Source organism: Mauremys mutica, unplaced genomic scaffold (genome assembly GCF_020497125.1).
Source record: "Mauremys mutica isolate MM-2020 ecotype Southern unplaced genomic scaffold, ASM2049712v1 Super-Scaffold_100101, whole genome shotgun sequence".
Lineage (NCBI taxonomy): Eukaryota > Metazoa > Chordata > Testudines > Geoemydidae > Mauremys > Mauremys mutica.
Window position 1 is genome coordinate 337,087 of NW_025423268.1, and position 69,944 is coordinate 407,030.

At 52.8% G+C, this 69,944-nt stretch overlaps 9 non-coding genes across 9 annotated transcripts; 3 read left to right on the forward strand and 6 right to left on the reverse strand.

Annotated features, from left to right (window-relative positions):
- Nucleotides 1-441: 441 nt before the first annotated feature.
- On the reverse strand, nt 442-513 carry TRNAG-UCC. Its single transcript has one exon. It is a non-coding gene; the product is annotated as a tRNA-Gly (tRNA).
- A 21,231-nt stretch (nt 514-21,744) lies between these two features.
- Nucleotides 21,745-21,818, forward strand: TRNAT-UGU. Its single transcript has one exon. It is a non-coding gene; the product is annotated as a tRNA-Thr (tRNA).
- Nucleotides 21,819-23,913: 2,095 nt separating this feature from the next.
- On the reverse strand, nt 23,914-23,986 carry TRNAE-UUC. The gene has a single exon. It is a non-coding gene; the product is annotated as a tRNA-Glu (tRNA).
- A 4,756-nt stretch (nt 23,987-28,742) lies between these two features.
- LOC123359187 lies at nt 28,743-28,905 on the forward strand. The gene has a single exon (XR_006575835.1). It is a non-coding gene; the product is annotated as a U1 spliceosomal RNA (small nuclear RNA).
- A 4,404-nt stretch (nt 28,906-33,309) lies between these two features.
- On the reverse strand, nt 33,310-33,498 carry LOC123359177. Its single transcript, XR_006575829.1, has one exon. It is a non-coding gene; the product is annotated as a U2 spliceosomal RNA (small nuclear RNA).
- Nucleotides 33,499-40,453: 6,955 nt separating this feature from the next.
- On the reverse strand, nt 40,454-40,526 carry TRNAK-CUU. The gene has a single exon. It is a non-coding gene; the product is annotated as a tRNA-Lys (tRNA).
- A 1,486-nt stretch (nt 40,527-42,012) lies between these two features.
- On the reverse strand, nt 42,013-42,121 carry TRNAL-CAA. The gene is made up of 2 exons: nt 42,084-42,121; nt 42,013-42,058 (listed from the first exon to the last, which is right to left on the reverse strand). It is a non-coding gene; the product is annotated as a tRNA-Leu (tRNA).
- Nucleotides 42,122-42,874: 753 nt separating this feature from the next.
- TRNAN-GUU lies at nt 42,875-42,948 on the reverse strand. Its single transcript has one exon. It is a non-coding gene; the product is annotated as a tRNA-Asn (tRNA).
- Nucleotides 42,949-66,678: 23,730 nt separating this feature from the next.
- Nucleotides 66,679-66,760, forward strand: TRNAS-AGA. Its single transcript has one exon. It is a non-coding gene; the product is annotated as a tRNA-Ser (tRNA).
- Nucleotides 66,761-69,944: the final 3,184 nt, after the last annotated feature.

Sequence of the window (69,944 nt, forward strand, 5' to 3'; positions counted from 1 at the left end):
GGGCAGGGAGCCACCTCAGTGCTGCTGGCACATCTCTGCACACCCATTGGGGGAGGGGAGCAGAGGTCGTCCATGTGCTGCCTGGGGTTGGGGCAGTGCACAGAGCTGCCTCCCCTCCCGGGTCTATTACAGGAGTGGGTGGGTGGGGTCTTTTGGCCTGCAAGGTGCAGCAGGTCGGACTAGATGATCACACTGGTCCCTTCTGACCTTAAAGGCTCTGAGTCTAAAAGGGAGAGGGAAGTAAAGAATTCTTTTTTAATAATAAACCAAACATTGTAATACCAGGATAACTCCAACAGCTCATTGTATAGTCCTGCCCCTTTCTTCCTCCACTGTGTGTTCAATGACCTGCAGGACATTGATTCTCTCATTTCATTGATAAAACTTATACAATGTGACTGAAATAGAACCAATTCCCAGTAGAGGAAAATATCGCATCCTTGCATTGGCTGGGAATCAAACCCAGATCAACTGCTTGGAAGGCAGTTATGCTCACCACTATACCACCAATGCAGCTGGCAAAAGTACCACTTATGCTTGCCCAATGAGGCTAGAGCAGAATTTGAGGCCCCAGATATCCTGCAGAAATGATGAGCTGCATGCCATTCTAGGGGGTGCCTTGTCATAAACAGATAGTTAAGGGTTAAGGTCTGTTTTACCTGTAAAGGGTTAACATGTAGTACCTGGTGACCACCTGACCAGAGGACCAATCAGAGATAAGATTTTTTCAAATCTCTGTGGAGGGAAGCCTTTGTCTGTGTGAGAACTGTTTTTGGATCTAACAGAGGACAGTCATGTCTCCAAGTTCTCCTGGAGTAGTTTCTACTAATTAATAGTGAGTATTAATTAGAAAGGCGAATTAGTCTTATGATTTGATTTCTATATTTGCAATTGGGTGTTTGCTAAAGGAAATGCTTTATTCCTGTTTGCTGATATTGCTTTTACTGAGAAAAGGGGGAGAGGGAATTCTCTCCAGAGATTGATAAGGTTATCCCCTATGAGTGTCCAGCTTGGGCTCATAGAGATTCTGTATTTTCTTTTTATTCTTTAATAAATTCTTTTCTATTAAGGACTTGTTGGTCTTTCCTTGGGTGGATTCTCAGGGAAAGAACAGGGGGAGGTATCCCTCTGTAGTTAGATCCCGGTATCTCTCTTAGGAAAAGGGCGGGGCGAGGCCGCCGGGGGCAGGGTTTGTTTCTCCTGGGTGTAAGAACTCCATGGATTTGGGGCTCTTGGAATCCCCTAGGATTTTGGGGAAGGACTGTGTCTCAATTCACATTTCCTAATTGAGTGGTGGCAGCGAGAAGGAACCCTACCCTAAGGGTTAGGGTGGTGGCAGAATACCTGCTGGTCCCCATCTTTGAACCCACAAGCTCAAAGTGGGGGTGAGATCCCATAGGACATGGTGGCAGCGGAGTTTCGAACCCATTGTTACAAGGAGTTTTTTTTCAGCTGGGCTACGCTGAAGGGAGCTATTCTCTTCTTCTAGAGCAGGAAAGCAACCTGAGAGAAGAGGGAGTTTACTAGTCTTCTGTTTCTAAGTGGTATTGTTAGAAGCAGTTTCAGCAGTTTGGCTGGAGGGAATTAAGTTTTCCAACAGGCTTTGTTGGAAGCAGTTTTCTTTCTTGTTGCTTGAACAGGCAGCTTGAGGAAAAGGCAGTTTTGAAGCAGTTTTCAGGGTTAGAAGTTTTTTTTTCTCTGCTGGCTATGCTGAGGAAAAACTCTTCCCTAGAGGGGTGTCCTTCCTTTGTGATATCAGGTATCACTCAGGATTCCTAAGGTGGGGGGAAGTGCTCGACAAAGTACATTCCCATCCAGTGGGAAAAACAGGTTTTGGGGGGGGAGACAGAAACCCTCCAGCCAGATTTTTTTTCCCCTGTGTCTTTTGAAATCCTCTGGAGCCAGGGAATACAAATCCCTGAGAGGATTTACTACACTTTTCTCGCAGGTACTAAGTAGCACCAGCCGGTCAGCTGGGCTTATTAGTGTTTTTTTAAAAACAGATTTTCAGCTGGGTTTAGCTGAGGGATAAGGTTTTCTAACAGGCTGTGTTAGAAAAGGATTTTTTTCCTTCTTTTCTTTTTTCTCCTTTTTTTCTTTCTGTCTGCTTAAAAACAGCTAGGAAAGAGGTGCAAGTTTTTCTAGGAGGCTTGTTGGAAGGACCCCCACTGTGAGGTACTTAGCAAGTTGCTACAAACAGGACAAACCAGTTTTTTGGTCTTCTCAGTATATCAGCAAACAGCAACTACACATTTGCAAATGAAAAGGTTTTGTTTCTTTTCTGTTCAGTCTCTCGGGAATAGAAAGGGTTAGCAATTGGGGAAACCAGTTCACTGACTGCAGAGGGGTGTGGCCAGCACCAAAAAGCAACACCAGCAAGCCACACATAAAATTCACTGACTGCAGAGGGGTGTGGCCAACACCAGAAGGCACTGTTCCCCATCCCAAGAAATTTCCCACCTACATGGCAGGTGAGGACACTAAGGCCTTCTTCAAAAAGGTTAAAAGGACCTGCCATGGGTACAGCATCCCTGAAGACCAGTACAAGGACTGGTCAGGAAAGTGGACTTTTGCTGTCTATGACAATTATTCCATCCCCATGCTATTGGGGGAAAACTTGGCCAACCATGTAAAGCTGGCCAAGAGTGGGGGAGTGGTCACCCGCGGCCAGGCCAAACAAGCAGGCACTCCCATCCCTGTTCCTGAGCCATCCACCAGGACCCTGTCTGTGTTACCAGAGACCCAGACAGAGGTGGTGGAACCAAATCTCATGCCAACAACTACAGCAGCCATAGTACATCCAGTCCCAGGACCGGAACTGGAAAAGCAACCAGCGGCAGAACCAGCGCCAGCACTGACGCCAGCGCTTGCAACTCCACCGCCAGGGGGCGCCAACGGGCCTAAACTGGCAGAAGCAGCAAACAACTCTACCCAAGAGGCTCAGCCAGAGCCTGAAATATCACCTTGTGCAACAGCGGAGAGCGGTCCACAGTCAATGGAAACAACCTCATCACCTACATCGCTCCCAGAGGAACTGGTGTCTCCCGCCTCAAGGGAACAGTTCCAGACAGAGCAGGAAGCCGATGACAGCCTTAATAAATCTTGGGCGGCGGTACGAAGCAACCCACCGCCTCTCAGCTCTTCTACCCAATTCCAGTTTGTTGTAAAACAAGGACTTTTATATAAGGACATTCTTTCTGGTGAACACCAGGAAGGCCAGCATCCTCAAAGACAGTTGGTAGTTCCAACTAAGTACCGATACAAGCTCTTAAGCTTGGGCCATGACATCCCAGTGGTCATTCTGGGGTAAACACAACCAAAGACAGGTTGGGGAAGTCCTTCCACTGGGAGGATGGGCAAGGATGTCGCCAAGTATGTCCGGACAAATGCATAAAAAGCGTTCAATGTCAAATATCTTGTTGTTTACATACTTAGTAGTATATGTAATAGTGCATGTGTTTTGTTTATCTGTTTATTTTACAGTTCTAGGAGGAAATCACCACCAGTAGTTCCCACTGTTGGCGATTTGGGGGGCGTGTCATAAACAGATAGTTAAGGGTTAAGGTCTGTTTTACCTGTAAAGGGTTAACATGTAGTACCTGGTGACCACCTGACCAGAGGACCAATCAGAGATAAGATTTTTTCAAATCTCTGTGGAGGGAAGCCTTTGTCTGTGTGAGAACTGTTTTTGGATCTAACAGAGGACAGTCATGTCTCCAAGTTCTCCTGGAGTAGTTTCTACTAATTAATAGTGAGTATTAATTAGAAAGGCGAATTAGTCTTATGATTTGATTTCTATATTTGCAATTGTGTGTTTGCTAAAGGAAATGCTTTATTCCTGTTTGCTGATATTGCTTTTACTGAGAAAAGGGGGAGGGGGAATTCTCTCCAGAGATTGATAAGGTTATCCCCTATGAGTGTCCAGCTTGGGCTCATAGAGATTCTGTATTTTCTTGTTTTTCTTTTAATAAATTCTTTCTATAAAGATTTGATTAAATCCCTTCTACTGTGGATCGGGGAAGGGGCCGAGACACTCTCTCTCAGTGATTCACAGAGTTGAATCAGTGTATATCTCTCCAGGGTGGCTGGGAGAGAGAGGGAGGGGGGGAAGTGGGCTGCTTCCCTGTGTGTGTGAGATTCAAGGAGTTGAATCAAGGTATCTCTGTCTCCAGAGCAGGCTGGAGAGAGGGGGGAGGGGGAAGGTTCCTCCTCTGTGAATTGATCTGTGTTCCCAGGGAGTGTCTTTGAAGGGAGACAGGGGGGAAACAGGGGTGTCCCGGCCCACGAAATTGACCAGGTGGTGGCAGCAAAAGGGGAGACCTACCCTAGGATTTTAGGGTGGGGGAATACATGCGGGTCCTCACTTTGAAACCGCCCAGTTTCAAGTGAGGGTAGACTCTGAGGGTGCCCCTGCAACAACCCCACCCATTGCTTCCCTCCTCCCCCACCCCTCCTGGGCTACCGTGGCAGTTATCCCCCCATTTGTGTGATGAAGTAATAAAGAATGCAGGAATTTGAAACAACACTGACTTTATTGCCTCTGCAAGTAGAGCTCAAAGGGGGGAGGGGAGGGCAGCCTCCAGCTGCTATAATATTCCAGGCAGGACTGAATCTTCATTAGACAAAGCTTAAAGAAGAGAATGACCTGGGAGTCATTCCCATTTTTGCCGAGGCGCCCCTGGGCGACCTCACCAAGGCCAGCCAGGAGCACTCACGGGACGACGATGACAGATACCCGTCCTACTGTACCGTCTGCCATCGGGAAGGGAAGGGAAGGGGATGCTGCTGTGTAGCGCTGCAGCACCGCGTCTGACAGCAGCATTGAGTAGACATACAGTGACATTGAAAAAAGGCGAGAAATGATTTTTTCCCCTTTGCTTTCACGGGGGGAGAGGGGGGACGACATATACCCTGAACCTCCCGCAACAATGTTTTTGACCCTTCAGGCTTTGGGAACTCAGCCAAGAATTCAAATGGTTTTCGGAGAGTGCGGGAACTGTGGGATAGCTACAGACGTCAGTCACCCCTCCCTCCATGAGCGTCCATTTCATTCTTTGGCTTTCTGGTATGCTTGTTTCAGCTTCTTAAGTTTCAGCACTGTGTTGAGTCCCTCTTGTGGCCTCTGTCCATCATAGCCTGGGAGATTTTTTCAAATTTTTTGGCATTTTGTCTTTTGGAACGGAGTTCTGATAGAACAGATTCATCTCCCTATACAGAGATCAGCTTCAGTATCTCCTGTACGGTCCATGCTGGAGCTCTTTTTTGATTCTGGGACTGCGTGGTCACCTGTGCTGATCGGCGCTCCACGCTGGGCAAACAGGAAATTAAATTCAAAAGTTCGCAGGGCTTTTCCTGTCAACCTGGCCAGTGCATCCAAGTTCAGATTGCTGTCCAGAGTGGTCACAATGGTGCACTGTGGGATGGCGCCTGGAGGCCAATACCTTCGAATTGCGGCCACACTAACCCTAATCCGACATGGCAATATCGATTTCAGTGCTACTCCCCTCGTCGGGGAGGAGTACAGATATCGGTATTAAGAGCCCTTTATATCGATATAAAGGGCTTCATTGTGTGGACGGGTGCAGGGTTAATGCGATTTAACGCTGCTAAATTCGATATAAACTCGTAGTGTTGATCAATAAGGCTAATCATCTAGTGGAACAAGCTCCGCAAGGGACATGGTTAATTCCCCATCACTGCCCTGTATAAATCAAGACCGCAGCTCTTGCTGCAAGACACCTGGTGTGTGGGTGTCCCTGTTCCCCCTTCAGAACCTCTGCTACATGCTGCTTCTCTCCTCCCAGTTCAAGATCCCCCTCATGTGGGTGCTCCCATGCAGGACCTTTGGTGGGTGTCTCTGTCCCCCACCCCATGATCTAGCTCCAGTGTGTGGTTTCCCCTGCCTGCCCCCATCTGGGATCTGTGGGTGTCTCTGTTCCCCTTTTCAAGATCCGTGTTGCTTGGGTGCGTCCCTCCCACCAAGTCAGAATCCCCAGCGTGTGGGTGCTCCCATCCCCCCTCCAGGCTCTGCGGGGGGTGTCTGTATAAAAAGAGACCGTGTCTCACTGTCTTGCCCAGGCTACGCTGCAGGGGCTATTCACAGGTGCAATCCCACAACTCATCAGCATGGGAGTTTTGACCTGCTCTGTTTCCAACCTGGGCTGGTTCACCCCTTTTTAGGCAACTTGGGGACCCCAAACTTCCCCAGGGTCACCATATTGATGCCAAACTTAATGCATCGGCACAGCCCCCTGCAGCCCAGAACTCCTGAGCTCAACCGATCCGCCGGCCTCAGCCTCCCCAGGAGCTGGGATCACAGGCTCAGCCACGGGGCCCGGCTGGTTACAGGGTCTCCCGCGTCCAACTTCAGGCTCAGCCTGGGAGCTCTGCGCTCTGAGCGGGTGGAAGTGGAGCCTGGAACTGAGCTGATGCGCTGAGGGTTATTTGCACTGTGCGCTTCACACGGAGGTGAAAACACGGGGCACAGATCTTTGAGCACAACCCTCGTCCTGAGGAATGGTGTGGGAGGGGGCTGCATAAAGAGAGACCGGCTCTCCCTGGCGGGGCTGCAGCGGCTCTTCACAGGGACAGTCCCACTGGCAAATGGTACCAGAATTTTGCCGCCCTCCCTTCCTGGGCTGACCTCTCTCTAGGGGGAACTGGTGGCCCCAAACTTCCCAGAAACCAGCATAGCGAGGCCAACCTGAGCACAGGCACCTGCTCAGCACCCCGGGGTGCAGCCCTGAACTCCGGCAATCGGCTACACTCAGCTGCCCACCCAACAAGCGTTACACGCAGGAGCCTTCGTGCCCCGCGTGTTCAGGTCCCTCCCAGCGCCAGCTTTAAACTCTGCTGCTCAGTTCTAAGCTTTGGCCACACGGGGGAAACCTGGAGCTCAGCCACTGCCTCCCGGTGCTGGTTGCGTTTCCTGCTCCTTGTGGCAGGTTCACTCCCAGGGCCGGCTCTAGGTTTTTTGCAGCCCCAAGCAAAAAAAAAATTGGCTGCCCCCCTTCCCAGCGCTGGGCTCCCCCGTACCTTCCTGCTGCCCCAGTCCTGGGCTCTCCCCACACCCACACACACCCACTGCCACAGCACTGGGCTTCCCCCTTTCCTCCCCACCAGTGCCCTCCCTCCACCCTGCTGCTGCCCCAGCCCTGGGCTCCCCCCCGCCCATCTCCTGCTGCCCCAGACCCGCCGCAGCTGGCAGCGCAGAGCCCTCTGACTCCCGGCCACGGCTGGGATTTAAAGGGCTCTGGCCTCCCCGCGACTGCCGGCAGGGGCTGCTCAAGTATTTGTGCCGGCGTGCCGCGGGGGGGCGCTTTGGCGGTCACCGGTCCCCGGCTCCGGTGGACCTCCCGCAGGCACGCCTGCGGGAGGTCCACCGGGGCCGCCTGCCACCCCCCGCAGGACGCCGCCCCAAGCACGCGCTTGGCGCGCTGGGGTCTGGAGCCGGCCCTGATCACACCCCGCAGGCAGATCTCTGAATCGGAGCCGAACAGTTCCCCAAATCCAGCGCTTTAGCAGCAGCTTTGCTAGGAAAGCTCTGACGTCCCCAAGTAACGTAAGAGCCAGAGCGTTGTGTCCAGGATCCTCTATTGGGCCCCTCACTGTGGTGTCTGTCAGGCGCAAGGAGAAACCAGGGAAATGTTTTCATGGCGTTTAAGGACAGAAGGGACCATTAGCTCAGCTAGTCTGACCCCCGAATAACACAGAATTACACCATGACACGTACTGATCCCACAGACCTTAGATAGATCAAGGCGTTTCAGCCCTCAGGAAGGAGGCTAAACTGGGTACCAGAGGCAGCGAACAAGGGGCCCCCAAGGCAATGGCAGGGAACTGACGAGGTGAAATATGCCCAGATGATCCCAGCAGGCGACCCACCCCCATGCTACAGAGGTGGGAGTTCCTGTTCCTCCTGCCCTTAAGAATCTCTGGTGCGTGGGTTCGCTGGGCCCCATTACAATCCCCTCTGTCTTACCCCCCATGAGGGATCCGGTGGCTGTGGGTGTTCTCCACCCTACTGGGGGTGTCTGGTGCGCCTGTCCCTCCTGGTTAATAGTGGAGTGTGTGGGTGTCCCCCCCCCGCCCATTAAGGATCCGTGTTGTGCGGATGCCCCCGTTCTTCTCATTAAGAATGGTGCAATGGACACGTCCCCCACCCCATGAACTAGCTCCCGTGTGTGGTTCCCCTCCCCCCATCCAGGCTCTGTGGTGTGTGGGTGTCTCTGTTCCCCTTTTCAAGATTCGTGTTGCAGGGGGGCGTCCCTCCCCCCAAGTCAGAATCCCCAGCGTGTGGGTGCTCCCATCCCCCCACCCAGGCTCTGCGGGGGGATCTAAAAAGAGACTGTGTCTCACTGTCTTGCCCAGGCTATGCTGCAAGGGCTATTCACAGGTACCATCCCACTACTGATCAGCACGGGAGTTTTGACCTGCTCCGTTTCCGACCTGGGCCAGTTCACCCCTCCTTAGGCAACTTGGGGACCCCAAGCTTCCCTGGGATCACCATATTGATGCAGAACTTAGTGTGGACACCCGATCGGAACAGCCCCCTGCAGCCTAGAACTCCTGAGCTCAAGCAATCCGCCAGCCTCAGCCTCCCCAGACGCTGGGATCACAGGCACCAGCCACAGGGCCCGGCTTGTTTTGGGGCTTGGCAGCTCGAGCTTTAAACTCTGCTTGTGAGCTCTGTGCATTGGCCAGACGGGGACAGCCTGGGACTGGGAAATGCTCCTGCTTCCCCCGCCCCCATCTCATGTCAGGGTGCAGGCTCCTATGTCCTCTCATGTAAGATCCCGGATGTTTCGGCGCCCCCTTCCACCGCCCAGGTGTCCGGGTACCTCTGCCCCCCATACAGAATCCTGGATGTGTGGGTGTCCGTCCCTCTGCAGAGGATCCCGGAGTGTGGATGCCCTTGTCCCCCCCTACAAGATCCTGGGTGTGTGGGTGCCACTGTCCCCCTCCAGAAGATATCAGGTGGGTGGGTGGGTGCCCCTGTTCGCCCTTACAGCATCCCTGGTGCACGGGGGCCTCCCTCTGCCCCAGCTCAGGGTCCCCCCTACAAGATCTCTGGTGGGTGGGTCCCCAGGGTGTGAGCGCTCCCATCCCCCGATGCAGGCTGGGGGGGAGGTATAACTGGCTCTCCCTGTCCTGCCCAGGCGGTGCTACAGCAGCTGTTCACAGGGGCAGCAACCTCACTGTCAACCTGCAGCTTTAACTTGCTCCAGGGGTGACCTGCTTCACCCTCCTTTGGGAGCCCGGGGACCCTGAACTTCCCAGAATCACCTGATTGACTCCAACCTTAGCACAGACACCGGCTCAGCATGGCAGGGTGCAGCCCTGAATTCCGTCAGATCGCCTCAGCCTCCGACTGCACAGCGAGGATCCCACGCGAGAGCCTTTGTGCCCCACGTGTCCAGCCAGGGCCCTCCCAGCTCCAGCTTTCAACTATGCTTGTGAGCTCCCCTCTCCGGCCACACGGGGGCAGCACTAATGGCCTCATCTAAATTTGACCCTTCAGACCGCAGATTATAACCGAGCGGGCAGATTATAACCCAGGAAGCCAAATCCTTCCCTAAACTGACCGTTGAAGCAGAAGATCCCCTTGGAAAGATCAGGATTTTTGCCTTTAAAAACAAGAAAAATGTGCATTGCCTTCTTCTGTCCACAGCGAGAGATTGAAGAAGCTCAATTGATTTCATTGACTGGAGGTTAAGTGGGGATTTAATCACTGTTTTTAAATACACAGTTTTAAAAATTCCCAGAGGGGGGAATATCTGATTTGAAAGGGTTCTTTAATTCACCAGACAAAGGTTGAACACGACCCCATTGGTTTGCAGTCAATGTCACAAAATGCCAACTGGAAATGATCATTTTTTAACCGTGAGGCTAATCATCCAGTGGAACAAGCTCCGCACGGGATTTGGTTAATTCCCCATCACTGCCGTGTGTAAATGAAGACCGTAGCTCTTGCTGCAAGACACCTGGTGTGTGGGTGTCCCTGTTCCCCCTTCAGAACCTCTGGTACATGGTGCTTCCCTCCTCCCAGTTCAAGATCCCCATCATGTGGGTGCTCCCATCCAGGATCTCTGGTGGGTGTCTCTGTCCCCCACCCCATGAACTAGCTCCTGTGTGTGGTTTCCCCTACCTGCCCCCAGCCGGGATCTGTGGGTGTCTCTGTTCCCCTTTTCAAGATCCGTGTTGCTTGGGTGCGTCCCTCCCCCCAAGTCAGAATCCCCAGCGTGTGGGTGCTCCCATCCCCCCCTCCAGGCTCTGCGGGGGGTGTCTGTATAAAAAGAGACCGTGTCTCACTGTCTTGCCCAGGCTACGCTACAGGGGCTATTCACAGGTACAATCCCACTACTGATCAGCACGGGAGTTTTGACCTGCTCCGTTTCCGACCTGGGCCGGTTCACCCCTCCTTAGGCAACCTGGGGACCCCAAGCTTCCCCAGGATCACCATATTGATGCCGAACTTAGTGCGGACACCCGATCAGCACAGCCCCCTGCAGCGCAGAACTCCTGAGCTCAAGCGATCCGCCGGCCTCAGCCTCCCCAGGCGCTGGGATCACAGGCACCAGCCACGGGGCCCAGCTGGTTACAGGGTCTCCCGCTTCCAACTTCAGGCTCAGCCTGGGAGCTCTGCGCTCTGAGCGGGTGGAAGTGGAGCCTGGCACTGAGCTGATGCGCTGAGGGTTATTTGCACTGTGCGCTTCACATGGAGGTGAAAACACGGGGCACAGATCTTTGAGCACAACCCTCGTCCTGAGGAATGGTGTGGGGGGGGCTGCATAAAGAGAGACCGGCTCTCCCTGGCGGGGCTGCAGCGGCTCTTCACAGGGGCAATTCCACTGCCAATTGGTACCAGAGTTTTGCCGGCCTCCTTTCCTGGATTGACGTGGCTCCCCTCTCCCTAGGAGGACTGGCGACCCCAAACTTCCCAGATACCGTCATAGGGAGGCCAACCTGAGCACAGGCACCTGCTCAGCACGCCGGGGTGCAGCCCTGAACTCCGGCAATCAGCTACACTCAGCTGCCCACCCAACAAGCGTTACACGCAGGAGCCTTCGTGCCCCGCGTGTTCAGGTCCCTCCCAGCGCCAGCTTCAAACTCCGCTGCTCAGTTCTAAGCTTTGGCCACACGGGGGCAGCCTGGAGCTCAGCCAACGCCTCCCGTTGCTGGTTGCGTTTCCCACTCCTCGTGGCAGGTTCACACCGCGCAGGCAGATCTCTGAATCGGAGCCGAACCATTCCCCAAATCCAGCGCTTTAGCAGCAGCTTTGATAGGAAAGCGCTGACGTCCCCAAGTAAAGTAAGAGCCAGAGCGCTGTGTCCAGGATCTTCTATTGGGCCCCTCACCGTGGTGTCTGTCAGGCGCAAGGAGAAACCAGGGAAATGTTTTCATGGCGTTTAAGGGCAGAAGGGGCCATTAGCTCAGCTAGTCTGACCCCCGAATAACACAGAATTACACCATGACACATATTGATCCCACAGACCTTAGATAGATCAAAGCGTTTCAGCCCTCAGGAAGGAGGCTAAACTGGATAGCAGAGGCAGCGAACAAGGGACCCCCAAGGCAATGGCAGGGACCTGACGAGGTGAAATATGCCCAGATGATCCCAGCAGGCGACCCACCCCCATGCTACAGAGGTGGGAGTCCCTGTTCCTCCTGCCCTTAGGAATCTCTGGTGGTAAGTGGGTCCCCCCAGTTCCCCAGATAAGAATCCTCCATGTGGTTTCCCTGGCTTCACCTCCAGATAAGAACATTGTGTGGAGGGAGTGGGAGGAAGGTTGTCTGGCAGATCTGTAAAGGGGGACTGTGTCTCCCTGTCTGGCCCAGGCTCCTGGGAGGAAGTGATCTCAGTGTGTCTGGCTGTCTCCATTCCTCCCACCCATAAGAATCCCTGGTGTGTGGGGCCACCCTAGACCATTAAGGATCTCTGGTGGGTGGGTGTCTTTCTCCCCTAGTCAGGATCTCTGGGGCGTGCCTGTATAAAAGGAGACTTTGACTCACCCAGGCTGGGCTGCCATCATGGAACAGACCAGGTCCTTCTGTGGAGGGTTTGCGTTCCTCCAAGGACGTGATCTCAGTGTGTGTGGGTGTCCCTGTCCATTCAACCCTTAACAACCCCTGGTGCATGGGTGCGCGGAGCCCCATTACAATCCACTCTGTCTTACCCCCCATGAGGGATCTGGTGGCTGTGGGTGTTCTCCACGCTACAGGGGGTGTCTGGTGCCCCTGTCCCTCCTGGTTAATAGTGGAGTGTGTGGGTGTGCCCCCGCCTGTTAAGGATCCGTGTTGTGCAGATGCCCCTGTTCTTCTCATTAAGAATGGTGCAACGAAGCATATGGGTGTGTACCCCACCCCATGAACTAGCTCCCGTGTGTGGTTCCCCTGCCCCCATCCAGACTCTGTGGTGTGTGGGTGTCTCTATTCCTCTTTTCAAGAACTGTGTTGCAGGGGGGCGTCCCTCCCCCCAAGTCAGAATCCCCAGCGTGTGGGTGCTCCCATCCCCCCCTGCAGGTTCTGCAGGGGGTGACTGTATAAAAAGAGACCCTGTCTCACTGTCTTGCCCAGGCTATGCTACAGGGGCTATTCACAGATGTGATCCCACTAGTGATTGCCACGGGAGTTTTGACTTGCTCTGTTCCTAACCTGGGCTGGTTCACCCCTTCTTAGGCAACCTGGGGACACCGAGCTTCCCCGGGATCACCATATTGATACCGAACTTAGTGCGGACACCTGATCGGCACAGCCCCCTGCAGACCAGAACTTCTGAGCTCAAGTGATCTGCCGGCCTCCACCTCCCCAGGAGCTGGGATCACAGGCACCAGCCACGGGGCCCAGCTTATTTTGTGGCCTGGCAGCTGGAGCTTTAAACTCTGCTTGTGAGCTCTGTGCCTTGGCCAGACGGGGACAGCCTGGAAATTGGAAATGCTCCTGCTTCTCCCGCCCCCGTCTCATGTCGAGCTGCAGGCGCCACTGTCCTCCCAGGTAAGATCCCGGATGTTTCGGTGCCTCCCATCCCCCATCCAGAAGCCCACGTGTCCGGGTACCTCTGCCCCCCATACAGAATCCTGGATGTGTGGGTGCCACTCTCCCCCCAGGAGATCTCTGGTGGGTGGGTCCCCAGGGTGTGAGTGCCCCCATCCCCTGATACAGGCTGGGGGGGGGGGTATAACTGGCTCTCCCTGTCCTGCCCAGGCGGTGCTACAGCAGCTGTTCACAGGGGCAGCGACCCCACTGTCAACCTGCAGCTTTAACCTGCTCCAGGGGTGACCTACTTAACCCCCCCCCCTTTGGGAGCCCGGAGACCCCGAACTTCCCAGAATCACCTGATTGATGCCGAGCTTAGCACAGACACCGGCTCAGCCTGGCAGGGTGCAGCCCTGACCCCTGATAACCGGCTTCCCTCCGCCTCCTGCTGCACAGCGAGGATCCCACGCGAGAGGCTTTGTGCCCCACGTGTCCAGCCAGGTCCGTTCCAGCTCCAGCTTTCAACTCTGCTTGTGAGCTCCCATCTCCGGCCACACGGGGGCAGCACTAATGGCCTCATCTAAATTGACCCTTCAAACCGCAGATTATAACCCAGCGGGCAGATTATAACCCAGGAAGCCAAATCCTTCCCCAAACTGACAGTTGAAGCAGAAGATCCCCTTGGAAAGATCAGGATTTTTGCCTTTAAAAACAAGGAAAATGTGCATTGTTCTCTTCTGTCTACAGCGAGAGATTGAAGAAACTCAATTGATTTAATTGACTGGAGGTTAAGAGGGGATTTAGTCACTGATTTTAAATACACAGTTTTAAAAATTCCCAGAGGGGGGAATATCTGATTTGAAAGGGTTCTTTAATTCACCAGACAAACGTTGAACACGACCCCATTGGCTTGCAGTCAATGTCACAAAACACCAACTGGAAATGACCATTTTTTAACAGTGAGGCTAATTATCTAGTGGAACAAGCTCCGCACGGGATATGGTTAAATCCCCATCACTGCCCTGTGTAAATCAAGACCGCAGCTCTTGCTGCAAGACACCTGGTGTGTGGGTGTCCCTGTTCCCCCTTGAGAACCTCTGGTACATGGCGCTTCCCTCCTCCCAGTTCAAGAGCCCCATCATGTGGGTGCTCCCATCCAGGATCTCTGGTGGGTGTCTCTGTCCCCCACCCCATGAACTAGCTCCCGTGTGTGGTTTCCCCTGCCTGCCCCCAGCCGGATCTGTGGGTGTCTCTGTTCCGCTTTTCAAGATCCGTGTTGCTTGGGTGTGTCCCTCCCCCCAAGTCAGAATCCCCAGCGTGTGGGTGCTCCCATACCCCCCCATCCAGGCTCTGCGGGGGGTGTCTGTATAAAAAGAGACTGTGTCTCACCCAGGCCACGCTGCAGGGGCTATTCACAGGTGTGATCCCACTACTGATCAGCACGGGAGTTTTGACCTGCTCTGTTTCTGACCTGGGCCGGTTCACCCCTCCTTAGGCAACCTGGGGACCCCAAGCTTCCCCAGGATCACCACATTGATGCCAAATTTAGTGTGGACACCCGATTGGCACAGCCCCCAACTCCTGAGCTCAAGCGATGCACCGGCCTCAGCCTCCCCAGGCGCTGGGATCACAGGCACCAGCGACGGAGCCCGGCTTATTTTGTGGCCTGGCAGCTGGAGCTTTAAACTCTGCTTGTGAGCTCTGTGCCTTGGCCAGACGGGGACAGCCTGGAACTGGGAAATGCTCCTGCTCCCCCAGCCCCCCTCTCATGTCGAGCTGCAGGCGCCGCTGTCCTCTGATGTAAGATCCCGGAGGTTTCGGTGCCACCCATCCCCCGTCCAGGAGCCCAGGTGTCCGGGTACCTCTGGCCCCCATACAGAATCTTGGATGTGTGGGTGTCCGTCCCTCTGCAGAGGATCCCGGAGTGTGGATGCCCTTGTCCCCCCCAACAAGATCCTGAGTATGTGGGTGCCACTCTCCCGACCTAGAAGATCTCGGGTGCGTGGGTGGGTGCCCCGGTTCGCCCTTACAGCATCCCTGGTGCATGGGGGCCTCCCTCTGTCCCAACTCAGGGTCCCCACGGTGTGAGTGCTCCCATCCCCCGATACAGGCTGGGGCGGGGGGGGTATAACTGGGTCTCCCTGTCCTGCCCATGCGGTGCTACAGCAGCTGTTCACAGGGGCAGCAACCTCACTGTCAACCTGCAGCTTTAACCTGCTCCAGGGGTGACCCATGCGGGTCGGGAGTGAGGGGCAGCAGCAGAGCTGTGAGTCTGGAGGTCAGGACTGGGATAGTAGGGGCTGCGGGTCAGGAGTGAGGGGCACTGGCAGCGCAGTAACTGGGGAGCTCAGCGGGAAATCCAGGGGGCTGTGGGTCAGGAGTGAGGGGCACCACTAAAGCTGGGGGGAACCCAGGGGGCTGCGGGTCAGGAGTGAGGGGCACCGGTAGAGCTGAAGGAAGCCCAGGGGTCTGTGGGTCAGGAGTGAGGGGCACCAGCAGAGCTGTGAGTCTGGAGGTCAGGATTGGGAAAGCAGGGGCTGCGGGTCGGGAGTGAGGGGCACTGTCAGAGCTATGGGTGTGGAGATCAGGATTGGGATAGTAGGGGCTGGGGGTCGGGAGTGAGGGGCACCGGCAGCACAGTGACTGGGGAGCTCTGCGGGAAGCCCAGTCGCTGCAGGTCGGGAGTGAGAGGCACCAGCAGAGCTGTGGATCTGGAGATCAGGATTGGAATAGGAGGGGCTGCGGGTCGGGAGTAGGGGGCAGCAGCAGAACTGTGAGTCTGGAGTCAGGACTGGGATAGCAGGGGCTGCGGGTCGGGAGTGAGGGGCACCGGCAGAGCTGGAGGGAGACTAGGGGGCTGTGGGTCGGGAGTGAGGGGCACCAGCAGAGCTGTGAGTCTGGAGGTCAGGAATGGGATAGCAGGGGCTGCGGGTCGGGAGTGAGGGGCACCGGCAGAGCTGGTGGACGCCTAAGGGCCTGCGGGTCGGGAGTGAGGGGCACCAACAGAGCTGTGGGTCTGGAGATCACGATTGGGATAGGAGGGGCTGCGGGTCGGGAGTGAGGGCACCGGCAGAGCTGGAGGGGGAGCTCGGACAGGGGTGGGGGGTCAGGCTATTGCGGGTCTCCCTGTGAATGGCACCAGGCTGCAGGGACCCCCCCGGCCGGAAGCCCCCCTACTGGGGGGTCTGGTCAGTGCAGCCCCCAACCTCGCACTGAAACTGGGGGGGGGGGGAAAGGTTTCTTCTCGCGCTCCCATTGGTCAGAGCTCTGCCTCCTCTTCCTATTGGCTGTCTCGGGAGAGGCGGAGTTTCCGAGAGGGCGTCACGTGGCCTTGAGGCGTTCGCGAGGCGGCTCCTGAGCAGCCCAAACACCCCCCCGAGCGCCCCCTCCCCCAGTGCCGCCCCTCCCCCTCCTCAGCCCCAGCCCCCAACCCCCCCCTGAGCTCCCCCTCCCCCAGTGCCGCCCCTCCCCCTCTCTGCCCCCGTCCCCAGCCCCCCCCGAGCTCCCCCTCCCCCAGTGCCGCCCCTCCCCCTCTCTGCCCCCGCCCCAACCCCCCCCGAGCTCCCCCTCCCCCAGTGCCGCCCCTCCCCCCTCCTCAGCCCCGCCCCCAAACACCCCCCCCGCGCTCCCCCTCCCCCAGTGCCCGCCCCTCCCCCTCTGTGCCCCGCCCCCAACCCCCCCGAGCTCCCCCTCCCCCAGTACCGCCCCGCCCCCCCTCCTCAGCCCCCGCCCCATCACCCCCCCGAGCTGCCCCTCCCCCAGTGCCGCCCCTCCCCCTCTCTGCCCCCCGTCCCCCAACACCCCCCCGAGCTGCCCCTCCCCCAGTGCCGCCCCTCCCCCTCCTCAGCCCCCGCCCCCAACCCCCCCCCGAGCGCACCCGCCCCCAGTGCCGCCCCTCCCCCTCCTCAGCCCCAGCCCCCAACCCCCCCCGAGCTCCCCCTCCCCCAGTGCCGCCCATCCCCCTCTCTGCCCCCACGCCCCCAAACATCCCCCGAGCTCCCCCTCCCCCAGTGCCGCCCACCCCCTCTTTTCCTACGCCCCCCAAAACACCCACCCGAGCTCCCCCACCCCCAGTGCCGCCCCTCCCCCTCTGTGCCCCGCCCCCAACCCCCCCCGAGCGCCCCTCCCCCAGTGCCGCCCCTCCCCCTCTCTGCCCCCGCCCCCAACACCCCCCCGAGCTCCCCCATCCCCGGTTCCACCCCTCCCCCTCTCTGCCCCCGCCCCCAACACCCCCCCGAGCTCCCCCACCCCCGGTTCCCCCTCTCCCCCTCCTCCCCCGCCCCCAACACCCCCCCGAGCTCCCACCTCCCCCGGTGCCGCCCCTCCCCCTCTGTGCCCCGCACCCAACCCGCCCCGGGCGCCCCCTCCCCCAGTGCCGCCCATCCCCCTCTCTGCCCCCGCCCCCAAACACCTCCCCGAGCTCCCCCTCCCCCAGTGCCTCCCATCCCCCTCCTCCCCCGCCCCCAACACCCCCCCGAGCTCCCACCTCCCCCGGTGCCGCCCCTCCTCCGTGCCCCGCCCCCAACCCCCCCCGAGCTCCCCCTCCCCCAGTGCCGCCCATCCCCCTCTCTACCCCCGCCCCCAAACACACCCCCGAGCTACCCCTCCCCCGATGCCGCCCATCCCCCTCTTCTGCCCCCGCCCCCAACACCCCCCAAGCTCCCCCTCCCCCAGTGCCACCCGTCCCCCTCTTCTGCCCCCGCCCCAAACACACCCCGACACTGCTCCTGGTTTTGGGAGGGGAACAGGAGAAAGGACAAAAGAAGCAAGAGACGAAGAGAAAGGAGGGAGGGAGGGAGGAAAAGGTGAAACCAAAAGGACAAACCCTAATGTCCCCAGTGATTTTAAGGGACAAAATCCCAGGTGCGGAATAAAATTCTGCCTCCTTAAGCTTGTGTTTTCCATGCCTAGAATTCAACTGTCACCAGATGGATCAGACTGAACAGGTTTCCAACCTCGAGGAGGCTCTTACCTTCTAAACAGGGATGGCTGTTTTCTAGTAAAATCAGGCAAAGGGAAGGAGAAACTCGAAAGAGGTTCCTCCTGGCGCTCACGTCCGTGAACCCGAATACTCTCTCAGTCCTCAGAGAGAGACCTGGAGAAGGAGACTTGCTGAAGCAAAGCCACAGGGGTCTCTGAGGTTTCCCTGGCCCCTCGCCCCTGTCCTGCCTGGCTGATGTCAGCATCTCTCTGTGAGGTCACCACCTCCCCACCACCTTTGACCAATAGTCTGAGGTCCTGCAAAAGGCCTTTGTGATGTCACTGCCACAGCCCTCCCTTGCTGTGCTAATGTCCTGCCCCTGGCCAGGCACTTTGGAGGTTTGAGCTACTCCCTGTGGATCACCCCACTCAAGGAGCGTTCGTTCTAGGAAGCAAGCCGGCTAGACAGTAAAACATCAGACGCTGCTCCCAATGCTACACTCAGTTTTTCAGAAATTAGTCGACTTTATGGCCAGAAGAGACCATTAGAGCATCTAATCTGACTCCCTGCATATCACAGGCCTCCTGTATGACACAATAGCTACTTTTGGGGCAAACACATTCCAGAAAGGCATCTAGTCTTCATGAAATGACATCAGGAGATGGCGAATCCACCACTTTCATTGGTAGATTGTTCCTGTGGTGAATCATCCTGGCTGTTGAATATTTGTGCCTTAGTTGTAATATGAATTTGTCTCTTTTCACCTTCCAGCCACTGGGTCTTGTTATGCCTTTCTCTGCTAGATTCAAGAGCCCATTAATACTCAATCTATTCTCTCAATGAAAGCCCTTCAACACTTCAATGAAGTTACCTTTCAATCTTCTTTTGATAAGCGAAACAGGTTGAGCTCGTTCAATAGCTCCCTAGAAGGCATTTTTCTCCAGCCCTCAGAACATTTATTGGCTCTTTGGTCATCAGACTCCTGAACTGTAGCTGGATGTGGCTCTTGTTCTTCTGCACAACATAGCTCCTGGAGAAGAGGGATCTGCAAATGTACATTCATATGATACCTTTTTTAATTGATGAAAATATAAATTGACAGAGGATTGAAACTGATTTTAGCTGATGGACAGCTTTGCTAGGTTTTTGTGCATTTGGACAGTGAAATGTTGAGTGTTTACATCCATATCAAGCACCCCTGTATAGTGGAGCTCCTGAACATAATGAAGAATGGAAATGAAAATGCAGCAAAGAATCCTGTGGCACCTTATAGACTAACAGACGTTTTTGCAGCATGAGCTTTCGTGGGTGAATACCCACTTCTTCGGATGAAAATGTTTTCCTTTTTTTTAAAAAAAGAAAGAAGGTTATAAGAGAACACAGGGGGCTTGAATCAAAGACCATTTGATCTACCATCAAGCACTGTACCACTAAGCTATACCCCCATGACCATGGACTCATGATCTCCAAGACTTTGAAGGACAGACCCTGCTTCCTCGAGATCCTTTGCCATTCCCAGACCAGAAGTGGTTTTAAAAATGGGGTTTGATTAAACTTCTTAAATGTGGTGAACACCACAGCTTGCACACCCACCGATATAGCTTCTCCCACTGACATAGCTGCCACCTCTTGGGGAAGTGGATTAACTGCACCCACATGAAAACTCTCTCCCCTCAGCATAGAGGAGTGGTTCTCAAGCTATGGGTCAGGACCCCAAAGTGGGTCATAACCCTGTTTTAATGGGGGTCACCAAGGCTGGCATTAGACTTGTTGGTGCCTGGGGCTGAAGCCAAAAGTCTGAGCTCCACCACCCAGGGCTGAATCCCTCAAGCTCTGGTTTTGCCCTCCCCCAACTGGATAAGAGGGCACAGTGTGAAATGTTTGGGGACCACTGTTTTAGGATGACGTTCTCAATCACTTCTACAAAGTCCAATAAAAGCTATTCCTCACCCACCCACCCCTCCATCAGGACTGACTAGGAATGTTCTGCTGCCCTTCACTCATGCAGGAAGGATAATAACATTTCATTCCACTCAGTCCTAAAGTGATTTGTAACCCGCCACCAGCCAAAACTGGTCATTTTGGGAAAGTGGCTCCATCATGCTGCATACCTAGGCAGAGTAGGTGTGTCTATGCAAACACGGTCTGTTCCTGAAGTCTTTCCCCCAGCTTCCACTTAGTATATAAAAACTCCTTATTGTCCCTCTCTCTGCTGACATTAGATTTCTCCTCCTGTCTTTTCATTGATAGTTCTGATGAGGTGGCCGAGTGGTTAAGGTGATGGATTGCTAGTCCATTGTGCTCTGTATGCATGGGTTCCAATCCCATCCTTATTGGATGCATTTAGTCATTACTCCTCCTTTGTAGACAACCATGTCCCTGTTTGATATGATGTTGCTTCTTGCAAACAAAAACCTTCTCAGAAACTCAGAACTCCCTTGCTTTAAATAAAATGTCTAAATCCCAGATTTCTTAAAAAAAGAAAAATTCTCTAGTACTGTATTTCTTAATTTATATCTCAAAAGGTAACATCCTCGTCATCTCCTCCAAACACCCTGGGACCTGCCCAAATTATTAAAATACCCTCAACCCGAGCAAGACCAGAGCTAGTGTCTAGGCCAAGCTGTTCTGAAGGAGGCAACTCAAACATTTTCTCCCTGCTTCCCTTGGCAAGGTCTGACTGAGAAAACAAAATTCCCCAAACTGAAAAACCAATACTAGTCTGGTTGGGGACTTTGGTTTGAAAGTATTATTGTTATTATTCTCTTCTGATTTCTGAATCAGTTCAGTTCAGTCTTTGTCCTCCAGGTGTGTTTCCAGCTAAAACCACATTGAGGGTACTGGACCACTGACCTATCAGCTCTTAACACCCAAACTTTCAGTAATTCTTTATCAGTGCCTGCGAGTGTAATTTAAACCATAGGTCCTTCCAGCTCTGAATCTTGTCTTCTGACAGTAGCCAATACCAGGTGCCCCAAAAGCCACTCCTTAAGATACCACCGGGAGTTGAACCCAGGATCTCTTGTTTACAAAACATGTGCTTTAACCAGCCAAGCCATGGTACCTGCTATTATTTAAAGCAGCGTGTTTGCCCACACCTGACTCTCTGCCAATCCCCACTGGGCCCTGACAAGTGTTGCTCGTGTTTGGCTTCTGTAAAGCAGAGGAGCAGATGAAGTTTTGCTCCCCAGGTGTGTGTGTGATTCTTTGGACAGGTCTACACTATGAAATTAGGTTGGTGTAATTACACCAGGCTGGCAATGCAGTTCTATCAACCTAATCCCGGTGTAGATAGCAGTTCAGCTGTCAGAACTTTCTGGAGCTATGAAAGGGGAGGGGCCCAGCCTCTGTAGCAGGAATGCAGGGCAGGTGAGTTCACGGCGGGCATTGTGGGATACTGGGGGAGACCAGTTATGGTGATATAATGACCAGCAGCATTTACACTGACAATTTGTCACTTTAAGTTTGCTGCACAAAGCTCTAGGCCTCTCGTCGAGGTGGTTTTATTTTGTCACCAAAACAGGGCAATTTTGTCACCAGACGTGGCATTGCAGTGTGTGCACCAGCCACAAGCTGCCGAGCGAGTGCTGAAATAACTTTGTAGTGCAGACCTGGCCAAAGATTTACACACACACACACACACACACACACACACACACACACACACACACACACACACACACACACACACACACACACACACACACACACACACACACACAGCTTGCAAGGAAAACCTCACCTGCTCCTCTGCTTTGCAGAATCCAAACACAAGCAAAGCTTTTTAGGCCCCAGTGGGGATGGCAGGGAGTCAGGTGTGGGCAGACACGGTGTTGTTGCCACAGGCAGGCACCATGGCTTAGCTGGTTAAAGCACCTGTCTTGTAAACAGGAGATCCTGGGTTCAATTCCTAGTGGTGCCTTGTTGACTAACTCTTGGGCAACCTGGTATTGGCTACTGTGGGAGGACAAAACACAGAGCTCTTTGGTCCAGCCCAGTATGGTTGTTTAAAATATACTCACAGGCACTGATAACAGACTTACTGAAAGTTTGGGAGTTAAGAGCTGATAGGTCAGTGTTCCAGCCTGTCCCAGATGATCCTGCTTCCTCTGGGACAGGGGCAGAACTGGGCTCTCACACTGAATGGCTTGTTGTGGCTGCCAGAACCTGTGGGCAGCTCATTTAGTTTACACGGAGGGTTGAGTCCTGCTTTGTGCACCATGTGTGAGAATGAAAATCCTAAACCGCCCTTTGAAATAACAAATGCAGCAGGACGTGTTATTGTCCCTGCCCCAAAGCAGACAGACCAATGGAGAAATGCCATTGAGTCCAGGGTAATACTCCACTGCCATTTTACCTTGTTTGCTTGCTAAACTCCCTCCCAACCTTGAGGGCTTCCAGAGCCAGGTATTGAGCCTGAGCCAAGATGTCTACGCTGCAAATTTACCACCCCACAGCCCTAGCCTGGGAGCCTGCACTGGCACGGGACAGCGCTGGGTGTTTCATTGCAGTGTGGACATAGCCTAGCATTATGTCTACACTGCCATTAACACACCCAAGTCACTATTCTCAAACCCTGGGTCAGTTGATTCAGGCTTGTGAGGCTTGTGCTGCAGGGTTATAAAATTACAGTGCAGACACTTGGGCTTCAGCCCAGCCTCCGAGACCCCACGAGGGGTGAGGGTCTCCGAGCCTGGGCTCCAGTCTGAGCCCAGATGCCTACGCTGTAGTTTTTAGCTCCACAACCTGAGTCCCAGGAGCCCAAATCAGACCATCCAGGCCAGCGGGATTTTGTCACAGTATAGATGCCCTCTCAGGATATGTCTACACTGCAATGTAAGCTCAGGGTTAGTAGAAGTCATGTCAGCAGCCCCAACACATAATCATAAACCACGAGGGAAAGACCCACCCCCCAGATAAGCTGGGCAGTGTCCTTCTCCCTACGGTTCGTAAGTCCAGCAACCAAAAGTCCTTTAACATGAGCCATCCCCTCTCTGCACCCCACTCACAGCTGTTGTCCTTAGTCAGTGCAAGCCCAGAGGTGCCTCTGTAGAGTTCACCTGCCATCCTGGGTGGAAAAGGGGGAAAATAAGAAGGCACCGTACTCACTATGTTGTCTAGGGACTCACTCATCTCTCCACAGCCCCCCTGTCCTAATGTTGGTCTAACACCTACATTTTAGTTTTGGGACCCAGACCCTGGCCCACTTGGCTTTGGAACCCCTGTCCCCTGCCTAGCAAGTGCTATTGAATTGAGGGTGAGTCTCTCAATCAGGGTCTGCCAAGCACAGTTGTGCTGCCCTTGATTCACACAACAAGGATAACAACCCTTTATTTCTCCTGCCCCTGTAACATGGGGACTGGGAATCCAACACCAGCCAAACGTGATCATTTCGGCAAGCAACCCAACCTATTTCCAACATACTGTAAAATTCACATGCAGACTCATACATGAAACCTTGCAAGAAAATCTTCCTGAGGGGTCTGAAGCACCTGCTGCTGGAGGGAAGGAGGGAGCCGTGGGTTGGGATTGAGGGGCACCGGGAATAGGAGGGGGCTGTGGGTTGGGATTGAGGGGCACTGGGAATAGGAGGGGGCTGTGGGTTGGGACAGAGGAGAAGGGTGAAGAGGAGCAGGCTCTGGTTGGGAGTGAGGTGGAGTGAGCATAGGAGGGACTGAGGGTTGGGTCTGAGGGGCACTGGGAAAAGAGGGGACCTGGGTTTAGGCTGAAGAGCATCTTCATTTGGGGATCCAGCAGGACAGGGGAAGGCAGCAGGTGATTCTAATTCCTTAGGGATATTCTGTGTGTTTGTATGTGTGTGTGTGCAGGGAAGGAACATGCTCTATGCCCAGAGACCTTTATTCCTCCAGGCTGCAAGGACAGAGGGGCTGTCAGGAAGTTGCACCTTCAAACCCAACACAAAAAGACCCTTCTGAGGAAAGGGAAAATCCAACAGAGAAAAAGTAACATCAAGGAGGACTCCAGCAAGACAGTTTAAGATCTTGGGAGTAGTTTATCACCTGACTCGGGATTTGAACCCTGAACCCTCAGATTGAAAGTCTGACATTCTGCCAACTGAGCTAGCCAGGCTCACAAAGCAAAAGAGCAAGTTGGTGCAGAGGAGAAAGTAGTCAAGAAAACAAGAGCGGGAAACAATAGGGGAAACCTGCTGCTCTCTCTGGCCTGGTCAGGGGGTTGTGCCAATCGGGTTTCCATAGTAAGTTTGGCATCAATATGGTGATCCATGGGGACCTTGGGGTCCCCAGGTTGCCTAAGGAGGGGTGAACCAGCCCAGGTCGGAAACGGAGCAGGTCAAAACTCCCATGCCGATCAGTAGTGGGATCGCGCCTGTGAGTAGCCCCTGCAGCGTAGCCTGGACAAGACAGTGAGACACGGTCTCTTTTTATACACCCCCCTCCCCCGCAGAGACTGTAGGGGGGGATGGGAGCTCCCATTGTGGGGATCCTGAACTGGTGGGAGGGAGGCACCATGTACCAGGGATCCCGAAACGCAGAACAGGGACACCCACACACCAGGTGTCTTGCAGCAAGAGCTGCGGTCTTGATTTACAAACTGCAAGTGATGGGGAATTTACCACCTCCCTTGCGGAGCTTGTTCCACTAGATAATTAGCCTCATGGTTAAAAAACGGTCATTTCCAGTTGGGATTTTCTGACATCGACTGCAAGCCAATGGGGTCTTGTTCAATCTTTGTCTGGTGAATTAAAGAACCCTTTAAATCACATATCCCCCCCTCTGGGAATTTGTAAAACGTATTTAAACCAATGATTAAATCGCCTCTTAGCCTCCAGTCAATGAAATCAATTGAGCGTCTTCAGTCTCTCGCTGGAGACATTTTCCTTGTTTTTAAAGGCAAAAATCCTGATCTTTCCAATGGGAGCTGCTGCTTCAATGTTCAGTTTGGGGAAGGATTTGGCTGCACTCAGAGATCTGCCCGCGGGTTACAATCTGCGATCCGAAGGGTCGAACGCAAACAGCGTTTAGATGGGACCGTTAGTGCCGCCCCCGTGTGGCCAAAGACTAGAACTGACCAGCAGCGTTTACAGCTGGAGCCTGGGACGCTCCTGAACAAACTGGGCACGAAGCCTCTCGCGTGGGATCCTCGCTGTGCAGCAGGAGGCGGAGGGAAGCTGATTGTCAGGGCTCAGGGCTGCTCCCTGCCATGCTGAGCCGGTGTCTGTGCTAAGCTCGGCATCAATCAGGTGATTCTGGGAAGTTCGGGTTCCCCGGGCTCCCACAGGAGGGTGAAGCAGGTCACCCCTGGAGCAGGTTAAAGCTGCAGGGTGACAGTGGGGTTGCTGCCCCTGTGAACAGCTGCTGTAGCACCGCCTGGGCAGGACAGGGAGAGCCAGTTATACCCCCCCCAGCCTGTATCGGGGGATGGGAGCACTCACACCCTGGGGACCCACCCACCAGAGATCTACTGGGGGGGGAGTGGCACCCACACACCCAGGATCTTGCAGGGGGGACAAGGGCATCCACACTCCGGGATCCTCTGCAGAGGGACAGACACCCACACATCCAGGATTCTGTATGGGGGGCAGAGGTACCCGGACACCTGGGCGGGGGAAAGAGGCACCGAAACATCTGGGATCTTACCTGGCAGGACAGCGGCGCCTGCAGCTCGACATGAGACGCGGGCGGGGGGAGCAGGAGCATTTCCCAGTCCCAGGCTGTCCCCGTCTGGCCCAGGCACAGAGCTCACAAGCAGAGTTTAAAGCTCCAGCTGCCAAGCTGCAAAACAAGCCAGGCTCTGTGGCTGGTGCCTGTGATCCCGGTGCCTGTGATCCCAGCGCCTGGGGAGGCTGAGGCTGGCGGATTGCTTGAGCTCAGGAGTTCTGGGTTGCAGGGGGCTATGCCGGTCGGGTGTCCGCACTAAGTTCAGCATCAATACGGTGATTCTAGGAAAGCTGGGGGTCTCGAGGTTGCCTAAGGAGAGGTGAACCGGCCCAGGTCAAAAATGGAGCAGGTCAAAACTCCTGTGCTGATCAGTAGTGGGATCGCACCTATGAATAGTCCCTGCAGCGTAGCCTGGGTGAGACACAGTCTCTTTTTAGACACCCCTACCCCACAGAGCCTGGATGGGGGGATGGGTGAACCCACACGCTGGGGAATCTGACTTGCACCCAAGCAACACGGATCTTGAAAAGAGGAACAGCGACACCCACACACCACAGAGCCTGGATGGGGGCAGGGGTACCACACACGGGAGCTAGTTCATGGGGTGGGGGACACACCCATATGCTCCGTTGCACCATTCTTAATGAGAAGAACGGGGGCATCCACACAACACAGATCCTTAACGGGCGGGGGGGCACCCACACAATTCACTATTAACCAGGAGGGACAGGGGCACCAGACACCCCCAGTAGCATGGAGAACACCCACATCCACCGGATCCCTCATGGGGGTAAGACAGAGGGGATTGTAATGGGGCCCAGCGCATACAGTTCTGGAAAGAGGGACCAAGCCCCTGGGCAGAGGCAGGGGAGACAAAGCCTGAGCCCTGCCCCACTTAGGGGATGGCAAAACCAAAGCTTGGGGGATTCAGCCCTGGGTGGTGGGGCTCAGACATTTGGCCTCAGCCCCAGGCACCAACAAGTCTAATGCCAGCCCTGGCAACCCCATTAAATCAGGGTCACAACCAGTGATGAGCTGCTAAAATCTTAACAACCGGTTCCCTATAAAAAGTTCTGATTTAAGGGATGTGCCACAGTATGGATTTTTTGTACCAATAGGGTTACCATACGTCCGTATTTTTCTGGGAGGAATTTTTAAAATTTACCACCCAGACAGCGATTTAAGAACCAAAAAGCCTGACATGTCCATGAAAATACGGATGTATGTTAACCCGACCTAAAGTTCTTTTTTAAAAAGATGGGCCTGCACTAGAAACGAGCTCCATTTCACATGTGTGGGTCCCCGCCACTCCCTGGGGGTGTGCTAGGGTGACCAGATGTCCCGATTTTATAGGGACAGTCTCAATTTTTGGGTCTTTTTCTTATATAGGCTCCTATGACCCCTCACCCCATCCCAATTTTTCACACTTGCTGTCTGGCCACCCTAGGGTGTGCACATATGTGGGTCCCAGCTGCTCCCTGCCCCCCTCATTGAAGCAGGTGTGCAGGGTTACTGCCCTGAGAACTGCAGGGCACCAGTGGACGTGGGGCTGGCTGCAGACAGGGGCATGGGGCAGGGCTAGCTGGAGGCAGGGAGTGTGACACGGGCTGGCTGCAACAGGGGCTGGCTGTGGGCAGGGGGTGCAGACAGGCTGTGGAGGGGAAAGGGACTGTGGCAGGGGTCGGGGGTGGCTGGGGCTGTGGGCTGGGGCTGGCTGCAGGCCGGGACTGTGGCAGGGGGCAGGAGGGATGGCAGGGGCTGTGGCAGGATGGATGGCAGGGGCTGGCTCTGGGTGGGGGAGGGCAGGGAGGGGCTGGCTGTGGGCAGGACGGATGGCAGGGGGTGGCAAGGGCTGGCTGCGGGTGGGGGAGGGTGGCAGGGCTGGCAGGGGGCAGGGGCTGTGGCAGGAGGGGTGGCAGGGGCTGGCTCTGGCCAGGGTGTGCAGACAGGTATTGGCTGGGGGAAGGGGGGGGCAGAGGCTGTGGGCGGGGGGAGGGTGGCAGGGAGCAGCTGTGGGTAGGAGCCGGAGCGGGCAGGTGCAGACACTCACACAGGGAGAGTAGCTGGGAGCAGGAGACGGCTACAGGCAGGGGCTGTGGGCGGGGACGTAGGGGGATGGCTGTGGGCAGGGGGGTGGCAGGGGCTGGCTGCAGGCAGGGGGTGCAATGGGGGGTGGCAGGACAGGGGCTGCAGATGGGGCTGGGGGTGCAATGGGGGGTGGCAGGGCAGGGGGTGCAGACACGGGCTGGCTGTGGGCAGGGGGGTGACAGAGGCTAGCTGCAGGCAGGGGGTGCAATGGGGGGTGGCAGGGCAGGGGGGTGGCAGGGGCTGGCTGCAGGCAGGGGGGGCAATGGGGGGTGGCAGGACCGGGGCTGCAGATGGGGCTGGGGGCAGGGGGGGCAATGGGGGGTGGCAGGACCGGGGCTGCAGATGGGGCTGGGGGCAGGGGGGCGCTGGGGGGTGGCCGGGCTGGCGCAGCAGACACGGGCTGGCTGTGAGCAGGGGAGTGACAGAGACTAGCTGCAGGCAGGGGGTGCAATGGGGGGTGGCAGGGCACGGGGGTGACAGGGGCTGGCTGCAGCCAGGGACCCACCAGACAGTAGCAGAAGCCCCAGGGTCAGAGAAGCAGCAGCAACAGGGCCAGGAAACAGCTCACATGGCTCCCGCAGCGCAGCACCCCCTGCAGGCCGGGAGGAGGGATGACACCCTTCCCACCAGAGCCCATCAACGCTTCCATCGCGGGGAAGCCAGTTTGCAAGCAGTTCTAAAATCGCTTCTAAATTTAACAACTGGTTTGTGCAAACCACCTCCAGCTAACCACTGGTCACGACCCACTTTAGGGTCCTGACTCACAGTTTGAGAACCACTGCTCTATGCTGAGGGGAGAGAGTTTTCCTGTGGGTGAAGTTAATCCACTTTCCCAGGGGCCCGAGCGAAAGGGCGGAGCCGCGTGAGCAGGTATGCAGATCTGTGTGCGAGCAGAGCATTGTGGGAGCGGACGCAGGCTGCCAGGCAGGGCCCGACTTTGGCACCGGGAGCTCGGCGTGGGGAAGGGACGGTCTCCGGGGGCCGCGTCGGGGCAGCTCTCGGCAGTGCGGGCCGGTGTGGGCGAGGCCGGTGGTGGTGGGGGGGGGCGCGGCGGTCCGCCCCGTGTGTTATAAGTGCGGGGCGAGCGAGGGCGGGCGGCGGCCGGGCGGCAGGATTTCATACTTACCTGGCAGGGGAGATACCATGATCATGAAGGTGGTTTTCCCAGGGTGAGGCTCATCCATTGCACTGCGGGTGTTCTGATCCCTGCGATTTCCCCAAATACAGGAAACTCGACTGCATAATTTGTAGTAGTGAGGAACTGCGTTCGTGCTCTCCCCTGGCGATTGGTTTGAACAACAGGAAACCAACAGTGGGCTGTTTAGGCTTAGTGCCCTGCAAAGCAGACTCTCAGGAAAGCAGTTGTTAGTCTAGGCCTTTGGGAGTGCTCTTTTCCACAGGCCCTGTATTTTTAGGCATTTTAGTCCCACGTTCCTCCTTGTAAGCAAAGCTCAGCTCTGAAACTTTACTTGGGTCTTATAAGGCTTTCTGTGTTCTTGGCTTTCCCTGGTCTTTTGCAGCTGATCTGCTCTCTAGTCTGCTTTTGGGGGGCTTGGACCGGTGCCTTCCTTGGCTCTAAGGGGAGCTGCCTGCCTGCTCTGCTTCTTTCCCTGCTTGTAGCTTCTTGCCCGGCCCTTCTTCTCGGGCTCTTCCTCCTTTGACGGGAGGATGGCCTGTCCAAAACGCCTGTCCCACCTCGTCTCCTCGTCCAACAGGCAGCCTCGCCCCCTGCTCTGGGGCCGCTTTGGCTTTCGCTGTCTGTTCCTGTCTCTTGGTGGCCACCCTGTCTGTGCTACGGAGACTAGGCTGTCACAACCCCGTGCTAGAGGAGGGCTTTCCGTCGCTTGAGGCCCACCCGCCGCCTCCCCGAATGCCCTTAGCTACGCTGCGGGTTAGGGCGGCGTGGCCGTGTCGCCCAGGAGCGGGTTTTCCCTTTTGCACACCTCTGACGGACGGAGCTGTTTTGACTTAACTGTTCAGCACGCACCGACCCTCGGGCCTGGTCTGCACGGGGAACGTAAATCGGCGCGGCTACATCAGTCCGCGCCTTGGTCGGAAGAATTCTTCCGTCGACCTAGCTCCCGCCTTTCGGGGAGGTGGATGGCCGGCACCAATGAGGAAAACCCTCTCCAGGACCCTTCTCCAGAAACAGGGCCCTTCCGTTTGGGGAGATTATGCTGCTTTAAAAAAGAGAAATTGTTTAACTGCCTTTCTCTGAGGCAAGGTTGACTTTGTATTGCTTCCCTCGTGGCTCCTTATAGCAGTTGTGTTCTGAAATCTTTAGGCTTTGACTTCATTTATGATGAAATCTTGCTGTAACTTTATTCTAATTTTCAATGAGTAACTAGACCTGAGCTGTTTGGTGTGTTAGTGGAGGATTGTTTAAAAAACTGGGATTCCACTTTCGGCTGCCTTTCCATTACATTTCCTCTGAAAGCCCACCGAAAACCTCCACTTCCCACATAACTCTCTCAAACCTGCAGTCATCAGGCATACAGAAGATGCTTACAGTTTCACTCCATACGAGTCCAGTTCCTCGCTGTTTCCTGTCTAACCACTGCACACATATGGTATCCCCTCCCTACCCGGAGCTGCTTCCTGGCTTTTCCGCTCAGGGCAGGAAAACGAGAATGGAGAGGTAAGCTGTGCAGGGAACTCTTCCTCAGCTCGCACTCCACCCCCCAAGGGCCTTTCGAGGTCTTCTACGGACTTCAGGTTTCATTTGATTTCCAAGGTTTACGGGCTCATTAATTAGCCATCTCTCCTAATGCAGGGATCCTACGGGTCAGACCAAAGATCGATGGCCCAAAAGAGCTAAGAAACAGAAATAAAGGTGAGCGCTAGGCGTTACATTCAGATGAGCATCCAGAATCTGACTGTGCCCTGGCAAGTTCAACGCTGCCGAAAAGAAGGAGCTCGTCAGGTCCCTCTGCTAGGACCCAAATCTGGTGGCTAGTCGGTCTGCTGAGAAATAAGGAAAAGGAAATGAATTAAAGGAGTCAGGCAATAACAAGGAAATGAAGAGGTTTGTCGAACAGGTTCTGTCTGATTTACCGTCTTCCCAGCTACCCGTCCAAGTTAAAGACCTAGCCCAGTATCCTGTCTGCTGACAGCAGCCAATGCCAGGTGCCCCAGAGGGAATGAACAGAACAGGGAATCATCAAGTGCTCCATCCCCTGTCGCCCATGCCCCGCTTCTGGCAAACAGGGATACCTAGCTAGGGATACTGCTGGCAAAGCGCCATAGATGGACCTATCCTCCATGAATTTATCTAGTGCTTTTTTGAACCCTGTTATAGTCTTGGCCTTCACGACATCCTCTGGCAAAGAGTTCCACAGGTTGACTGTGTGGTGCGTGAAGAAAGACTTCCTTTTGTTTGTTTTAAAGCTGCTGCCTATTAATTTGATTTGGTGACCCCTAGTTCGTGTGTTATGAGAAGGAGTAAATAACTCTTCCTTATTTACTTTCTCCACGCCGGTCATGGTTTTATAGATCTCCCTCGTATCCCCCTTTAGTCATCTCTTTTCCAAATGAAAAGTCCCAATCTTATGAATCTCTTCTTAGATGGAAGCTGGTCCATATCCCCTCATCATCTTTGTTGTCCGTTTCTGAATCTTTCCCATTCCCATATATCTTTTTTGAGATTGGGGCGACCGCATCAGCACGCAGTATTCAAGATGTGGGCGTACCATGGATTGATATTGAGGCGATATGATAGTTTCTGTCTTATTACCTGTCCCTTTCTTAATGAGTCCCAATGCTCCGCTGCACATTGAGTGGATGTTTTCAAAGAACTATCCACGACGACTCCCAGATCTCTTTCTCGAGTGGTAACAGCTAATTTAGACCCCATCGTTTTACAGGGATAGTTGGGATTATGTTTGCCAATGTGCATTACTTTGCACTTATGAGCACCGACGTTCATCTGCCATTCAGTTGTCCCGTCACCCAGTTTTGTGAGATCTCTTTGTGGCTCTTGGCGGTCTGCCCGGGACTTAACTCTCTTGAGCAATTTTGTATCATCTGCAAATTTTGCCACCTCACTGTTTAGCCCTTTCCCCAGATCATTTATGAATAAGTTGAACAGTACTGCTCCCAGTACAGACACCTGGGGATAAGAGATGGCAGATCCTCTTCGGACACTGGCAGACCAGGTGCCAGCTCATGCCAAGGCCCCTAGGCCTTACTGAAAAGTGACAAACGCATGGCTGGAAACTAGTCTTGCTCACCTGTTTGTTAGTGTTGTTAAAACAGGCATTAGCTTTATAAAAACGTGTTGAGAGTTTACGACAAGCTCGTGAGTTGCTGCATGCATTATTCTCACCTATAATAGCCGTAGCCCATGTTGTAAGGTGATATATAAGCGTTGGCACTAAAGCTGTAAACCCCCTTGCCGCCGCCTCGCCACCAGTCAGGAGAGATGTATTACCAAGTGTGAAATGCTAGTTTACCAGAAGAGGCGTCATCTCCTTTCCAACAAGAGAAGGCCCTGACTGAGACACCAGACAAGCCACTGTGGATCGTCCGTGGACAAAAGACTTGGTTGATTGCTCCGCCTCACACACCTCCGAGGAGGCAGAGCCCTGCACAAACACTTGCCCCCATCAGCTTGAGCTCTGGGAGAATGGAATAAAAATCCCTGTCAGGAAGAAACTGTTGTTCCCCCCCGCCCCGATGCTGCTTGGATTTAAGGGAGCCGGCACACCTTCTAAGCATCAGCAAGGGATCCCGGCTGTTTGGCTAGGGTTAGCCCTAAAGGACATACAGAGCTTGCGTGTTACAGCAGCTTCTACTACCCCTGGGTGGCAAGATAGAGTCAGGGTGCCCAAGGGGTCTGTCTGTGACTCCATGTTAAGGCTGTTCTAGTGTCTGAGGAGTTCACACTTGATACTTGGTGGGTGAAATCAAAGTGTGGAACATACAACCGTGAGGAGCCCCGCTGCCTGCCAGCCCCAGGCGCCGGGGGCTCCTGTTCTCTGGGGCTCTGGCCATACTAGAAAGGTAAGTTTATAGCTTGCCTGGTTCAGAAAACCAGAAGGGAAAGAAAGAGAACCCACATTACATTTTTTTAAAAAAAGAATCCTCCTGATTTGTAAGCCACTGTCGTGATTTTGGGGATTTTCCAATAGTGAGGGTGGAAACAATGAGAAGCTAAGGGTTATTATTGAGCATTTAGATTACAGTAGGCTTGGGGGGAAAAAAATCAGGATTGGGTCCCCTGTGTGCCGGGCGCAGCACGACACCTAGTGCCTTGTCTTGATCTTACGAACCAAGATACATAGAACGTAGGCCGGGTGGGGAGAAGTCTATGTAACTCATGCAGTTGTGGATATACACATGACCTCAAATATTTCCAACCGCCCCCCCCCAAACCACCCCCCAAAAAACAAACAAAAACAAACCAAAAAACCCCATCTCCCCAACAGACCCAGAATCTGGAAAGCATTTGTCGCTCGTACTGTTGAAAAGTCTCACAGCAGAAAGAAGGAGTCCAGCTTCTTAAATAATTCTCTAGCAAGACAAAGAAGAACCTCTTACATCTATAGTCTCACAAAACACTTCCAAGAAACTGTAAAGAAAGAAAAACACCCAGATTTTTCTGCTACTTCAAAAAAACATCTGCTTTAAAGAAAGTGTCACAGTTCAACTTTTTTCTGCTTTTCTAACCAGAAGGTTCTCCCCTAAAGGAGCTACACCGTTCCTGGAAGCACTGCAATACCAGGTCGATGCATGGGGCAGACAAAGCAAGCTTCTGTTCTAACCCCCCCTGCTTCAAAAATTAAGCTAATATACAGCCCTCACATCGAGGACATATCAGAGATTAAACTGATAAGAACAGATTTAAAGTTTATTAGAGAATATTTGAAAATTTATTAGAGAATATTTAAAAATAAACAATACATAGTGTTTGAAGCGTCAGTTATTGTGTCATTGGGGGTAACATACAGGTTGTAGGGGGATATTAGCATTTGGGTATTGGACGGCATATACATATACACAGTCTATCATGTCCCCAATGCGGGCTATACCGTGGGTGAGTTCAAGGTACAGGCAGCAAACAGTGAGGGTACATCATTCATACAAACAGCTTATAGGTAATCATGGGCACGAATAAATGAGTGGACTGGATAATGGCAATAAAGTGACCCTCCACTACACTTTGATCTGGGAGCCAAGGAGCCAAGAAACAATGCTCACGCTCTGCCATGCATGCACACCCCTGCGCCCACCCATTTCGACCTCACCAGGACGAGCTCCCAGACACGCAACAAACACCACAACTCGGGAACTCTACCTGAGAATCACTTCCCCGAAATGACTCCAGTGGAAGACTTCGAAGCAAGAACCCTTAACACACAATTCTGTTCAAAGACAGACAAGTCTTGCAGACGCCTTCCTCTCCTTGTTTCCCCTCTATACTCCTAATTTCCATAAACCCACCCACTGACCTGGACTACCAATCTCTCACGGTTAACTCTTACAGCAAAACAGGGCAAAGAAAGCCTATGCAGGCGCTATTCCGCAGCCCCGAGGCTCTTTTCTGCTCCTTCCCACAGAACTAGCTCAAACAGACAGTCAATTGCATCAAAGCAATTCCTTGCCATTTGAGGCATTGGTGCCCCTTAGTCCCTCTGAGGTGATCGGCTGGTTCCTTCTGGCCTGAAACGCTAGGAATCTGACTCAAAGGGCCACAACCTTCCTCTTCTTCTGCTCCTATGAACTAGCCCTCGTCTGGGCAAAACGTTGACCGTTTCCTAAGTTAAAACACTGGTGTTTTCCCAACAGGAAAGGGATGGACAATTTCTCTTCTGTGGGAAGACGAGGGAAACCATGCAATCACCTTCTGGAAGGTATATTAAGGAGGGCGGCGGAAGAACCCTCATGGACTAGACTAAGAAAGCAGCTCTTGAACTGACCTTCCAACAATGACAAACTAAAATCTGCAAGAGCAGCTTTTCAACTCAGGGGCCCAATAAGAAGCCGTTACCAATAACTAACCAAAGAGTTACAAATGAATCCAAACCATACACTTTTAGGAAAAAACAAACGTTAACACAAACAACAACACATTTCTTTGCTGCTCTTCAACCGTGATACTCTCCTCCACCGTTCCTTCCAAAAACATACAAAACCAAAGAGCCAGTAGAATGCACATCACAAAACAGTCCCCTGCTAGCTAGGAAACCATCTCACTAACATGAGAATCTTAAAGAAAAAAAACCATTTTCAGAGCTCTGAGCTTTTTTTTATATACTATAGAAAAGCTTCAGCCAGTGACACCAGTTCAGGTAGCCCCCTTCTGTTTTTCTCACAGCAGGCAAGAGCCTTGCCAAAGCAAAGCCTTAAAAAATTGGGTACAAACTCATAAACATTCCTCTCCACGGAAAAATGCAAAGGGAAACAGGCTGGCCAGGGGCATGAGGACAATGGCCCAGACAAACGGGGAGGGACTTGGTCCAGGGGTGGAGGAAGACAGAAAAAGGGACAGGCATGGGATTGGCTTCCTGTCTTTTTTCCTTTGCTCAGCATTTTACCTGTGACTGTAATGGGGAGACTTGAGAAATACCTGTGATGCCGGCGAGGTAGGTGGCCGCCCCGAGAGCACAGAGCTGAGCATTTTCTACTGGGCTGCTGCCTACGCCCACCAGCACCTGGCCGTGATCGTATAGTGGTTAGTACTCTGTGCTCTGGCCGGAGCAGCGTCGGTTCGAATCCGTGTCACGGCATTGCTTTTTGGTGGGGAGGGGCTATCCTGCAGCACGCCTTGTGGCTCAGTCTGATGGCGTCCGTTTGCAAAGAGAGCCATCGGCCGGTCCTCAGTTTCTGCTTGGTAAAGGCAAGTCAGTGGGGTCCATCGGTCAGAAAAAGAGTCCCAGGACTTCTTGCTGGGCGCCAGGGTCCAAAAGCAGCGCATTACCTCCTGGAAAGGGCTGTGTTTCGAATGTCCGTCCAGTGCGCGTTGAAGGGAAGGATCTGCGTGCCTGGGAAGCTGCGTCCCTCCAGAGGCGCTTGAGAAGCCAAAGGGGCCATGGGTGAGTTTGTGATGAGGTGAGTGTGAAGTGTGGAAGGGGGAGGGTGGCAAGAGGAGGTTTTGAGAGGAAAAAAGGTGCTGCTGAGCTGGTAGGGGAGGGCAAGGTCCCAGGCGGGTGTTGTGTGAGGAGCTGTGTAGGCCCGAAAAGGCGTGGTGCTGGGCAAGGGCAGGTGAGGAGGGCCAGGGCTTTTCCCAGGGCTGCTGCTGTGGCCAAAGCCTTTGGGAAGCAGAAGAGGGCCATCTCGCTTTCAACACCTACATCACATCTGGTTTTTAGACACCATCACCCTCATCTAAAGTTTCAGGTTTCGTACAAACCTGTGCCTTCTGAAGTGTTCTAATCTCCCCCCTCACTTATTAGATGGACACTAGGACAGAGGCAGAATAGAGACACTTAGCTTAATGAGAACCTCAGACTCCCACACGGTGGGCCACAGAGTCAAGCAGCCAGCACTCACAATCGGTACCAGCCTTGTCTGGGTTTTTTCCCCAAACTAGCTCAGCACTCAGGGTGTTGAGCCCTTCTGGAAATCTTGCAAAAGAGTTTGGAGCCTGAATGGGTGTTGAGTTCTTAAGAAAACCATGTTTTTGTTTTGTTTCCCCAAGAAAATTGGGGACAAAAAATTAATCTAGGGTGAACCTGGATGTTTATTGCTGTTTTCGTTCAGCTCCACTAGGCTCTTTCGAAAGCTGGTCCGTTCCCCATTACAGAGGATCCAAGCAGAGAGAGTGACGGAACCCCTGTGCTCAGCATCACAACCTGAGCCCGAGGAAAAGCACTGAAACACGCTCAAATGACGCTTTAGGTTCATCCATCAGAATCACAAGAGCAAGACAAAGACATCTCAAGAGGAAGAGTCCTCGGCTTTCATTTACCCCATCGCAACCCTCTTCACTTCTTCTTCTGCCTACCTAGAGGCTCGTCCAGGAAAATCACTCAACTGATTATAATTTGGGCAGAGAAACCCAGGCAGGGCTTGTGCTCCCCCTCCATGTGAGCGGATAGCACTCTGACTTCGTCTACGGGGTCTCTCAGCTTTGGCTTCCCCAGTTTGTCAACTCGGTGCAGGCAGGAAGCAGGCTCTCCTCGGCTTTGGCAAGCCACTTTCTGTCCAAATTGGGAAACCGGTCCAGTCTCCATTCCCCTGTGAGAACAAGAGCAGAGAGTTCACCAGCTGAACCCAATCCGAGGCATTGAAAAAAATGGAATTATGCTTCCCGTTCCTCCGTCAGGGATTACCAGGGAAACACACCAAATTCCCAAGAGGAACAACTCGTCTCTGTTTTATTTACCCCCAACGCAATCCTCTCCGCTTCTTCTGCCTCCCTCGAGGCTCTTCCAGGGACAAAACTCATTGAGCTGATAGGATTTGGGGGATGGAAACGGAGAGAGGGGGTTTGACACCTCCTGAGAGGATGTGGACGCGATAGAACAGCTCTCTCGGTTTTAGAAGCCTCCTAGCCTGGCTCTTTTGTTGTCAATTCTGTGCCATCAGGAAGCAGCGAAAGCAGGGTAGGTAGGGCACCCGGTGACGTTGCACTCCATACGTTTTATGAAAAGATGCTTATAAGTGTGAGTATGATGTAAGTGGAATATGCTTGATGCAAAAGGTCTCTTGTAAGGTATCATAACAAAGGTTCTAACCTACTGAATATATGCCTCCTATTTGTATGCATGTCTCATTCTTGTCTCTGAAGCTGGAAATATGAAGTCTAACTCTGAGGTCCTATTGTAATTGTGCAAAGCGTGGGCCACTAATGATGGTTTAAAACCTTGACGGCTCCCATTGACAATTGGTTGTAAATGGTTTATTGACCTGCAAACCTTCCTGTGTACGTGTGGGCCAACCCAGGAAGAATGGAAACTAGGGGTCTTACAGAGACCACGATAGTGGAATCCATCTTAAATCTGGTATTTTTCCGTTTAGAAGGAAGGGTGAGGACCCGGAGAGACAAAAGATTCCCGCCCTATGCCAAAGCTATAAAAGGGGGTGAAGCAGGACAAAGGGGCTGCCAGTCATGAGAAAACCTAAGATGTCTGCTGGAAGTAACAAAGACCGAAGCAGGGGAAAGGATTGGGCCCAGACTAGGCAGGAGTCTAGTCTGTGAAAGAAGCTGATTGGAACACCTCTGAGGGTGAGCTATTCCCTGGAATCAGTTTCTTAATGTATTAGGCTTAGGCTTGCGTGTTTTGTTTTAGTTTGCTTGTGACTTCCTTTGTTCTGTCTGTTATTACTTGAAATCACTTCACTCCTACTTTTTAACCTTAATAAAAATGACTTTTGTTTATTAATAAACCCAGAGGAAGTGATTAATCCCTGGGGGAGCAAACAGCTGTGCATCTCTCTCTATCAGTGATCTAGAGGGTGAAGAATTTAGGAATTTACCCTGTATAAGCTTTATAGAGAGTACAAGGGATTTATTTGGGGTTTTGGATCCCACTGGGAGCTGGGTGCTGGAGACAGGCGCTGAGCTGTTTTGAGTTAAAGTCTGCAGCTTTGGGGGTGTGGCCCAGAGCCTGGGTCTGTGTTGCAGCAGGCTAGGGTGTCTGGCTCAACAAGGCAGGGTTCTGGAGTCCCAAGCTGGCAGGGAAAACGGGCTCGGAAGTAATTTCAGTCCCAAGGGGATCTCTGTGACCGAACCCATCACAGTGGTGTAGTCGAGCAGGATATGTGCACAGCTGATTGCTTTGAGACACTGGTAGTGATTTTTAAGCGTGTTGCCCAGAGGACAGACAAAGTGCTTATTCGGGAAAGGGAAGATGACAACTTTGGTTGCCAAATTGGCTGGGAAAGCTCTAGATATATTCAGTAAGATGCCTATTGCTGATGCTTCAAACTATGGTCTATTTAAGGAATTGGTTTTGAAACAGTTTCAGATTAGGCCCGAAACCTAGAGGGTTAAATTTACAACTCTTTCAACTCCCAGAGCCCTTCTACAGCACAGATGATTTGTATACACCTTCAGCGTGAGCCAAATTGGCAGGTTTCCGGGAGCCCTGTGAGTCCGATGTTGTTTTAGTCTCCCTGCTGATTTATTAGGAGAATAAAAGATGGACACCAGAACTGAGGCAGACTACGGACACCGCATTCTGAGAAAACACTGGTGAACCTCCAACTCCAGCAGTGTGGGCCACATAGACAAGTAACCAGCACCCACAATCTTTACAAGCTTTTTTCCAAAATAACTCATCTTTTGGAAAAATAGGTTGAGCCTTTTTGACAATCTGGCTGAAGATTTTAGTGCCTAACTGGGAGCCTAGTTCTTCTGCAAATCTGGCCCTAGCGGTGGGTTTGAGACCTTCTGAAAATTCTGGCCAATGTGTCTGTAAGCTCCAAGAAGCATCGCAACTTTGAGCATTTACTAGAACAGGATGAACAAAACCTTCCTTCCTTGACCTACAATCACCTTGATTCCAGGTTGAGGTTTCAAGAGAATTGATTTGATTCTTAGATGCAATGCGAAACAAACACCCTCCTATAGACATTGGAAGAGGGAGGCTGAAATGGATCTGCCACTAAACCACGTTGCCTTTCATCAGTAGCCACCTGAGCAAGAGGGTAACCACTGGCCTAGAGGTGAAAGGCCCATAGCCCATGCTCAGAAGCCTTCAGCGGCTAGATCTTAGGAATGGAAAAGCTTAATGATCTTGCTCCAGGGTGTTACTTCCAAAGACTTGTATATAGCGCTGGGTGAAAGGTTTTTGGATGAATATTATATTTAGTGAAATATTTTGAAACAAGCAAAATGATTGTTTGGTTTGGTTTGGTTTCACCAAGAAAAATGAAAAGAAAATAAAAAGATCTTGGGTCAAAGTGCAATGTTGTTCTAATTTAGGTTAGGCTCGGTAAGAAGGAAAAACTAAATTGTTTGCACAAGTAAGTGTATTTGTGTAAAAGGGTGCAGAGGCTGGGCTTTAAGGGGTAGATAGCCATATTGTAGTAGTTGGAAGCTTTGCTTTCCCCATGGTCTCCAAAGAGTTTCCAAGCATTCTGAAGGAGGCCAGGAAGTTGCAGTCTTCCGCTTGAACTCCAAGTGAGGAAGGCAAGGTAGACTTTTGTTGAAGAGGGTAACTCCCTGACCAGAAATCGAACCCGGGCTGTGGCGGTGAAAGCACCAAATCCTAACCACTAGACCACCAGGAAGATGACATTTTGGGGGTTGGGCATAACTTTCTAGGCCTACTTTCTGTCCAACTGAGGCCATTTGTTCGTCTTCAAAGGAGGTTAACACAAGCTCTGAGCTCTTCGTTTCCTTACGGTTCCCTTCCTATTTTTAGCACTGATATGAAAAAGAAACAGAAAACATATTAAAACAATTTCCAGTATTGTTATACATTGAGGCCACGTCTTTTTTTTTTTTAAAAACAGTTTTGTTGCTATCTTGTTTTACTCTCCATGGGCTTACAGAAATGTACAAGGGATGAATAAGATGTGGTGGAATCGTCAGCCTTAAGCAATCTCCATCCCAATGAAGAGGGCTGGTGGAGGATTTGAGAAAGAAGCAGTTATCTCAACTACTGAGTGCTGGCGAAGATATAGAAATAAGTAGAGAAGCTTCTAGATGGCTGCTCAGGGGGTGGGGGGCAATCAGCTTCTGAAAGGTTATTTTTTCCCTCTCTTGCCTGGGCTAGAAGAGACTCAACTCTTTTAGGACCATGGAATTGTCAATGTGTCTTGTCTTCATGATGTACTAAAGGTCCGAGACCGCCTCAGATGGTTGAGAGGACAAAGAGTGGATTCTGTTATGCTCTGAGACTCTAAGGGAGAGAGTGATGTCGAAGAGTGCAAGACTGAACACCCCACGTGGGGCTCGAACCCACGACCCTGAGATTAAGAGTCTCATGCTCTACCAACGGAGCTAGTCAGGCTAGGCCTGAAGGGTTTGCAAAGGCACAGACAGTGCAAAAGAAGAGCGAAGGAAGTTTCTTTGCGTGCTGAGATTCGTTTCCTGACATTTGCCTTCTTTCCTGGTTCCTTTGCTCTCCAGCTAGCAAACAGGGCCCGTTCCAAGGCTAGTTAGATGCTGGTGTCTAGACCAGAGAAGTGGGGTTCATCTAGCAGCTGCTCAGAGAAACCTGGGTGGGAGGGTGGAATTTAGGATTCTCCCACCAGGAGGAGGTGCTGATTCTCAGAAAAAGCTTCTCAGCGCCCAAAGAGGGGGCAGAGAAGACAGTTTCCCGCCGGCCGCCAGACACATCTTTTCGCAGGGAATCAGAACCCCCTGGGGTAAAACTCCTCCAAGGATGTGCGGCTCCAAGAATGTCAGAGAAGGGAAGGACTGTTTGCTTTAGGAGGTGGGTGCGGGAACCTGCAGGTCCTTAGGTCCCTGCAGCGTCCGATGAAAGCATTTGGGGGGAAGGGGCCGGGATAGACAAAGACAGGAAAGACGGGCTTGCGGCTCCTGTGCAAACACCATGTTGCCAGCGGTCCAAGAGAAGCGGGTGGGGGTTCGAGCATTTTGGCTGCTTCCTGAGGGCACGGAATTCACAACCTGGCAATGCTCAGAGCCCCGTTCCTCGGGAGTTTTCTTTGTGTTGGTCTTGTGATGCTGAGGGAGGAAGCTGAAGCATCATTTGAGTTTGTTTCAATGCCTTCGGTTGGGCTAAGGTTGTGACCCTGAGCACAGGGGTTCCAGCTCTTAACCCCTGAGGGGAATGGACAATGGACGAACTTAATCTGTTGGACAGAAAGTAGCCAGAAAAAAATCAAATGATGCTTCCGGTTCCTCCGTCAGGATCACAAGAGAAACACAAAAAATCCCAAGAGGAACAATTCTTCTCTGCTTTAGTTGCCTCCATCGCAAGCCTCTCCACCTCTTCTTCTGCCTACCTAGCGGCTCTTTGATGGAGAAAGATCCTGGAGCGGATAGAATTTCTGAGATACAAACTGAGAGAGAGGCTTTGAGACCTCCTGATAGGATGTTGACACAATCTAACAGGGCTCTTGGTTGTAGCTGCCTCCTATCTCTGCTCCCTATGTTGTCAATTCTGTGCCCTCATGAAGCAGCCAAACCAGAGTACGTAGAGCACCCAGTTTAGGGCTCAAGCCCAAACCCTGAGACTAAGAGTCTTACCTTCCCTTTATCAGTGTCTACTGTACTGCTCCCTTCTTCCTCCACCTGTATATGTTTGACCTCCCTACCTGCCCAAGATCAAGCAATGCCAACTTTATGGTGGGGAATAAACTGGAATTTACCCAACTAGGTGCCTTGAGTACATGGATTCCGAAGGTATTTACGATTCCTTCTAACTTCTCTTGCCGCTACTCTAAGAAAGCTCCTAAACAAGGGCTCTTCCAATATGTTACAAGGGCAATTGAAACCAGGCCACCTCTTGAGGTGGAATCAAGAGGTTGTGTCAGAAGTGGGATTTGAACCCATGACTCCTGTAGGAGACCAGAAGCCCCAGTTGTGGGAAAGACAGAGCCTTGAGTCTGGCACCTTAGACCACTCGGCCATCCTGACACTGGGACAAAAGCAGCTCTCTCAATCCTCCTTTTCTTCAATATTGTATGAGCCGCTCAAGGGGGCCAAGACAGCATCTCTCGTTCAACACCAACATCACATCTGGTTTTTAGACACCATCACCCTCATCTAAAGTTTCAGGTTTCCTACAACCCTTTGCCTTCTGAGGTGTTCTAATCTCGCCCCTCACTTCCTGGTCCCCTTTTCACACCCACACCGGCAGGCGGCTGCTGCGGGAGAACACGAGGGAGTCTCTCGGGGCGCTAGGCAGCGCTGTGTGTGTGGCTGTCAGGGGAAAGAGCCGAGGCTCCCGACTCGACCTGCCATTGACTCGCGTGGCTCTGCGCGCTGTCAGCCGGGGCAGGGCGGGCCAGGCCGCGGACGTGACTCAGGCTTGGGCCGCATGGCCGTGCTTTCCTGACGAGGCACGAGGCAGGCCAAGAGCTTTGCACAGCATACAGGGAAGTGGGAGGGAGGCATCTTTGAGCCGGTCTGTCTCCTCCGCTTCTCCCTTGCTGCTTGGGCGGAGGCGGGAAGGGAGCAAAATGTTCCCGGATGAAAGTTTTTGTGCTCGGCTTTGAGGATTAAGCCTGAGCCTCCGGCATGGCTGCTGGCAGATGGGTTTCTGAATGGCATCCAGCCTGCTCTTTGGACCACCAGCTGAAAGCACTGAGGCCAAGAGGCAGCAAAATGGGACCTTTGAGGCTCCCCCACAGGCCTCAGGGAAGCAAGGAAGTAGCACGGGCTTAGCGTCGTCCCTTGGTGGGCTCAAACCACCATCCTTTCGGTTAACAGCCAAACGCGCTGACCCATTGCGCCACAGAGACATGGAGGGGCAAGGCTGTATTTAGCACAAAAGCCGGGAATCAGCTGAGGGTACGGTATAGCACATGCATGCAGTGGTTAGCCAAGCAACAGCAAGGAACTGGACTGCTATGGAGGGTTTCTTGCCCCACTTGCCCACCCCCTGGGTGGCCTTGCCTAAAAGTGGCGGCCACTAGAGCCCAAGCAGTAGCCCCACCCCTTCAACTTGAGGCCACGCCCCTGCACCACCCCCTCCCCAAGGGCCCGCTCCTACGCTGCCTCTTCCCCCAAGATCCTTCCTCCCGCTCACTGCTCTCCGTCCCCTCCCCCCCTCACTCGCCCTTACGGTCATTACAAAGTGGCAAGGCAGAGCCCTCCCATTTTTAAAAGCCCTGGGGTGTTGTTCCCCCCTGTTCAGGCACCCCTGGGGCCCTGCACTTCACACAGCTCTCCCTGATTTCAGCTGTTAGTGAGGGAGCCTCACGGCTAGCGCAGACTGGGCAGTTTGTTGCATGAGAGACACTGTCCCAAAGCAGGACTAATGCTTAGAGCTGGTTATCAGTGATTTCAGCTCTGTTGGTCTGCAGCAAGACTCTCCATTGAGTCTGAACCAGCTCTGTTATTACACAGGGAAGAACAAAAGGGTCAAATGGGGCCTGGAACCCTTAAGAAGAATCCACCCCACCAAGTACAACACTTGTCGCTACCTGCTCTCAACCCCACTGAGAATGTTTTGGGGTCACTCCTCGCCTGTATCAACCTAGGGGTTTTAGAGAATCACAATTAACAGGTACTCCAGCGGCATAATTGGTTAGCGCACAGTACTTATAGGGCAGTGCTGAGAGGCGCTATGCTGAGGTTGTGAGTTCAAACCTCACCTAGAGCACTCGTTTTCATTAGCCAAATGGCTTCACCCCATTATTTGGCCCTGTGGAATGTAGAATTCTAGCCCTGGGGACTCTGAGGCTGGGCAAGAGTCAAAAACACCCCCTTCACTTATTACCTCCTCTCCAGAGCACAGGTCAGAACCTGCAATCCTTTCTGCCCCCCTCCCTCCTGCAGCCCCTGTGCCAGGATCCGTCAAGCAGAGCCTGGAGTCCTGCCCATCCTTGACCCCTGAGCCTGGAGGGAGAGGAGCAAAGAGCCATTGTTAGAGGGCTTTCCCTTCCCCCGCCCACTTCCCTGGCTCTTGTCACGCAGACAGCAAGCAGCAAAAGGCCAGAAGTCAGAAGCGCAGACAAAGGGATGTTTACTGGGGTTAGTTTCCAAGCAAGCAAATTTCAAAGCCCTTCACACCAGTCGGGCTTATCTCTATACACCCACAGAGTCTGTTCCCCAGTGTCCCCCTTCCCAGCTCTGACACCGCAGAGCGTTTACCCCACATCCCTACAGACAATTCTTTCCTGGGTGCTGGCGGGTGAGTCCTGCCCACATGCTCAGGGTTTAGCTGATCGCCATATTTGGGGTCAGGAAGGAATTTTCCTCCAGGGCAGGTTGGCAGAGACCCTGGGGGGGGTTTCACCTTCCTCTGCAGCATGGGGCACGGGTCACTTGCTGGAGGATTCTCTGACCTTGAAGTCTTTAAACAATGAGTTGAGGCCTTCGCTAGCTCAGACATAGGCCAAGGGTTTGTTACAGGAGTGGGTGGGTGAGAGTCTGTGGCCTGCATTGTGCAGGAGGTCGGATTAGACGATCATAATGGTCCCTTCTGACCTTAAAGTCTATGAGTCTATGAGCTCTGACACTGCAGAGTGTTTACCCCACGTCCCCATTCCCAGCTCTGACACTGCAGAGCCTTGGCTGTGTCCCTGTTCCCCATTCCCTATTTCCATCCCCCCCGTTAGCATGATTCCAATTTCCTCTTCCACTTCCTGTCTGACCCCAGTTTATACAGGAATATTCTCAGCTAGACCTTAACCAATCATTTTACTGAAATGTAACTAACCAATTCTAACCTATTGTAACAGAATTATCTAACCAATTACATCCCATGCCCCTAATTAACTTACACCCAGCAAAATTAATTCTGCAGCAGCCAGAAACAATTAGAGAACCAGACAGATTGACAATAGAAAAGTGGGGGCCAGAAAGATAAACCCTACAGAAATGAGGGTTTCCCAACCACAACCATTGAGAAGGGATTTCTTGCCAGACCGGATGCTCTCTTAAGATCTGTTTCTTTATCTGCTGGTGATGGGCACTATCGGGACAGGACTGTCTTCCTAACAGCCCAACCCCACCTTAGTTCAGTGTGACGGGTTTGGGAGGTGAGGATGGGACCGTTCGCTTCCCAGCTTATGGCTGCCCCTGCTGCTTAGCCAAAGGCCTTAGCCTACGAACAAGGGCTCAGACTCTCCTAGGGAGAGAAGGCCCAGACACAGGCAGACTGGGATTTTGGGTCTTTGTTTTATACCCCTGTCACTAGCTGAGTGATGTTACCGAAATATCGGGTCTGCCTAGCTGAGAGCCAATAACAGCCTGACAGGGATAAGGAAAAAATGCTTTATTCTGCAGAAGAAAGGAGAGCTCTGTAATAGATACAGAAAACTCTACTGCACACAAGTTTCACAAGCTTTTTATACACTTTCAGACAAAGACCATGCCATGTTAACACTTCATTGGTGGTTACTAAACCCCGTAACACCGTTATCTGGTAAGGAAAAACTGGCTTAAAGCAGGATCTTTTTCTGCCTCTGGCAAGCAAAAAAGATTAGTTACAAAGTTCAAGGTACTGTGTACGTGAGGCCTTTTGGAGGCTTCTGCCTCCACCTACTGGCTGTTTGCAAAACTATTAAGAAGGGGGGTGGGGGCTACCCCAAATAGCTTTCACAGTGATAAAAATACACCTAAGTTCTTAAAGTCTTTGCAGGCAGCCTGAATATCTCTAGGCCTCCGTATTCCAAAAAAAGAGGAAATGAAATTAAAACATTCCCGGGGCTCTTTCTGTGCACCTGGCTAGTGCATTGGAGTTGAAAGTGCTGTCCAGAGTGGTCACATTGGAGCACTCTCAGATAACTCCCAGAGGCCAATACCGTTGAATTGCACAATGCTGTGGCTGCACTACCCCAAATTCAGTGGCTGCTCAGTAGGCCACCCAGCCTGCCTGCCTTGTTTGTGGGGCACAGAGGGCACAAAAAAATTGCAGTATCACTGCAGAAGAGAGCTCACCCCCTGCCATCAGGGAGGGTTGCCTCACAGCCGCTGACTCCAGGAGCAGGCAGGAGCTAGCCAAGGAAACATGCCACTGCTCTGCCCTGTTACATTAGCATTTCAGGGAGCATGGCACAATGGAAGGCAGAACATGGGTGCGGGGGAGACAGGTGACCCCATGTACCCCCCACCCCCGCTTCACCAATGGTTGGGGATCCACAGGGCTGTGTGTTTAATTTTAGGGGCCCCTGGTAAAAAGATGTTGAGAACCACTATGCGAGAGGTCTGTGAAGCCAGGAATGAATGGGCTAAAGTGAAGCGCGAAGTGTTATTTACCCTTTCCCACCATGCAGTAAAGGTGGGGGGAGGGGGAGCCACCTGATGACATTAACGTGCGGAACTCCTCGCCATGGTATGTTGTGAGGGCGAAAGGTAGAACTGGCTTCCACCGAGAATGAGAGACGTTAATAGAGACTAGGTCCCTTGAGAGTTATTAGTGAAGTTGGTCAGTGATGCAATCTCACGCTTGAGGGAAGCCCTAAATCTCTGACTACACAGAGACCAGGAGTGGAAGATGAGGGTGGATCACTTCAGCTTGTCCTGTTCTGTGCACTCCACCAGAAGCTCTTGTAATGCCCAATGTCAGAGACGGGACACTGGGCTAGATGGACCGTTGGTCTGACCCACTCTGGCCTTACAGGAAATCATGGGAGTGAAAGAATGAATTGCTAATGAGCTCTGCTGCATAAGGTCATCTAGAATAACCGGACAGGCCAGTATGAATAACCTTTTTGTACCATTCAATATTAACACAGAAAATATGGGGATGAGTTATTCTAATTCCTTCCTTTGGAAATGAAATGATGCATGAAGAAAAAAAATGAAACTCAAAACGATATCGGTAAGTTATTTTCAACATTATGCAAGCCTTGCCTCAGCAACTCACTAATACCGACAACACATGAAACCAGACAGCGAGGTGAATATAGATCACAAAATAGCCCCCTCCTGGAAAAACCTCATGCTAACACATCAAGCTCTAAAGATAATATAAATGCTATTTCTCTCAAAGCTCTGTTGGCCTATGGGGCTTTTTTTGTTTTCTAAGCAATTTAAGCTTCAGCCGTCTAAAGAAGTTCAAGAAAAAAAATCCAACCACCAGGGCCTTGTCTAGCTCAGGGTCCAGCTCAACCTCCTCCCTGCACCACTGGCCCTTCCCTTCTGCCGTCAGGTTGACCCAGGCACTAGGGCAGGAACAGGGTGAGGCAGCAAGTCAAGCTGAGCAAGTCAGGCCAAAGCGAGTCTTGTCTTCATGGGCCGCTCACAATGACGTCCTTTTTGTGTGCAACTGCTGCAAAAACATTCCAGGCAGAGAAGCAATTGGCCAAAGAAATGCCACACAGCTGTGTTAGCCTGATGATCTAAAGGTTCCTAGTTCAAACCTGGGCTTTGGCAGGCCCTTTCATCCCTCTTTGTGCCAGGCTGGCTTTTTTCCTGGGAGCAGTAGCAGAGCCTTTAGCTGACATGAGCCCCTGCTCCCAAGCCAGACAACAGACTGTGGGCTTCTGCCCCTAATTGGCCCACCTGACCTTTAACAATGAGGGCTGGGATCTGTCTTTCCCATATGACTTATTGGTTGACCAAATATGGCAGGAATAAAGTGAGGCAGTGGGAATAGTGCCAGAGGGGGTGATGGACAGGGACTGGGGATGAAAGCTCCTCTGTACAGCTGAGTGAGGACAGTACCAGGGAAGGGACATCTGTTAAAGTGGCCATGTGGAAGGCAGAAGGGATCTGGGGGCCCAGGAGGAGGCACTTGATGTTCAGTGCCTTGGAGCAGCTGGACATAGACATGGTGGGCATTCAGGAAATGCAGATTAATGACTTCAGGGTACATTGATGGGCAGACGGTGATTGGAGAAAGGGCCTGTCTTTCTGGTCCTCCAGGCCAGGGAAGAACGATGGGGTTGGAGTCTTGTTCTTCACATCCGTGGTGCGAGTACAGAAGGTGGTGGAGCTCTGACTAGGTACCTAATTACTGGTGGACTTTGTGCTCCATGGCACTGGTTACTCTATATTAGTGTTTATCGTCCCCAGTTAAGGTGTGAAAGAAAAGATCAATGGAAGGAACTGGCTCCCTTCCTCTGGACTGCACGGTGTTTGGTGTTGGGGGGATTTCAATTGTTCCAACTGGCCTGAGGACCACTGGTCCTGTTTTCCCAACCATCAGAGGAAACTTTTTTATGATGAGCACTAGCTGGCGCAGGTCTGTAGCAAGGTCGGCTTAGAGGACTTGTTTCTCTGTAGTGGAACCAGTGGAGGGCGGGCAGTAACCTCCTATTCCTCTGATCCAAGCTCACACCAGCCACAGAGGGGATACACCTTTCTGCGGGGACAGGCCAGGAGTCACATTGACTGGATTTCTGTGAAGGAGAGCACGTCGACAGCCCAGTGCAGGGTGTGCCAATGGACAGTTTGGATCCCGCAGTTCTCACCATGTGCTCAATGTGGGCAAATCCCTGACCCAGGGCAGAGGATTTTGGAAGCTGAACATCCAGAGCTTGCAAGATAAAGGAGCAGGGAGGCAAAGCCTGGCGGTGTTGGCAGAACAGGAAAGCATCAGAGGGTCCTATGGGAACCAGGGGGATTGGTGGGAGTCAGTGAGAGAGGAGTTGGCGGCTCTGTTCTGGCAGTTGGGCAAACACCGCAACATTAAAGAAACCAACGGTGCCACGTCCTGCAATGTTGCCTGTGGGATTTCCACAAGAGCATCCAGGCTGGGGAGCTAGTCAGCCTGTGACTGTGTGACTGTATGACTGGATCAAACGAGTTCTAGGAGATGAGGCTGCAGTTGGCTGATTTGAGCGGGAGCACCAAGTGAAGGGAGGGGCGGCCTCCCCTAACATTTTTGCAGCCTGCAGGGAATGGAGACAAAGCAGGGGGATGAGGTGACTCAGGGCAGGACCCATGGATCTGATAGTGCAGGACCACAGTCGATGGAGGAGAGAGAGTCCTGCGAGAGGAAGCCGCTGGTGGGAAGCAATAAGTGCAGAGTGCAAACCAGCCAGCTGAGAGTCACAGGGGTCCAGAAAAGTGACTAGCAGCAGGTCCCATGGTGTAATTAGCAGCACTCAGGACTCTGAATCCTGTAATCGGAGTTCAAATCTCAGTGGGACTTCCTGGAAACAGGTTGCTTTGCTGCAAAGCCCTGGAGCTCAATGTCCTTGACTACCCTTTGTCTGGGTGAACTACAGTGAGGTTTCTTTCCCCTCCTGCTGGGTGACCAGGGCTTTAGGCCTATTCCCCTGAATCGGGCCCCGCACCTAGTGAGAATCCCTTCCCTGGCTAGAGGCGCCTTCTTAATTTTTACTCACCTGGCAGCACTTCGGGTCTTCGGCGGCAGGTTCTTTGCTTCCTCTGGGTCTTCAACGGCACTTCGGCGGTGGGCCCTTCAGTGCTGCTGAAGACCTGGAGCAAGTGAAGGACCCACCACTGAAGTGCCGCCGAAGACTCGGAGCACCGCCCGGTGAGTACAAGCCCCACGTGGTTTTTTTACATGTGTTTTTTTTTTTAAGTCATCCCTGCTGGGGCCCCGTTGAAACTGTTCAAACCCTAAAGCCGGCCCTGTGGGTGACTGAGGCCGGGGCCAGCTCCAGGCACCAGCACAGCAAGCTGGTGCTTGGGGCAGACCAACGGAGAGGGGCGGCACATCCGGTTCTTCAGCGGCAATTCGGCAGCAGGTCCCTCAGTCCCTCTTGGAGGGAAGGACCTGCTGCTGAATCACCGTTGAAGAATGAAGCGGTGCTGGTAGAGCTGCCGCCAAAGTGCTGCTGACTGCAGCTTTTTTTTTTCCCTCCACTTGGGGCAGCAAAAAAGCCGGCCCTGACTGATGCCCACTGGAGAAAGGTCTTTGGTCCAGCTTGTTCAGTGGACTGGCCACTGTAGGTTGGGGATCCCAGAACTTAACAGTCTGGCTAGAGATTCCTGCGGGTTGACCGGATGGTTGTTTCTCGCTGCTTCACCTGATGTCCACAACTTTGGTCCCTGTACCTGCAGCTGCCACCCTCTTCCTCTTGCCCACATGGCACTTGAAGGAAGGAGTGTCAGGGCCAGGCTTCATAGTCAGGGCTGGGCAGGAGGGAGGCAGAGTCCCAGGCTGGAGCCCCACACACCTTTCCTGCTCTGGGGACCTAGAGCAGAGGCAGCTGGTGCTGACAGCTTCAAGGGAAGGTTTAAAAGCCACAGAACAACCGAGGTGAGGGCCAGAGGAGAGCAGGACCATGCCTATGTGTGGCCTTCAGACGGGCACAAAAACACCCAGCCAGGCTGCTCCCTGCCAGGCCAAACACCCACTGAAAGCCACCCACAGGCCAGCTGCTGACGCTCTGTGGCCAACACCAGAAGACAGTAGGAAAGCAGGGCCAGTCCCCTTGGTGGGGCCTCTGACCGTTCCCACTCAAGGTGCTCACTTTGGCAGTGGGGCAGGAGATTTTTTCCCCAAGAGGCTTTTCCCCAGCTGGCGAGAAGCAGAGAAACACCCAGGCTCCCAAGGTGCTATGTAGCAAACCCCCTCAAGCACAGGGACGGGCGCACATTTGGAAGAGGGAAACTGCTCCACACGCTAGTCTGGGCAGCCGCCCATTTTCTTTGGCAAGTCAGGAAGGGCAAAGGCAAGACTGGAAGTACCTGGGGCTCATGCCCCATCATTTGTGACGCCTGACCCCCAACTCCTTCCCGGGGCTCTAGCTGAAGCCAGAGCATTGGCCTGAGCAGCCAAAAAGTTACAGCCCTGAAGGGAGCAGGACTTTCAGCACAAAGTTAAAACCGGACAACCACAACCGCAAAGGGACTCAAGCTCTCACTTGCCTGAGCAGAGGTCAGATGCCTTATCCATTAGGCCACACAGTTATAATGGAAAAGCCTCTCCAAGCCCTTCTTTGGAAAAGGCAGACACTGTGTTTCTTGGGTCATCTACTGAGGGGGGCCGAGACTCTCTGGGCACAAGAAGTCGAGTTCCCAGTGACACGTGAGACTTAATTCTATGGGGCCAGGTGCAGGACTTTGGCAGGGAGGCTCAGGCATGGGGGATTAAGAACATAAGAACATAAGAAAGGCCGTACCGGGTCAGACCAAAGGTCCATCTAGCCCAGTATCTGTCTACCGACAGTGGCCAATGCCAGATGCCCCTGAGGGAGTGAACCTAACAGGCAATGATCAAGTGATCTCTCTCCTGCCATCCATCTCCATCCTCTGACGAACAGAGGCTAGGGACACCATTTTTACCCATCCTGGCTAATAGCCATTTATGGACTTAGCCACCATGAATTTATCCAGTCCCCTTTTAAACGTTGTTATAGTCCTAGCCTTCACAACCTCCTCAGGTAAGGAGTTCCACAAGTTGACTGTGCGCTGCGTGAAGAAGAACTTCCTTTTATTTGTTTTAAACCTGCTGCCTATTAATTTCATTTGGTGACCCCTAGTTCTTGTATTATGGGAATAAGTAAATAACTTTTCCTTATCCACTTTCTCAACATCACTCATGATTTTATATACCTCTATCATGTCCCCCCTTAGTCTTCTCTTTTCCAAACTGAAGAGTCCTAGCCTCTTTAATCTTTCCTCATATGGGACCCTCTCTAAACCCCTAATCATTTTAGTTGCTCTTTTCTGAACCTTTTCTAGTGCTAGAATATCTTTTTTGAGGTGAGGAGACCACATCTGTACACAGTATTCGAGATGTGGGCGTACCATGGATTTATATAAGGGCAATAATATATTCTCAGTCTTATTCTCTATCCCCTTTTTAATGATTCCTAACATCCTGTTTGCTTTTTTGACCGCCTCTGCACACTGCGTGGACATCTTCAGAGAACTATCCACGATAACTCCAAGATCTTTTTCCTGACTCGTTGTAGCTAAATTAGCCCCCATCATGTTGTATGTATAGTTGGGGTTATTTTTTCCAATGTGCATTACTTTACATTTATCCACATTAAATTTCATTTGCCATTTTGTTGCCCAATCACTTAGTTTTGTGAGATCTTTTTGAAGTTCTTCACAATCTGCTTTGGTCTTAACTATCTTGAGTAGTTTAGTATCATCTGCAAACTTTGCCACCTCACTGTTTACCCCTTTCTCCAGATCATTTTGGAATAAATTGAATAGGATTGGTCCTAGGACTGACCCTTGGGGAACACCACTAGTTACCCCTCTCCATTCTGAGAATTTACCATTAATTCCTACCCTTTGTTCCCTGTCCTTTAACCAGTTCTCAATCCATGAAAGGACCTTTCCTTTTATCCCATGACAGCTTAATTTACGTAAGAGCCTTTGGTGAGGGACCTTGTCAAAGGCTTTCTGGAAATCTAAGTACACTATGTCCACCGGATCCCCCTTGTCCACATGTTTGTTGACCCCTTCAAAGAACTCTAATAGATTAGTAAGACACGATTTCCCTTTACAGAAACCATGTTGACTATTGCTCATGAGTTTATGTTTTTCTATGTGTCTGACAATTTTATTCTTTACTATTGTTTCAACTAATTTGCCCGGTACCGACGTTAGACTTACCGGTCTGTAATTGCCGGGATCACCCCTAGAGCCCTTTTTAAATATTGGCGTTACATTAGCTAACTTCCAGTCATTGGGTACCGAAGCCGATTTAAAGGACAGGTTACAAACCTTAGTTAATAGTTCCACAACTTCACATTTGAGTTCTTTCAGAACTCTTGGGTGAATGCCATCTGGTCCCGGTGACTTGTTAATGTTGAGTTTATCAATTAATTCCAAAACCTCCTCTAGTGACACTTCAATCTGTGACAGTTACTCAGATTTGTCACCTACAAAAGCCAGCTCAGGTTTGGGAATCTCCCTAACATCCTCAGCCGTGAAGACTGAAGCAAAGAATCCATTTAGTTTCTCCGCAATGACTTTATCATCTTTAAGCGCTCCTTTTGAATTTTGATCGTCAAGGGGCCCCACTGCAGGCTTCCTGCTTCTGATGTACTTAAAAAACATTTTGTTATTACCTTTGGAGTTTTTGGCTAGCCGTTCTTCAAACTCCTCTTTGGCTTTTCTTATTACACTCTTGCACTTAAGTTGGCAGTGTTTGTGCTCCTTTCTATTTGCCTCACTAGGATTTGACTTCCACTTTTTAAAGGAAGTCTTTTTATCTCTCACTGCTTTTTTTACATGGTTGTCAAGCCACGGTGGCTCTTTTTTAGTTCTTTTACTGTTTTTCTTAATTTGGGGTATACATTGAAGATTGGGGTGCAGCGGACGGACTGGCTGTCTAGGTGGGGAGATTTAGTCTCACTGAGGAGGAGGAGGAGGAATCCTGCTGATAGGCAGTGGCTGTGGAGAAAAAGTGGGATGTCCAGGCTGCTCAGGTCTCCTTCTTCCAGCTCCTCATCTGGCTGAGCTGCTCCACCAGCCTGGACAAGTCCTCTGCATGCTCAGCAAATAGCCCAAGAGCCATTTCTGCCCAAACCTGTGCTGGGGGGTGAGCGTCTGTCTTCCCTGTCCCATCTGCGCTAGAGCAGACCACTAGATTGAGAGAGACAGTCAACAACGATTAAGGCTAAGATTATATAAAGGGTGTCACAGAATCTGTGACTTTCAGAGATCTCAGCGACATTTTCCACCTCAACCCTGGGGCAGCAAGACTGGAGCTGTCGGCTGGTGGGGGCCCCACAGCTATCAGCCACCAGTGTCGGAAGGGGCTCTCACAGGCCCATGCCACCACGGATGGACCCCACAGCTCCCATCTCCTGTGAGCAGCGGGATGCCCCCAGAGCTCCCAGCTGCTGTGGGTGGATTCCAGAGCTCCCAGGTACCACATGTGACAGGGGGACCCTGGAGCTCCCAGTGGGATGACCAGGTTATAAAGTCCGGTCAGCGGTGCTGCGGGGCCCAGGCAGGCTGGTCCCTACGCATCCTAGGGCACCGCACTGTGCCCTGGAAGTGGCCAGTAGGTCCCCCCTGCTGCACCGCTGACCAGGAGCCGCCCGAGGTAAGTCTGCACCCCAACCCCCTGCCCCAGCCCTGAACCCCCCCAAACCCAGAGCCCCCTCTTGCACCCCAGAGCCCTCATCCCCCTGCCCCAGCCCAGAGCTTCCTTCCACACCTGGAACCCATCATCCCTGCCCCCACCCCTGAGCCATCACCCCGTCCTGGACCCCAACCCCCTGCCTCAACCCACAGCCCCCTCCTGCACTCTGAATCCCTCGGCCCCACCCTGCAGCCTGGAGCCCCCTCCTCCACCCCAAACCCCTCATCTCCCCACAGCTCCCACAGGCAGACCCTGGAGCTCCCAGCAGCCATGGGTGGCCGGGGAGCCCCCACAGCCCCACACCACTGCGTATGGACCCTGCAGCTCCTACGAGTGGACCCCAGAGCTCCCAGCTGCTGCGGAGGGACCCAGGATTTCCCAACAGGCATTGATGGCATGAGGACCCTGCAGCCCCATGTCATTGCTAACAGACCCTGCAGCTCCGAAGACCCTGGAGCTCCCAGCCCCCACAGGCAAGAGAGGGAGCCCCCAGCTCTCAGACACCGCAGGCAGAGCCCGGAGCTCCCAGTCACCGGGGGGGGGGTGAGGAGAAGCCGCAGCCCCCGGCCATTGCAGATGGCCCCGTAGCTCCCAGCCGCTGCAGGTGGATGCCAGAGCCCCCAGCTGCCATCGGGACCACGCGGCTCCCGGCCGCCATGGGCAGGATCCGTCACCCCACGACTGGCAGAAAACAGCCGCGTGCGGAAGCCCATCGCGCCCTGTGACACCCCCGGTGCTGCGCCTTCTCGCCAGGCAGGAGGCGGCGCCCAGTAGTTTCCACAGGAATTGAAATTAGGAGGAGGTGTTTGAATTCACAGAGGGGGTGTCAGGGCCAATGAGATATATAAAAGAGATGTGAATAAAGTAAATGTTTTGTTAGGATAATGCAAATTTAACATAAGGATAATGCAAGTTACACATAACAGGTCTAGATTTCTAAAAATATATATAATTTAAAAAAATGTATTTAATTTAAATTGACTTTTGAAAAGTAAGCCATCATGGGATAAGAGGGAAGTCCGCTCATGGATCAGTAACTGGTTAAAATCTTGGAAACAAAGGGTAGGAATAAATTATCAGTTTTCAGAATGGAGAGAGATAAATAGTGGGATCCCAGAGGGGTCAGTACTGGGACCATTACTGTTCAACATACTCATAAATGATCTGGAAAAATGGGTAAACAGTGAGGTGACAAAATTTGCAGATGATACAAAACTGTTCAAGATAGTTAAGTCCCAGGCAGACTGCGAAGAGTTACAAAGGGATCTCACAAAACTGGGTGATTGGGCAACAAAATGGCAGATGAAATTCAATGTTGATAAATGGGTTCATCGGATGCATAGAATGGAACATATAGTGAGGATATATGTATATGCACACACACATACACACAGAGAACATGAAAAGGTGGGAGTTGCCCAACCAACTCTAAGAGGCTAATTAATTAAGATGAGCTATTCTCAGCAGGAGAAAAATAACTTTTGTAGTGATAATCAAGATGACCATTTAAGATAGGTTTCACCATTTAAGATAGTTTGACAAGAAGGTGTGAGGATAGTTAACATGAGGAAATGGATTCAATGTGTGTAATGGCTCAGCCATTTCCAGTCTCTATTTAAGCCTAAATTGATTGTATCTAGTTTGCATATTAATTCAAGTTCAGCAGTTTCTCGTTGGAGTCTGTTTTTGAGGCTTTCTGTTGCAAAATTGCCACCTTTAAATCTGTTACTGAACGGCCAGAGGTTGAAGTGTTCTCCTACTGGTGTTTTAATGTTATAATTCTTGACGTCTGCTTTACATCCCATTTATTTTTTTGCACAGAGACTGTCTGGTTTGGCCAATGTACATGGCAGAGGGGCATTGCTGGCACATAATGGCATATATCACATTGGTAGATGTGGAGGTGAACGAGCCCCTGATGGCATGGCTGATGTGATTAGGTCGTATTATGGTGTCACTTGAATAGATATGTGGACAGAGTTGGCATCGGGCTTTGTTGCAAGGATAGATTCCTGGGTTAGTGTTGTTGTTCTGTGGTTGCTGGTGAGGATTTGCTTCAGGTTTGGGGGTTGTCTGTAAGCAAGGACTGGCATGTCTCCCAAGATCTGGGAGCGTGAGGGATCATCTTTCAGGATAGGTTGTAGATCTTTGATGATTCACTAGAGAGGTTTTAATTGGGGGATGAACGTAAAGGCCAGTGGTGTTCTGTTATTTTCTATGTTGGGCCTGTCTTGTAGTAGGTGACTTCTGGGTACTCTTCTGGCTCGGTCAACCTGTTTTTTCACTTCAGCAGGTGGGTAATGTAGTTTTAAGAATGCTTGATAGAGATCTTGTAGGTGTTTATCTCTGTCTGAGGGATTGGAGCAAATACGGTTGTATCTTAGAGCTTGGCTATAGACAATGGATCATGTGGGGTGTCCTGGATGGAAGCTGGAGGCATGTAGGTAAGTATAGCGGTCAGTGGGTTTCCAGTATAGGGTTGTGTTTATGTGACCATCGCTTACCAGCACAGTACTGTCAAGGAAATGGACCACTTGAGTGAATTGATCTAGGCTGAGGTTGATGGTGGGATGGAAATTGTTAAAATCACAGTGGAATTCCTCAAGGGCTTCTTTTCCATGAGTCCAGATGATGAAGATGTCTTCAGTGTAGTGCAAGTACAGTAGGGGCATTAGGAGACGAGAGCTAAGGAAGCGTTGTTTTAAGTCAGCCATAAAAATGTTGGCATACTGTGGGGCCGTGTGGGTACCCATAGCAGTGCCGCTGACTTGAAGATATATATTGTCCCCGAATGTGAAATAGTTGTGGGTGAGGACAAAGTCGCAAAGTTCAGCCACCAGGTTTGGCGTGTAACTAGTTCACAAAACTGTGGGGGGTGTTGGGAAATCACTGCTCATGCCCCTGGCCAGCCTATTTCCCTTTGCTGCTCTGAAACGTGCCCCCACGTGCAGGCCCCGAAGCTGGGCCCGGGGGCAGAAGGCCAGAGAGAGGCTTTGGCTAGGGCGAGCGTATCCTTGCGAGGTAATTGTCTCTCTGGAGGTGAAAGTCATCAGTGAGGGGTGCGAAGGGAAGTGGCAGTAGAAGAAGAAGAATGCAAGGCATGTGGTGGGCAGCCCAGGAATTTCTTTGTCCCCCTTTCAAAAGGGGTCACCCTCCCCGTCAGGGAATTGAATCCCAGTCTCCTGCATGACAGGCAAGGATACTCATCACTATACTAACGAGGAAAGGGGCACATTGAGTGGCCCTAACTCCCACAGACTAGCTATGGTCAGCGTACACCTACACCGTCGCATGGGCCCCAGCAGGCAACAGCACCCCTGGCCCTCTTCTGCTTCCCAAAGGCTTTGGCCACAGCAACAGCCCTGGGAAAAGCCCTGGCCCTCCTCACCTGCCCTTGCCCAGCAGGACGCCTTTTCGGGCCTACACAGCTCCTCACACAACACCCGCCTGGGACCTTGCCCTCACCTACCAGCTCAGCAGCACCTTTTTTCCTCTCAAAACCTCCTCTTGACACCCTCCCCCTTCCACACTTCACACTCACCTCATCACAAACTCACCCACGGCCCCTTTGGCTTCTCAAGCGCCTCTGGAGGGACGCAGCTTCCCAGGCACGCAGATCCTTCCCTTCAACGCGCACTGGACGGACATTCGAAACACAGCCCTTTCCAGGAGGGAATGCGCTGCTTTTGGACCCTGGCGCCCAGCAAGAAGTCCTGGGACTCTTTTTCTGACGGATGGACCCCACTGACTTGCCTTTACCAAGCAGAAACTAAGGACCGGCTGATGGCTCTCTTTGCAAACGGACGCCATCAGACTGAGCCACGAGGCGTGCTGCAGGATAGCCCCTCCCCACCAAAAAGCAATGTCGTGACCCGGATTTGAACCGAGGTTGCTGCGGCCACGGCGCAGAGTACTAACCACTATACGATCACGGTCAGGCGTTGGGGACGCAGGCAGCAGTCCAGTGGAAAGTGCTCAGCTCTGCCCTCTCGGGACGGCCACCTACCTCGCCGGCGGCCACAGGTATTTCTCAAGTCTCCCCATTACAGTCACAGGTCAAATGCTGAGCAAAGGAAAAAAGACAGGAAGCCAATCCCATGCCTGTCCCCCTCCACCCCTGGACCAATTCCCTCCCCGTTTGTCTGGGCCATTGTCCTCATGCGCCTGGCCAGCCTATTTCCCTGTGCCGCTCTGAAACGTGCCCCCACGTGTAGGCCCCAAAGCTGGGCCCGGGGGAGGCTTTGGCTAGGGCGAGCGTGTCCTTGCGAGGTAATTGTCTCTCTGGAGGTGAAAGTCATCAGTGCAGGGTGCGAAGGGAAGTGGCTGTAGAAGGAGAACGCAAGGCATGTGGTGGGCTGGCAGGCCAGGGATTTCTTTGTCCCCCCTTCAAAATGGATCACCCTCCCCATCAGGGAATCATACCCTGGTCTCCCACATGACAGGCAGGGATACTCACCACTATACTAACAAGGAAAGGGGCACAGTGAGTTGCCCTAGCTCCCACAGACCAGCTATGGTCAGCGTACACCCACACCGTCACATAGGCACCAGCAGGCAACAACACCCCCGGCCCTCTTCTGCTTCCCAAAGGCTTTGGCCGCAGCAACAGCCCTGGGAAAAGCCCTGGCCCTCCTCACCTGCCCTTGCCCAGCAGGACGCCTTTCCCGGCCTACACAGCTCCTCACACAACACCCGCCTGGGACTTTGCCCTCCCCTACCAGCTCAGCAGCACCTTTTTTCCTCTCAAAACCTCCTCTTGCCACCCTCCCCCTTCCACACTTCACACTCACCTCATCACAAACTCACCCACGGCCCCTTTGGCTTCCCAAGCGCCTCTGGAGGGACGCAGCTTCCCAGGCACGCAGATCCGGCTGATGGCTCCCAAGTGTGCAAGTCTGTCTCCGCAGAGCTGCCCCATAGGGTGACATTGAAGAAACTGTAGAAAACGGGACGGGGGTGGTGGGTAATAGGCTCCTATATAAGAAAAAGTCCTCCCAGACCAGACTGTCCCTTTAAACATGGGACATCTGGTCACCCTGGAGCAGCCCCGCACTCCTGCTCCCCGATTGGTGCGTTTGTAACCCGGGGGCTGAAGCCGACGCGAGAAAGGGAAGGGAGCGAGCTCGGAGCTCTCCGGCGCCACCTGCTGGGAGCAGAGGGCAATGACTGAGCGACGTCCTGGCTAATTTAAATATCACCTGGTTCTCTGCTGGGTGGCTCCACAGGAGAGCTGGGGAGTGGCCGTAGTGTGGCAGCTCCTTATTTGCATATATTAAAAGCGGCAGTTTGGGTCCATTGGGGTAAAATATGATTAAGTTTTGGGGTTGGGCCCCACATGTATAGTGCAGGCTGTGGGGAGCCGGGCTGAGCAGAGCCTGCCCCGACGGGGTGTGTGGTCACCCTGAGCTGGGAGCACGTGGCCAGACATGGGGAAGGGGGCTGCAGGGGCAGGGTAGAAAGAGAGGAGGGAGAAAGTTGGTTGTGGGCAGCAGAAAGTTTTTTCCCCCTTTTTTGGGTGCCTGGGTGGGGTTCTCGTTACCTAATGCAGAGCAGTGGTGGGGGAGAGGAATTGAAACTCTGCTTTAGGAGTTTCTGTGGGGCGTGACGTGAGCCACCTGGCGCTGGCTGCTGCTGTGGGGCATAGGACAGGTGGGGGTGGGGCTGTCTGGGTCCTTGAGATGAGGGTGGTTCCCGGTTGGCTGGTGCCAGCCTGCCTAGTGTTTTTTGACAGCTGATCTCCCATTGGCCCTCGTGCGGGGCGGGTCTCTGAAAGCTGGTCTCCCATTGGGCCCTCCCTAACTGACGTTTCTGACAGGCTCATCTCCCATTGGTGACGTTGTCTGACAGCGATGCGGGGCGGAGCCGCCAGGGCCTTGTGCGCTGGGAGCTACGGGGCCACCTGCAATGGCCGGGGGCTGTGGCTTCTCCTCACCCCCCCCTCCCCCCGGTGACTGGGAGCTCCCGGCTCCGCCTGCGGTGTCTGAGCGCTGGGGGCTCCTCTCCTGCCTGGGGCGGCCGGGAGCTCTGGGGTCCGCTCGTAGGAGCTGCAGGGTCCATACGCAGTGGGGTGGGGCTGTGGGGGCTCCCCGGCCACCCATGGCTGCTGGGAGCTCCAGGGTCTGCCTGTGGGAGCTGTGGGGAGATGAGGGGTTTGGGGTGGAGGAGGGGGCTCCAGGCTGCAGGGTGGGGCCGAGGGATTCAGAGTGCAGGAGGGGGCTGTGGGTTGAGGCAGGGGGTTGGGGTCCAGGATGGGGTGATGGCTCTGGGGTGGGGGCAGGGATGAGGAGCTCCAGGTGTGGGAGGAAGCTCTCGGCTGGGGCAGGGGGGTGATGGCTCTGGGGTGAGGGCAGGGATGATGGGTTCCAGGTGTGGGAGGAAGCTCTGGGCTGGGGCAGGCGGTTGAAGTGCAGGGGGGTGAGGGCTCTGGGGTGCAAGAGGGGACTCTGGGTTTGGGGGGGTTCAGGGCTGGGGCAGGGGGTTGGGGTGCAGACTTACCTCGGGGGCTCCTGGTCAGCGGTGCAGCAGGGGGGACCTACTGGCCACTTCCAGGGCACAGTGCGGTGCCCTAGGTCACGCAGGGACCAGCCTGCCTGAGCCCCGCAGCACCGCTGACCGGACTTATAACCTGGTCATCCCACTGGGAGCTCCAGGGTCACCCTGTCACATGTGGTGGCTGGGAGCTCTGGGATCCACCCACAGTAGCTGGGAGCCGTGGGGTCCATCCGTGGTGGCATGGGCCTGTGAGAGCCCCTTCCGACACTGGTGGCTGATAGCTGTGAGGCCCCCACTGTCCAACAGCTCCAGTCTTGCTGCCCCAGGGCTGAGGCAGAAAATGTCACTGAGATCTCTGAAAGTCACAAATTCTGTGACCCCCCTTTATATAATCTTAGCCTTAATAGTTGTTGACTGTCTCTCTCAATCTAGAGGTCTGTTCTAGCGCAGATGGGACAGGGAAGACAGACGCTCACCCCCCAGCACAGGTTTGGGCAGAAATGGCTCTTGGGCTATTTGCTGAGCATGCAGAGGACTTGTCCAGGCCGGTGGAGCAGCTCAGCCAGATGAGGAGCTGGAAGAAGGAGACCTGAGCAGCCTGGACATCCCACGTTTTCTCCACAGCCACTGCCTATCAGCAGGATTCCTCCTTCTCCTCAGTGAGACCAAATCTAAGCACCTAGACAGCCGGTCTGTCCGCTGCACCCCAATCCCTCATGCCTGAGCCTCCCTGCCAAAGTCCTGTACCTGGCTCCAGAGAATTGTCTCACACCTCGCTGGGAACTCGACTTCTTGTACCCAGAGAGTCTCGGCCCCCCTCAGTAGAGGACCTGAGAAACACAGTGTCTGCCTTTGCCAAATAAGCGTTTGGAAAGGTTTTGTTCATGTGGCCTAATGGATAAGGTGTCTGACTTCGGAACAGGCGATTGAGAATTCAAGTCTCTTCGTGGTTGTGCTTGTGCAATTTTACCTTTGTGCTGAAAGTCCTGCTCCCTTCAGGGCTGGAACCTCTTCTTGGCCGCTCAGGCCAATGCTCTGGCTTCAGCTAGAGCCCCGGGAAGGAGTTGGGGATTGGGTGTCACAAAGGCTGCGGCATGAGCCCCAGGGGCTTCCAGTCTCGCCTTTGCCATTCCTGACTTGCCAAAGAAAATGGGTGGCTGCCCGGGCTAGCGTGTGAAGCAGTTTCCCTCTTCCAAGTGTGCGCCCGTCCCTGTGCTTGAGGGGGTTGCTACATAGCACCTTGGGAGCCTGGGTGTTTCTCTGCTTCTCGCCAGCTGGGGAAAAGCCTCTTAGGGTAAAATCTCCTGCCCCACTGCCAAAGTGAGCACCTGGAGTGGGAACGGTAAGAGGCCCCACCACGGGGGCTGGCCCTGCTTTCCTACCATCTTCTGATGTTGGCCAAAAAGCATCAGCAGCTGGCTGTGGGTGGTTTTCAGTGGGTGTTCGGCATGCCAGGGAGCAGCCTGGCTGGGCGTCTCTGTGGCTGTCTGCTGGCCACGCATAGGCATGGTTCTTCCCTCCTCTTACCCTACCCTTGGTTGCTCTGTGGCTTTTAAGCCTTCCCTTGGAGCTGTCAGCACCAGCCACCTCTGTCCTAGGTGCCCAGAGGAGGAGAGGTGCTGGGCTCCAGCCTGGGACTCTGCCTCCCTCCTGCCTTTCCCTGACTATGAAACCTGGCCCTGACACTCTTTTCTTCAAGCGCCATGTGGGCAAGAGGAAAAGTGTGGTAGAAAGTGCAAGGGCCAAACTTGTGGGCATCAGAAATCCCAAACACCCAGTCAAACCAGTCAAACCACAGCCACTTCTAGACCCGGCTCCAGTGGGTGTGAGTCACTCAGCACAAGGTAAACAACTCGTTCTTGTACAGCTGGCGATAGGAAAGCACTTGGATCTCCAGGGATTTACCACAAACACTGAGATTTCAACTCAGATTTCAGCATGCCAACCATTACACCATGGGCCCAGCTTGTGCTAGTTTCTCTGAACATTGGTGACCCTATCATAGAATACCAGGGTTGGAAGGGACCTCAGGAGGTCATCTAGTCCAACCCCTGCTCAAAGCAGGGCCAATCCACAGACAGATTTTTATCCCAGATCCCTAAATGGCCCCCTCAAGGACTGAGCTCACACACCTGGGTTTAGCAGGTCAATACTCAAACCACTGAGCTCTCCCTCCCTCACAGGCCCAGCTTGTGTAAGGGGACTGTTGGCCCTTTACTAAAACTGAGTGGGGTTTTTTTGGTTGGCTAGTTCCCAGTCCCAATAGAAGGGGGAAGGGTCAATGGGAAATCAGGACCCTGAGACTGACAGGCCCCTGGGGCGATGGTCACCAACTGGTAGGGAACAAGTGAGAATTTGTTAATGAGTAAAATTCCTGGTGAAAATTGGCAAAGCTGTGGAGAGTTTGAAAAGTTCCAGTGAATTTACACATGAAGATACAAACAGAGAGACAACTAGAGAGAAAGAGAACATCACAGACTGCACAGGCCTACACAGACATAAACAAAAACCAAACCCACACAGCACACAGAGCCATATACACATAAGGGAAAGCCACACAAAACAGAACAAATCCACACCAAAAAGTACAGCAAAAGCCCACAACAGGAAAGCACAAAAACCACATACCAAAAGAATACTTAGCAAAAACCAATCTGCATGCAAAAGTCATACACACACACACACACACACACACACACAAAACTATGCATGGCATCCACAAAAATTACACAGGACCCACATGCACATCAACACAACAGACAAAAACCACACCGACATACAGAAAGCCAGGCAGGGTTTGAGTCTCACAGCGAAGAGGGTGAGCACACAGGTGGTTTGGGGAGCAAAGACTGAGAGGGAGTCGGGGGCAGTGCTCTGGGCTCTGCTCGACCCCTCCTGACACAGGCGGCTGGTGGAGAGCAGAGCCTGGTAGATCTGTGGAATCTGCCCTGCTCTCTGTAAAGCAAGGGGACCCCGGTGTCTTCTGAGCTGCAATTGTATTTTCTGAAGGGCAAAATGATTGGCAGAAGCCATTTGCTTAAAGGAAACTAGTGCTGTAGGTGAGGTTTGAATTCACAAGCTCAGCATGACTCCACTCAGCACTGCTCTGTAAGTATTGTGCACTAACCCATTGCACCACTGGACCCTGCTTTCAGGAGCTTGGCTCCATGTTTCATGGATGGATTAGCAGAGTGGGGGGGTTGCATTAGCTAAAACAAATCCACATTAAAGGCTGCAGGATGGCAGCAGCAGAGGTGGGGTGTCTCCTTCCATGTGATGGAGCTGGTTCCCCCTTCCATTGCTGAGGGGAAGGTTGGTGCTTTGAGCCCACCCGGTGCTGGAACGTCCCATGGGTGAGATTAACGGGACTCTTGGGAAGGGAGGGGAAGTATTTTCTATCCCTGCCTAGCTCCATTGGTCTCCTGTGGCCCTTTCGGTTCTCTGCTCCCCTGTTAGAGAGATGCAGAGACGAGCCCCCATCTGGGTGAGTGACCGAGAGGCTGTGTCCCATGGCGTGTGTGGGGGAGAGGGGTAGGGGTGGGATGGGGCTCAAGGGGAGAAGGTTGTGTGTGACACTGTGTGGGGGAGGGGGAGGGTGTGTTCCTTAGGATAGAAATGATGGAAAACACAGGGGAGGTGACAGTGAAGCCCCGTGTCTGAGTGTTATGACCCTGTGTGGTGCTGCCGTTCACCTTCCCCTCCTATGGGCTCAGCTTTAATTGAATCCAGCATTTTTTCACCTGTCCTCACCACAGAGGTGTCCCACATGCCTCAGCTACCGAGTGTCCCTCTTAGAGACGCCGAGGACTGGAACTGATTTCAGCTGCTGGACAGCTCTGCTAGGTCTTTATTCATTTGCACAGGAAAATGCTGAGTGTTTAAATTCATTTCAAGCCCCCTGCCCCCATTCAGCGAACTCCTGAACATACTGGAGATGGGTCTGGAAATCGATTTTCATTCAAAAAAGTTTTTAAAGGGAATCACTTGGATTGGAACTAGGAACCCATTATCCTAGAAGGAAACAGTCACCCACTAATCTACCCTCACAACAGAGAGTGTCATGTATAGCCCAGAGCAGGAACAGTTTTTAACGTGGGGGTTAGTAAACTTTATCTCTATACAAACACCACAGCTTACAAACTCCCCACCCCCGCTCTGTGTCACCAGAGCACAACAACAACTCTCCTTGGAGCACACACAGCTCCCCAGCTCCCTGCCCGTCAGTCTCTCCAGCATTGCTCCAATCCCTTAAAGCAGGGTCTCAACCTCAATTTACCTTAGGGCCAGTGCCAGTCCTCCAGTCCTCCCAGTGGGCCAATAATGTCACTCATACTGCCCAGAACCCGCCCCCCAAAACTCCGCCCCTCACCTGCCTAAGGCTCTGGGAGGGAGTTTGGGTCGGGGGAGGAGGTCTGGGGTGCAGGCCCTGGGCTGGGGCTGGGGATTGGGGTGCAGGAGGGGTGCAGGCTGTGGGAGGGAGTTTGGGGGCTGGGGGTGTGGAGGGAGGGGGTGCAGGCTCTGGGAGGGAGTTTGGGGTTGGGAGTGAGTATATGAGGAGGGGGTGGTGGTGCAGGCTCAGGAAGGGGGTCAGGGGTGTGGCACTTACCTGGGGCTCCAAGGCAGGGCAGGCTGGGGGGCCTCCGTGTGCTGCTGCCCCCAGGCATCACCCCCACAGTGTCCCATTGGCTGCAGGGGCTCGGGGCGGGGGCAGCGCGCGGAGGCACAGCCCCACTCTGCCCTGCCATGGGGAGGGGCCGGCAGCCACTGGAGCGAGCAGGCAGATGCTGCTCAGCTCCGCTGCACTGACGGGGCTCCTGGGGGGGAGCACCTGGGGGCAGCAGGTGGGGCCAAGGGAGTGACCTGGTCCCAAAACTGCTGGAGCCCCACGGGCAAGACCTGGGAACCAGGACTGCCAGCCAGACAAACACCTTTAAGAGGAGGCGTCCCTCTCCCTGTCAAAAACTGATCTTCCTCCTTCAGTTCAGGGACAGCCTGAATTGTTCCTTATCCCGGAGGATTAAAACAGCAACATCAAACCCCTGTGTAGCTCGCAGGAATGGACATAAACACTCCCTGGTATCTGAGGAGATGTTCAGCTTTGCCCTTGGTCAACTACAAGGCTAAAGGGAAAGGAGGTGGCGCCAGGTATAAAGAGTGAAACACGACACATCATAGTTATGCCCATGGTGGCTGCAAAATCTTTTGATGTACTTCTTCTTATCAGCAGTGTATTGTTTTCTCTGGAGCCTAGACCTTGACTATGCCTTGGCCAAGAAATTTGTACCTTGATAAAATAATCGACTGCCCCTGGTTAAGGCGATGGACTTGACACCCACTGGGGTGTCCCTACACAGGTACAAGTACTAACAACAGTGGCTGCCTTTTAGCCATAGATTTTAATCAGGGCAATAAATTGAAACAAACCCCTGTTAAATCATTTCTCAGCCCGAGTCCTTCACCCACATTCCATAGAGCATTGGGCCACCATGTGGACGTTTCATTTCTGACCTCAGTTTCACACAGAGACAAAATTCCTTTGCACAGATCCATAAACAGCAAAACCTCCCTGTGTCTCTGGTCTGAGCCAGGGCATTCGATTCCAGTGAACCTTTTTCTCCTGCAGTGGCGACGGTCAGACAGAGGGCTCATGGCACCTGCATCCCTGGCAGGGAGATATTGGCTCGGCTCTTTCTTTCTGCTGCTGTTGTTAGTCCATGAAACATCAAGGGTGGAATGCAAGGCTGAGTTCACGCACCAGCCCTCAGTGCCCCCAAGAAATCCTGCCCCCTGCTATTGGAACGATGTGCTGGAGATTTGACTAGGAAAGGGACTGTCTGAATTGTCAGAGTGGGGAATGAACAACAATGTCGTTCACACAAACACACTCTCATGCTGCTCCAGCCGGAAGGGAAATGGGCAGGAATTCTCGCTTTTCAGCCAAGGACACACTTACACTGATGCGCAGCCGTGAGTGTGCTGGGGAAGCTGGTCTGAGCAAACAATTTGAAGTGACAATTCAGTGAGAACAGAACCATCATGCAGTGAAACATATGAATGTTAAGTAGTTGTGGCCTAGTGGTTAAGGCGATGGACTAGAAATCCATTGGGGTCTCCCTGCGCAGGTTCAAATCCTGCCATCTACGCAAGCGCTGTGCTGCTGTTGTTATTATTGTAGTCTTAGTGCCTGAGCATCCACAGTGCGAACTGGAGATAAATCTAGTTTCACTCTGTCTACACTTAAAACGCTGCTGTGGCACTGCTATAGCACTTTGGAGTAGATAGTGACTGGAGGGATTTTCCCATCCCTGTAATAGCTACATGGACAGAACAATTTTTCCTTTTCTTTAGCACTATCTAACCCGGGCTTAGGTCACCTTAACTATATGGGTTTGTGGGAGGGGTCACACCCTGGGAGACATCGCTTTGCCAGTTCAGTGCCCAGCGTACACCCGCCCTTAGATCCCTCTGGGTATATCAATGCAGGCACTGACCTGTGAGAGGAAAACATCAGCTCACAAACACAGAGACTGAATTTCCCACATTTAATCTCGCTGCACTTTCCAGAAAGTCACAAAATTCAATTCATTCTTGCTAGGAGAGAGAAAAAATAAGTGATACTAAGTTTTTGGCTTGATTAAATAAAATTAAGTGTTTAATTAATATAGTAAAAATCTGTACTGATTCCTCTAACTAACACCATAGCGTGAAATAGGAACAGAGACAAATCTTGTCAGTGACGACTAATTTCACAAATGATCTTCCCATTATTAATTTCCACATTGCCCCTGTTGGAGGTCTGGGCATCTCCAGTGTCATTGCTCTGTGTTCACCTTCCCCTAGAATTGTTCTCGGACATTCGACTTCCTCTGCGGCATGGGGCTCGGGTCACTTGCTGGAGGATTCCCTGCACCTTGAGGTCTTTAAGCCACAATTTGAGGACTTCAATAACTCAGACATAGGTTAGGGGTTTGTTACAGGAGTGGGTGAGTGAGATTCTGTGGCCTGCATTGTGCAGGAGGTCAGACTAGATGATCATAATGGTCCCTTTTGACCTTAAGTCTATGAATCTATGAATCTAGTCCCAAATTTGGAAAACTGTGCAGTTCAGAATGTGAATAGTGACCCCGTCTCCTTCCTGCACCTGCTCTACATTGCTCCACAGCAGCTTCTCCACCTGCAGTCACCCCAGCACGGCAGTGCAACCCCCAGGGTTCAGCAGGGGCCCCTGGCAAGGACCGTGGGTGCAGCTAACAGCCCGGTGTGCCTGCCCCTGTGGCAGCTGTAAAAAAGCAACACTCCCCCCAGAAGCACAGAGACTGAATTCCTTAACTTTAACATCATGACCCCCTGTAGAAAGCCACACGTGTCAGTTGTATTTTCACAGGGAGATGCAAAAATCAAGTGACACCAATTTTTAAGTTGAGTAAATAAAGTTGAGGAGATAGTTATTAACCTCCCAAAAATATACTAAAGATCCCTCAACATAACACCTGAAGGTGAAATATGAACAGAGACAAACCTTGTCAGCAAAGGCTCATTTCCCAAACGATCCTCAAAATGTTACTAATTCCCACCCCTCCTCCACAGGAGCTCTGTGCAATGTAACTGTTCTGCAGGCAGCTTCCCATTAAATACTGTTGTGGGACATTCCCAGGCCTGGAAATGTACCAATGACAGAATTTGAAGAGCAAACCTGGCTCCCCGCACCAGGCGGGATTTGGGTGTTTTGTCCCTGTCACTTAGTCTTTGTCAATAGTACAGATGCCAGGGGTAGGACTCCAGGCTCTGCTTGAGGGATACTGGCACAGGGGCTGGGGGGAGGAGGGGGAGAAAGGATTGTAGATTCTGACCTGTGCTCTGGAGAGGAGGTAATAAGTGAAAGGGCATTTATTTATTAGCCCCTTCCTGAGGGTCCCCAGGGCTGGAATTCTACATTCCACAGGCCAAATGAGGGGGTGACACCACTTGGCTAATGAAAACCAGTGCTCCAGGTGAGACTTGAACTCCCAACCTCAGCATAGCTGCCTCTCAGCACTGCCCTATCAGTACTGTGCACTAACAAATTGTGCCACTGGAGCACCTGTTAATTAGGATTCTCTGAGACCCCCCTAGGTTGATTCAGGCAAGGAGTGACCCCAAAACATTCTCAGTGGAGCTGAGAGCAGGTAGCGACAAGTGTTGTACTTGGTAGGGTGGATCCTTCTTAAGGGTTCCAGGCCCCATTTGACCCTTTTGTTCTTCCCTGTGTAATAACAGAGCTGGTTCAGACTCAATTGAGAGTCTTGCTGCAGACCAACAGATGTGAAATCACTGAGAACCAGCTCTACGCATTAGTCCTGCTTTGGGACAGTGTCTCTCATGCAAGAAACTGCCCAGTCTGCGCTAGCAGTGAGGCTCCCTCACTAACAGCTGAAATCAGGGAGAGCTGTGTGAAGTGCAGGGCCCCAGGGGTGCCTGAACAGGGGGGAACAACACCCCAGGTGCCCAGAGGAGGAGAGATGTGTTGGGCTCCAGCCTGGGACTCTGCCTCCCTGCTGCCTAGCCCAGACTGGGAAGCCTGGCCCTGGCCGTCCTTCCTTTAAATGCCATGTGGGCAAGAGGAAGAGTGTGGCAGCTGCAGGAACCAACATTGTGGGCATCAGGTGAAGCAGCAAGAAACAACCATATGGTCAGTCCACAGGAATCTCTAGCCAGGCTGTTAAGTTCTAGGACCCCAACCTATAGCCGCCAGCCCATTGAACCAGCCAGACCAAAGACCTATCTCCAGTGGGGATCAGTCACCCAGCAGGAGGGAAAAACCTCACTCTAGTTGACCCTGAGAGAAGGTAGCCAAACACATTGAGCTCCAGGGTTTTGTAGCAAAGCAATGTATCACCACGAGGTCCCACTGAGATTTGAACTCAGATTCCAGGAGTCAGAGTCCTGAGTGCCACCCATTACACCATGGGACCTGCTGCTATTTCATTTTCTAGACCCCTGTGACTCTTGGCTGCTTTGCACTCTGCACTTATTGCTTCCCACCATCAGCTTCCTCTCGCGGGACTCTCTCTCCTCCTCCAGTGACTGTGGTCCTGCACTACCGGATCCGTGGGTCCTGCCCTGAGTCCCTGCATCCCCCTGCTTTGTCTCCATTCCCTGCAGGCTGCAAAAATGTCAGGGGAGTCTGCTCCTCCCTTCACTCGATGCTCCTGCTCATATTAGCCAACTGCAGCCTCATCTCCTGGAACTCAGGCAGCTGTCGCTTGATCCGGTTGTACAGTTACACGCTGACTGGCTCCCCTGCCTGGATGCTCTTGTGGAAATCCCACAGGCGACACTGCAAGACTT